Source organism: Arachis stenosperma, chromosome 3 (genome assembly GCF_014773155.1).
Source record: "Arachis stenosperma cultivar V10309 chromosome 3, arast.V10309.gnm1.PFL2, whole genome shotgun sequence".
In the NCBI taxonomy this organism is placed as follows: domain Eukaryota; kingdom Viridiplantae; phylum Streptophyta; class Magnoliopsida; order Fabales; family Fabaceae; genus Arachis; species Arachis stenosperma.
Window position 1 is genome coordinate 142390642 of NC_080379.1, and position 66280 is coordinate 142456921.

The 66280-nt window shown below is 34.5% G+C and overlaps 3 protein-coding genes across 3 annotated transcripts in view; 2 read left to right on the forward strand and 1 right to left on the reverse strand.

Annotated features, from left to right (window-relative positions):
- Positions 1-2379, forward strand: part of LOC130966792 (uncharacterized) — a 4153-nt gene extending 1774 nt beyond the window's left edge. Inside the window, 6 exon segments of the mRNA XM_057891615.1 lie at positions 130-364; positions 751-849; positions 956-1101; positions 1279-1383; positions 1580-1668; positions 1866-2379. Coding sequence (XP_057747598.1) covers positions 130-364; positions 751-849; positions 956-1101; positions 1279-1383; positions 1580-1668; positions 1866-2379 — 1188 coding nt within the window.
- Positions 2380-9536: 7157 nt separating this feature from the next.
- Positions 9537-14499, reverse strand: LOC130968218 (respiratory burst oxidase homolog protein C). The gene is made up of 11 exons (XM_057893385.1): positions 13853-14499; positions 13615-13777; positions 13475-13523; positions 13277-13390; positions 12787-13209; positions 12340-12723; positions 12058-12269; positions 11835-11937; positions 11664-11737; positions 10284-10822; positions 9537-9995 (listed from the first exon to the last, which is right to left on the reverse strand). Exons 1-11 carry the CDS (start codon positions 14322-14324, stop codon positions 9886-9888), a joined length of 2643 nt encoding a protein of 880 aa, XP_057749368.1. The 5' UTR covers positions 14325-14499; the 3' UTR covers positions 9537-9885.
- Positions 14500-54347: 39848 nt separating this feature from the next.
- LOC130966796 (uncharacterized) lies at positions 54348-60398 on the forward strand. The gene is made up of 12 exons (XM_057891618.1): positions 54348-55779; positions 55864-55998; positions 56115-56259; positions 56537-56836; positions 57203-57428; positions 57576-57742; positions 57824-57934; positions 58127-58178; positions 58296-58405; positions 58539-58667; positions 59103-59192; positions 59420-60398. The coding sequence occupies exons 1-12, from the start codon at positions 54419-54421 to the stop codon at positions 59951-59953; spliced, it is 3360 nt and encodes a 1119-aa protein (XP_057747601.1). The 5' UTR covers positions 54348-54418; the 3' UTR covers positions 59954-60398.
- Positions 60399-66280: the final 5882 nt, after the last annotated feature.

A 66280-nucleotide genomic window follows, 5' to 3' on the forward strand; every position in this document is an offset into this window, starting at 1 on the left:
ATCTCGATTTTCTCTACCTTGGTTACAGATCCCCCCTAAACAAAAAAAAAACTTTTTTTTTCTCTTTTAGATTTCAGTTCCACTCATTTCAAGGAATTAAGAGATGCCTTTATTATTGGAATTGTACAGACATGCAGATGTCATGGTATTCCTTTAGGGGATGATGAAAAAAATATCAATTTCTCTTGTCCCATCACAGGCTGCAATCTGGACACATGTGATCGTATTCAGAATTCTGTTAGAGTTGGGGAAAAAACAGTTCTTTTTCTTCCCTCATTCCACAATTCCCAGATGTTCAAGCAAATTACTTCACCAATTGACATGACTGTTAGTGAGAGGGTAAAATTGGCATCTCTTGATGAAGGTTTGCATTTTGTTTATTCCAATTCATTTATGTCTTGATTTTATAGCATTATGCAACATGATTTCCTTCCCACTCCTCTCTTTTTGACACATTTCAATTAACTGCAACAAGCACTGGTGGTAATTAATACAACCTGGAGCGGTTTCTGTTTGGTTGAGTGATTGCACAATCAAATTGATCTATCTAATATATACAATAATAACCTATTGGAAAGTAAGACAAAACCTTCACTTCATTTCGTTGACTTCTTCCTCCTCTGATCTTTAACTTCAATTTGTTGAGGCATATTCCAAACCAATTTCAATTTGGTTCCTTTTCACCATCTACTCAGTTCTAAGTTATAACCAAGAAGAAAGCTTATTTCTGTATGTTAAATATAAATGCAGGTCTAATTATGGGCACATCCTTTGTTGTGATTCCTTCTCCTAATCATGTGATTGAAGGCACTTCAGATGATGCAGATCAGGCAGATTTGAATTCTCAAAGTGTGTTTACTACTTTGGATTGTTTTTGCTCAATGCTTATTGTTAAGCTCTTCTTCATAACGTTCTTGTTTCTTCCATTGTTCTGAGCATGACTACATTTTGGCAGTTTTTCGAGGTCTTTCTGGTGTTTTATATTCAATGGACCAAGGTTTAATCTGCTCCTCAAATTGTGATTTGGAAACAATGGCGGAAGCTGCTTATCGCTGCTACTATGTTATGCAACCATCAAATAATGGGTCAATGCTTTTGAGGGTGAGAACTACTGCCGTTTGCTCTATATCTCTAATTCTCTATTGTGTTCTGCACACACATTTAAATGGCAGTAACTAGCTAGTAACTATCCCTGTGCCGTTCTAATCTATTATTGATGTGTGACATAGAATGTAGGTATACTGATGACTGTATAATTAATGTGCATATAACTTGCAGCGGGTTGCAGGGGCAGAAGAAGTTTTACGGGTTCCTGATGAAGGATTAGTTGATTCATTGGTTAATAAGGAAATTGAGAATTCTGTTCAAGCCTGTCTGCTAAAGGTTTGTTTTAAACATTTTGATGAAGAATTGTTTGGTTTTCCTTTTCCTCTTAGATGAATACTGATGAAGAACAATGCCGTTGGCATTATTTTGTTGGAGCAGTGATTTTACCAAATTTTTTATATTGAATGCGTACAACGCAAAAGTGATTAAGTTCCATGTAATCTGGAATGGTGAAACCACAAATTGTTTGCAGATTAATCTAACAGACTATGATCCACTGCTACATGAAGGAGGCTTTCATCAGAAACTAAATTTTCTTGTCAAAGAAAGCCTACAATCGGGGTGAGTTTTCCCACCAGCTTAAAATGTGGTAATCCGCGAAGCTTGGGCATGAATTAATGTCAACGCGTATCCCATCTGAGCGGATTTGGCCAGATATAGCAACTGAATGTTTTGTTCGTGGAAGACCATATATCACATCATCAAAAGATTCTTACACTTTTTTTTTTATTTGAAGCTTTCTGTGTGTTTATTTGTAGGTCAGTATTTCCTATATTAGAAGGTGAATTTTCTGAACTGAGCTCCATTCGTCAACCTCCTTATTCAGATGTTATCGGTAAAGCAGAATCATCCATTGATGTAGCAGTTGTGGATAAGGAAACTTTGCCTTTGGATGTTACGAGTCAAGATGACAAAACCATTGCATGCATTACAGAAGAATGGAAGCAACTGGTTGTAAACGAAGACCCCAAGCTGTACTCTCCATCTTGTACGTCAAAAGCATTGTCGGATCAACCAACTTTATCACCACGAGTAGGTAATAGGCAGCTAGATAGAGAAACTTCTAGGATTTTGGAGAGGTTAGAGGTTCCAAGGCCACTGAAAGCAAAGGCAGCATCTCCAGTCTTAAATGAAAATTGCATGAAAAATGCAAGTGTGCCCGTAAAGAAGCCTCTTGTACCATGCCAACCCAATCAAGGTACACAAGAAGTTTCTGTCGGCAGCCAGTTAATGAAACCAAATTTCCAGAAGCAGAAAAGGAAACACAGATGAAAAGAAATCATAAAAACAGATCTTCAAAAATCAATAAGGTCAGTGAATTTCTTTTCTCTTTTAAATTGTGTTACGACCTAGGTTAGTAGATCATGCGTTCATGGAACATGTTGTGGAAGGGGCCAAAATAATGTGACAATGATTAATGTTGATATGCATATGAAATGCTTGATTACTAGTATTAACAAGTTTAGACATTCAGTAGGGATAGTTATGAGGGCCAAACCAAACATATGCAACTTCGTTTATGTATGTGTTAGTTTGGAAATAATAATGATTAATTTCTAATTTTCATTTTTTCAAAGTCTGATATGAATTTTAATATTATATTATTTAGCGAAAAATATTAAGTAACCTACCATTTTTCTTTGTATTTGTTTTGTATTTGAACTAATGTTAATTAACTTTTTTTTATCTCACAAAAATGCAGTAACCTAATATTCATCTTATTTAGTTAATAAATTTTAATTTAAAACTCAAGAAGTTGATAATACTCTTTAAGTTTAGAATGTTTACGTAGGTTATTTTAAATTTATAATATTTATTATCTATATGTTGTAAAATAAATAAATAAAAAAATAAATATAAAATAAAAAGTATAAATAGATAACTCTATTATTAGTGTTTACTGATATTATAATTTTAATAGAGATGACTAATATATATGAAAGATACAAATTTATTTGTTGCATATATAAAAGAGAAAGATTAGTATTTCATATATTGACAATATAAAAAGAGAAAATTGTTATTATTGGTTGTGTATTCTGTCTTAACTATGCTACTCTATTTGGAACCGATAGATCTACTACGCTTTTGACATGAATTTATTTCAGTGGCCACTTGTTCAATTGGGATATCAATTTGAATTAGAGCATTTTCAACTAGTATATAAGATTTTGTTATTCTCTTTGTATTAAAAAATGCATCAGGCAATTCATTTGCTATTCTTTGCAAATGTATAATCTTTTGAACTTCTAGTTCACATTATTCTGATCGAGGATCTAAATGTGTTAAGGATGATGCATTTTCAACTAATTTTTTTTTTAGGAAGTTTATTCTCTTCTCCTAATGTTGAAAATTTTGATTCATCAAAATGACAATATGTAAATTGGGCTTTAAATACATCTCCAATTTGTATCTCAAGATACCTCACTATAAAAGGGAGAATAATATCTAATATATATTCCCAATTTTCTTTGAGGTCTCATTTTGGTGCGAAAAAGTGGTACAATGGAAACATATATCGCACACCCGAATATTCTTAAATGAAAAATAATTGGCTACTGGCCAAAAGCTAATTGCATATGAAAAAACTGATGGTAGCTTGTTAGGCTCAAACTAATAAGTGCTGCGGCATGTAAAATAGCATGCCTTCAAACCAAAGTTAGGAGATTTGTTCTCATAAGTAATGGTCTAACAATTAATTGGAGGGGTTTAATAAGTGATTCTACTAACCTATTTTGTGTGTGAATATGAGCTATTGGATATTCAATGCTTATTCTGTTAGCCATACAATAAGCATCAAAGGCTTGGAAAGTAAATTCACCAGCACTATCAAGACGAATGACTTTGATTGAATTTTTTGAAAACTGTGCTTTTAATTGAATAATTTGAGTAAGTAATATCGCAAACGCCAGGTTGCGAAAAAACAATAAGCACACATGTGACCATCTCGAAGATGCGTCTATTAAGATCATAAAATATCTAAAAGATCCACATGATGAATGAATAGGTCCACATATATCGCTTTGAATCCTTTCTAGAAATTCAAGGGACTCAAATCCAATCTTTACTGGTGATGGTCTTAAAATTAGTTTTTCTTGAGAACATGCAACACACTAAAATTCACTAGATTTAAAAATCTAATTCTTTAGTGAATGTTTATGGGAGTTTTCAATAATTCTCCACATCATGGTTGTTTCCGGATGACCCAATCTATCATGCCAAACTATAAATTCATTTGGGCTGGTAAACTTCGAGTTTACATTGGCATGTGATTCAATTGCACTAATTTTAGTATAATATAATCCAGATAAAAGTGAGAATAACTTTTCTAATATAACATTTTTATTTGAATAATGAGTTGTGATACATAAGTACTCATGATTGTTCTCATTCATTATTTCAATACGATATCCATTTCGACAAATATATTTAAAACTCAATAAGTTTCTTAAAGATTTAGTAGATAGTGCATTATTTATTATGAATTTTGTTCCTCCGAAAAATAAAATTATAGCTCTTTCGGAACCTTGTATCACATTGTTTGAGCCAATAATAGTATTAACATATTTTTCTTTTGACACAAGATGAGTAAAATATATATTACTTTTGAGAATGGTGTGCGAACTTGCGCTGTCCGCAAGTCAAACATCTACATTATATATCCCTGCCATTTTTTTCAAATACAAATAATAATAAAATCAGTAGTAGTACATGCACAGTAAAATTGTATTCTTGATTGGAATTATTTTTTTAAAAAATATTGTACATAAAAATAGTGTCATATGCTAAAAATTTTATTATTAGGGATAAGTATTGTTTTGGTCCCTAACGTTGAGGGTCAGAATCGAAACCGTCCCTGATGTAATTTTTTATTTAGAATCTTCCTTAATGTCGTATTTGAATTTAAAATCGTCCTTTGTAATAAATTTTTTTTGTAAATGATGAAGCTACCCTTTTCAGCTTTTATGTTTCGCGCGAAACACTTCATGTCTTCATATCTTCATATGCATGTAAACCTTCAACATTAACCACAACGTTAATTACAACGTTTCATAAACCAATCCCTAACCCAGAATCGGAAATGATGGAACCTCTTCTTGGAGGAAGACATGTTTCCTGCTGCTGGCTACATTGATGTTGGGGAGGATCATGGGATGGTTGATGAAAGTGAGGGACAAGAGCTGGTTGTATATGGTGGAGAACAGGCGGGGCGAAACCAATCTGAACCAGGTGCTGATGACTCTGGGGCAGAGGCTAGGGACAGTGATGATGATGTTAATCAGGAAGCTGAGTTTGGTAATTCTGGAGATAGTGACAGTCTCAATTCAGAGTATAAACCATTTGAAGAAGAGGACGACAGTGAAGATGATTTGCACTTTACTGACAGTGACGATGAATTTGATCCTGATGTAAGTAGGATGTGAATGTCGTGAATGGACCACACATGGCTGTGAAAAAGAAGGGTGTGGCAATTGAGAACTTTGAAAATGACGAGAGAGCAAACAGTGATATGTTAGATTTGGACCACGAGGTTGGAACTGAGGGGTCAGATTCAGATCATTAGGGAGTGAGGTATCCACTTCACAAGGCACAAAAAGACATGAATCAATATAAGTGGGAAGTTGGCAGAGTGTATGCATCTCGGGAGGAGTTCAAGGACACTATGACTGCATATGCTGTGCAAACCGCTAGGGCAATTACATTTAGGAAGTATGATCTGAAGAGGGTTAGGGCTGGTTGTTCTGGAGAGTGTCCTTTTTGGCGGTATACTGTGAAAATTCGAGAAGAGGATACTTGACAGCTTCGCAGCATGAATTTGACTCACACATGTACACAAGCACACAAGGTGAATATTTTATACTCGAAATGGCTTGACAAAGTATTTAAGAAGAATGTTGAATCAAATCCCAAGGTGAAGATAAAAGGGTTGGTTTCAAAAGTTCAAAAAAAGTGAAACTTAATTGTCACTAAGTCAACGGCTACGAGGACCAAGCAGATTGCACCGGATGAAATTTATTTCTTGATATCTCAAGCCATTCTTAACCAAAAGAAGACTTTGCCTTTCAAATTAAATGCAAAGATATGTAGTCTAGGTAGTAACAAATAAATATTTTGTTATTTGAGTAATTAAAATCCAGAATTAAATTAAAAACGCAGAAATATTAATAGAGGCTAAAGAATTGGATTTTTCTATAGCTATGTACAATATTTCAAAACCTAATATCCAAAGAAGAAAATAGAAACAGAAACAGAGAATTTTCGAAGTATCTAACATCAAAAATGAAAAAAATGGATAGCAAATTAAAAGAAAATTATAGTCGCAGAAAATAAAGAATAAGATTAGAGATTGAACAGTTATTGTAAAGCGTAAAAATCTGATGACAATGGGTAACAATGATGCTGACATGGGTTAGACACTTGTACTTGTGTTGAGACTTGAGACTCAGTTGAAAAACAATAAAATAAGGAGCGGAATAAAGAGTGAATTAACTGTCGAGTGATACAAAAAATCATATGCGAATATAGGAATTAAGGAAATTTATTTACTATTGGGTCTAAATGGGCTTATAAGTGAAATAAATTTTGGAATAAAAAATTTCAAACTTTAACCAATTAAAGTTGTTATTAATTTTTTTAAATACATAGACTAAATTTATTATGTTAAACTAAAAAATATTAATAAATTTTAAATTATCTTTTTATAAAAATTAAATAAAAAATATATTAATAATTAATAAATTATATAAATATATTTTAGAAAGAGATTACTAATAAAAAAAACTAACGAATTTCATAAAATTAATTATCAAAATTTAAAAGGAGTATTTTTTTTTCTTAAAGCCTCGTGGTCTTTCAAAAAGGGGATAAGTATTGTTTTGGTCCCTCACGTTGAGGGTCGGAATCGAATCCGTCTCGATGTATATTTTGATTTAAAATCATCCTTAACGTGTTTTTTTGTATTAAAATCGTCATTTTTTAAAAAAATTAATTTTATTCCTAAAATACCCCTACTTTAATAAAAAAATTATAAATTTAAAAAAAAAAGAAAAGAACACATTTTGGAGGTTGGGGAGGAGGAGAAAACGCGTTTTTGGGGGGGGGGTGGGGGAGCCGAAAGGAAATGCGAAGGGGGGAAGGGAGGGAAAGGGGGAATGGGAGGGGGGGAGGAGAGAGGACGCCGCCGGCGGGGATGGGTGGCCAAGCGCTGGTGGTTTTGCATCTGCTTTTTCTGCTTCTTCTGCTGCATCTGTTTCTGCCGGCGGGAAGGGAAAGGGGGAAGGGGGGAGGGGGGACGGCGGGTAGGGGTGGCAACACTACCCGAACCCGCGGGTACCCATCCCACCCCTATCCGTTCGGGGCGGGTAATTACCCGCCCCAGCACCGGAGCGGGTTTTAACGGGGCGGGTTCTTGGGCGGGGCGGGGCGGGGTCGGGTTTAGGTTAAACCCGCCCCTACCCGCCCCGGTATATATAATATATATATAAATATATATTTTTAATAGATAATATATGTAATATATATAAAATAATTAGTAAAATGATTAATAATATTATATCATATTAAAATTTTTATTTCAATTTATGTTATGTATGTAAATAATTGTTACGTAATTTTTAAAATTTCATTTTATTTATTAGATTTAATAATTATAGGGGCGGGTTAGGGTTTAATATTTTACTACCCGCGAGTAGAGGCGGGGCGGGTTCGATGCGGATTTTTGTTTGGCGGGGCGGGGCGGGTCGGGTAGGGCAAAAACCCGCTGCTATTCGCCCCGTTGCCACCCCTAACGGCGGGGGGACGGCGCCGGTGGCGAAGAGAGGGAGGAGGGGAAGTAGAAGAAGCCGGAGAAGAAGAGAAAGAAAATGACGCGGGGTAGGGGAAAGGGGGAAAGGACGCGGGGTGGGGGGAAGGGGAGAGGGGGAGGAGGAGGGGGAAGGGGAAAGGGGGGAGGGAGACGGCGAGCCACTGCCGTTGGAGTCCACCTTGCCGCCTCGCTTCTGCCGCCTCACGCCTCGCCGCCTCACGCCTCGCCGCCTCGCCGCCTCGCTTCTGCCGCCTCACGTCGCCGCCTCCGCCTCGCTTCTGCCGCCTCACGTCGCCGCCTCCGCCTCGCTTCTGCCGTCTCACGCCTCGCCGCCTCACGTCGCCGCCTCGGCCTCGCTTCTACCGCCTCACGCCACGCCGCTTCCGCCTCCGCCTCATGCCTTGCTTCTGCTTTCTTGTTTTCTGTTTCTGTTTTTGTTTGGTGTTGTTTCCTGCTTTTTTGGTGGTGGTTTTGGTGGTGGTGATGGTGGTTGGTAGTGGTTGTGGTTGTGGTTGTGGTTGCGGTTGTGGTTGGTGTTGGTGTTGGTGTTGGTGGTGGTTGTGGTGGTGGTGGAGGAGGTAATTGTATTGGTAGTGGTGAGGGTATTTTGGGCCAAAAAAAATTAAAAGGACGATTTTAAATTCAAATACGACTTTAAAGATAATTTTAAATCAAAATATACACTAAAAACGGATTCGATTCCGACCTTTAACGTGAGGGACCAAAATAATACGATTATCTAAAATGGGGGTATTCACCCTCGTTAAAGAAAGCAAATATGAAAGAATTGTGAAAAATTGTGCAAAAAAAAAAAAAAAAAAATCTATGAACGAAGAAAACCATCGTTGGAGAGACTTGTTGTGGAGAGAATTTATGGAGAACTAAGGTTCGAATAGTAGACTTTCATCAGGTATCGAAAGGTGGTGTCCAACTAATTTCGACGGCACGTTATTCTTGGGGCATCCTGCTGGAGAGCAGGACGTGTGGCGGTGGTCCGTGGTGGGATATTTTGTGACTATCATTTTTGTTTTTTGATCAAGAACTGAGATCATAGGTTGGCCCGGACCCAAGAAATCAAACCCTAAACCCGCTATCCGAACAGAAACTCCACACTTTGACTCGTTTTCCCGCCTCATCCTTTCATTGCTGCCGTTCTTCATGGTAGAGGAGAGAGGTCGTCGTTCTTTGTCCATTTGCCGCTGCTGACGCCGTTATTGTGGCCGCTAACTTCATTACTGTCACACAGTCAGACTGGCGATGAACTCGGAAGAGGCAACGCCACTGATCCTTAGCAACCATAGTTGGAGTAGTCGCTGTCATCGTCAGGCTGTGAAACCCCTCATGTTGCCTATGACTTTAGTCCATCCAGTTCAAAGTCCAGAAGAAACCAATTTTTGGAACTAAAAATTACCATATTGCCAACGCGGTAAAAGATCATAAGTTAAAGTGTTACAACACTTGGTTTAGCACTAATCTTTATCACCGCTTCGATTGATTCAAACGCTAAGCTGCACTGCCACACGTCACTTTAGGATTGGCTAGTCAAACACTAGCCACCACATTTGTAGCTATCAGAAAACTGGCCTATATACATATTATTACAAAAAAATTAGGTAGATAGATATGATTCCCATACTTTCAAGATAATATATTCCCGTCCGTAAGACGCTGCTTTATTTATTTCAATATGAATAAAATAAAAGAAAACATAAGATATATATCTAACAGACACTTGATCAGGACAGGCAAATTACTTTCCCCACCTGTTTCTGTAATTGGTGGCTTAACCCTTTTTTAATTAGGACACGTATATATATCTTCTTCCTTTTACAAAAGCCATAACAACCGTATATAGGCAAAAACATCAACAGTACTGTACATAGACACAGTGGAAGGTTGGGAACGGAGATAAAGGTGGAGACAAGCTCGTTCCTTCAGCTTTGATCCTGTGGTCATCAATGCCTTCCATCTTATCAGAAATTTTCTTTATGGAATTCAAATTTGGTGGAGGTGTTGTGAGAGAAATCCAAAGACAGCTGACGAAGCTGCTTAGTGAGAGCGGGTGACCCACAGTAAAAGACCCCTGCATTACATAAAGCACTCTATCTTTATCTGTTGATAAAAAACTAGAGTTTTCTCCGTACACGTAAAACTCATATATACTAATTGATGTCGATCGAAAGCATCTCCAAAGTCCAGAGAGAGACTGCTTTATGCTAGTCTTGAATTTAACACTAATATGTGGCCATCTTTTTGGCAAAATAAAGATAATAATACGACTGTAATTGATAGCAATTATTGAAGCGTTTTTCACGATGAGTAGTTAAAGAAAGAAATAAGAGGAACGTGAGATGATGAAGTGGTGACTCACCAACGCGGGCATGTGGATGGTTCAGCGCAATGCGCTTGTAGACACTGCGCCAATTAGGTTTGGCGAAGTGAGACATGACACGAGTGCCAGAGACAATGTCCACGCCACTCTTTGCATGGTTTATAGACTGTAGCATAGTGATAAGAGCAGATCGAGCGTCACCTTCTTCATAGACGCTAGTGCAGTAGCTGTGGAGCTCAATGGCTCCCCTGTGGTCCTCTTCAGCTGCTTCGTTCATCACCCCTTTAAACCAATCAAAGGAACCCTGTTCCCTGGTAACCCAATAGAAGTATGCTCTCCTTGTCTTGAACTCCTCTAACCTTGCCTTCTTTTGTTGGTTTGTGGCTGATCTAGAACCACCTAATCCACCTTCTCCGTACTCCTCGTCCATCACCTTGAAATTGTTAACTATGTCCTTCAGTATACTTATCATTGGGGTAGCCCCAATTCCCAGCCCCACTAACAGAACCACCTCATACTCCCTGTAGTCTTGGGCTGGCGCTCCATACGGACCATCAACTTGGACTTTTGGGAAAGTACTGCAAATGATATCATAATCAAAATACAAGATCCATTTTTAGTCAAGTCAGTACGCACTGCTACTTTATCACCACACTAATTAATTAAGCTTAAGTAGTTTTCAGTTGGTATCCTTATCCACCTAATCTTTTCTTTTTCTTTCCTAAGTCCAGACAACAACCACTCTTTAACTATTTTTATCTGATTATTAATCACAAACATGTGAGAAGATGCGTGGGAATCTCGATTGTTCCAATTATTGTATTCCTAAGTCCAAAAACAAGACAAGGACAAACAAGTCCCCGCTTTGATTTTTCCCCTTTGCCAATTAATTTTAAATCAAACAACTTTGTTGAGAAATACTTGGATGTATGATTTTTAAATGTTATCAATAAAAAACTGATTATAAATATTTTTAGAACATATATTAAATATACAGTATAAAATAAGAACTTATATACAATTATTGGATCTGGTCATCTGGATCACTTGGCTAATGGAATAAATATGTTATGCAGGATCTAAAGCAGCCTGGATATCATTACTTTTTTTAAAAGGAAATAAACTATTGAAGACTCTAGTTTTAATAAAATTTCCGGTATTATTATTATTATTATTGGAAGCCCTTATCACATGAAAAAACATTTAAAAATATTATTTGAACATTTTTTGTGATAATTTTTAAGTGTTTATACATTTTTTCCATTGAAATATTGACATTTTATTCAATTTTCTTAATAATTAATAGATAGATAAAATGCATAAACACCTAAATAGGTCCAAAATAGCTAGTTTTAATAAGATGGTTTTGTAAAATATTAGTCGCTTGCCATCATAATTTCCCCACTTCTTCGGGCTCACCTCGGTTGGCTGTCTCCTTTGATGCAGTCAGCTCTTAGAAGTCCACTCTGGCCATTGAGGGGTGGCTGGCACGCCTGATAGAATTTAGCAAAGTAATAGACTTAGTTACTTACCATAGGAGAAACCAATATTTTGATAGGAACATAAATAAACAAATAAAGATTAATTCACCTTCACAAATTTGGCTTTCAGATTTCCAGTCCAATCACCAAGTATTTTAATATGAACGCTTAGGTAATTATCATCCGGGGCGGAGGTTATGGAAAATGGATGCCTGTGAAACCACAAAGGAAATTAATGTTTAAAAGGTGGAAATGAAGATCAGAATTGACAGAATAAAAAGATATACAAAGCTTAAGATTCAGTCAATAGAATCTATTTGATTAATGCATACCATTCAAATGGAGAGACAGCAGCGCAATTGACGAACATGTATTGTCCACTCTTGTAGCTAAACCCTGGAGGCTTTGACATATGCAGTGATAACACATTGCCGGGATAAACAGCCACCTTCAATATTTTCACAGATTCTGTGCTCGATCTTAGTGCTCTAATCAGTCTTTCCAATGCATAAATGATGATAGGAACAGCCAAATACATCCAAGTCTACACAACACAATGATGCCTATTACTTATCGCTCATCTCTTACTAAATAGACATGAAGAAGGGGCTTACCGTTTTCTTGTACCATTTGTGGGTCAAGTAAAGTTTGATTCCATGCACAACCAATAGGACATAGACGATTACGAAGAGGTGATGGGAGTACCAGAAGGCATTGAAACCTGTGAGTTTCTGTAGATGTTTGGGTAGTTTGGCCCGGCCTCTTCTAAATCTGGGGTTGGCCAATGTAAAGGCTATTGCCATTAGCAGAACCATTACAATCCCTGTTACTCCTTCCCATGATGTAACATAGTACAAATAGTTTGATGGTTTGTCTCCAAAAAAAGGTTTCATGAGTTCGTACTTTTCAGGGCTTGCATGAAGAAGGCGAGGAAAATCACAAGTAAGATGATATATAGCATGTACCGCAACACCAATTGCTATTGCCACAGCTATCACCTGCACAAACCACAAAGTTTATGATATAACCCAACTAAACAACAAGTTATGCTTCGCATTTACCTTGTGGAAGTTGAGATTGTCATCAAAAGGAACCGCAACGCCTAGCTTGGTTCTGTTCCTGAGCCAGGTGATGGTGTTTCGGCAAACAGGTAACAGAATAAGAGCCATGTTCAATTTAAGTGTCTCAGCTGCACCTTTTGCCATGCATACACAGTGGCCCATCACCTCATACGCTGCTCTATTCCGATACTGCACAAATTTATAAGCAAAGAGACCTAACATGATGCAAATCCATAGCACCAAAACCCATACTCTCTGCCAATTGTCCTGCAAGAAGTACTTGCTATCTCTGTACCATCTTCTAATAGGATTGTTCATAAAAGTAGGTGTAAGCTTTTGGCTTAGCATTTGGCTCAGGTACTTGCTGTCTCCTCTTGTAGTTTGATCTGGTCCGTGTAATAACAGTGTCTCCAAGTTGTCTATCTGTTTTTCGCAGCGAAAATTTAGATGAGAATCAAATGATATCGAATGGAGTTGTTTTCGGATTTACCATTATATATCCAGCGTCATCCGGGTCTAGTTCTTCCATTATCAAAGCTGCATATTCTTCTGCTTGCTTTTGTATGTTTGTGAGGTTGTTTGCTGTGGCGCTTAGACATATGATCTGAGACCATAATTATTAGCATTCGGTCAAGTAGTAGTCTATGTGAACCTCAAATCTGGATCAGTTAGCGAAGTAAGGCCATACCTCTTTAATTTCTTCCTCAGTAATCCTGCCATCTGCATCTTTATCAACCCTGCATTCCAAAAATTAAGGTTCTTGATGTTCCAATGTTCATATTGATTATTGACCAATGACCAAGACTGGAAGATAAACAAATAAGTTACATGTCAAAGAATGTTCTGAGCCTATTATCAAAGCTCTGATCTGAAATACGGTCCCAGAAATCCCTCAACTGGAGCTTGTTAATGGAATCACCCTGAATACCCCTCTGGCGGGCAAGAGTATCGAAAAGCTTCTCTGCATACGCCTTAGACTGCTCGTTCATTCCTGTAGCCAGATTGAAGAATGTGCTTAGCAATTACTGTGTATGATTTGAAAAGCAAGATAACAGAAGAGCAATACCTATGCATTTGCCAAAGAGAGAACGGGGAAGATTTCCATCAGTGGCAGCAGTAAGCTTGTCAAACCTGTTCTGAACCTCATCCCAACCTGCACCACCATCAGTTTTGCTGATAAACTTGAGCCCAGAAAGAGCATGAGCCACAGTGGACTTGGTCCTGTCGAATTTCTTTGAAGGCGATGGCTTTGAAAATGAAGCCAAACGCTTCAGCTGCTTCATACGGTTGGTTGCATTTTGCACAACAGATGCACCAAACGACGCTTTCTTCTCCAGCTTCCTACCAATCAAACCTGATTTCTCATCTTCTACCAATTCATCAACACTTTTAACGCTGCGTAAGGCAACTGAGCCACCTTGAATATCCATAGTCACCTCAACCAGGTTTCTTTCATCCTGGGATTTTTCAGCACCAATGAGTTCTATATCAGATTCACGGTGGTGAAGATCTGCTGAATCTGCACCCTCCTTGGCCATTTTGTTTGAAGCTTATCTCTCCTCTTTGGTGTTGGTAATGTCAAGAACTGAAACAACACTTTGAGGTCTCTCTTTTCAAACTCATTTTTGTTTGTTTGGCCCTCTCTCCTATTATTAGAGGCTTGGTGCTTGCTCTCTATTATACGTATATATGTTGCATTATTTTGCTCTTGTAGGGAAGATAGTGTAGCATATTTGTAGTAGAGACAAGACACCCCATATTGGAACTATGATAGTTAAAGGTGAAAATGACACTACTTTTTTCATGAATCATGAATGTGCTGTTCATTTCTTTAATAGATAGCGGTGAAATTTGAAAACAGGTGATGTCAATGTAGATTGCTCAATTATAATAAATCTTCCCTCACTTTTATATACTTTTGTGTTTAGATTTCTTTTTTATTATGACTTTTAAAATATCTTATTTGAAACTTTTGTATCATGAAGATAGGTTAAGAAATAAGATTGTACTTGTATATTTTTTAATTATTTTAATCACCAATAACAAGATTTTATTCTTTTTTTTTAATTTATTATTCTTAAATTCTTACAAATTTAATGTGCTGAACGAACTAAAGTTGGCGTGATAAATAATTTTTTTAATCAATAAATAATTAATAGTCTTATTTTTGTTTTTTAACAAAAAAGAATATAAACAACGGAAGTAGACAGGGCCATTTCTATATTTTTTTATATGAGACTTGAATCTAAAATTTTTTAATTATAAAATAAGTTTTTTATGAATTTAGTTTTTCTATAGTATAAAAAAATTACACAAACAATTTATTATATTTGTCACATTAGCAAAATTATTAATTTTTAAATTTATTATTAAAATTTATCTAAATATATAAATATAATGAGATATACTTTACTAAACTCTTTAACACCGTTAATACATAAAAATCAAACTCAATGTTTACTAGATTAACTAATTTATTATATTTTTATATATTTAATAAAGAAAACACACACTGGTGGCATAAATCAACCCACGTAATTAAAAGTTAAAACCCAACTTTAATTAAAGAAAGAAAAAGCAAGAAGCCACTATGCGTGTGAAAAAGGAATGCTATTTTTCCAATGTCACTCCTGGCTCCTACTCCTTTTTTCTCCTCCTTCTTTATCTCTCCCATTTCTAATACACCGTCATCGTAGCCACCACTACCTCCATCAAACCACTGCCATATTTCCCGGAAGCTTGATCCAATGTTCTATCCGGCCAGAGAGACTCTTGCTTATCATAGTGTGAGGCACGTTTCATTATTTCGTGATTCTCACCATTTGCATTTCAACGCGTTTTACTCATGCAACCAACTCTTTTGTCAAGCAATTTTGGACTTATGCGACGGCGGCACCGCTAAACGACAATGTAATCCACTATTAAATTATTATTGCTCAGTAACTTTACATCGTTGAATATGGCGAGCTCACGTTTTTAATTTACATTTTCCAAAATTTTTAAACTATAAAAAGTAGTAGTCGTTTGTGTTGTTCATGGGCAAAAACTGAAATCAAGTTGTAACTTGATTTTTACGTTTTTAAGGTTTGAATTTGTAACATGTGGTAACTGTATTATATAATACTGGACAGCCTTAAAAACCGACAACGACAAACAATGAAGTGAACGCAAAAACTAAAATTTTTAGCTTTAGTTAAACGCTAGTTGAAAGGTAAAATCACGTTTGCCTTTAGAAAAAAGAAAAAAATAGTCAAATAAAAAAAAAGAAAGCTTCACATGTGTTTAATGTTCTAAACCCTAAACCAAACTCATCCTTTATTTTTGGACTTTGAAACCAACAAAGCCTTTTTTTTCCCTTTCTCCTAGCTAAGCTAAAGTTATAAATTGGGAGAGGAAAATGAAAGTTCAAACCATACAAGTAAATAAGTAATTTTTACTAACAAAAACGATGGTATATCATTCTAATGAGGAAACAAATTCCATCTAGCAATCAATAACAATAGTAAAAAACACACAAATTTTTTAAGTCAATGAGAAAGAGAGAGAAAAAAAATAATTGAATATAATATTTATCAAAATAAATTTAATTAACTAACTTGTAATCTTAGAATCCATATATGTTAAGGTTTTAAAATTTTTTTATTTTAATAAATAAATAACAAATAACATATTAAAATTTTAAATTTTATACTTTTTATAAAAAAAAATTTAATTGATATGTGTAAACCCTAAAATGAGCCGTTATTGCTAGAGACATTTTTTAACTATTAATTAGTAAAAGGACCCGTGTGTAACACGAAACTAAATCAGAAAAGACCATCAATAGCATGAATGAAAATTAGAATAAGTAGCTAAAATAACATGCCATAACAGTATGTTACCAAAAACAACACATGACAATACATTATTAAAGACTTCCCTGAATACGATATTTAAGGCCTTTTTTAATTTTACTATTGATAATGCAATATATAATTGACCGTGTGTAAATACCAATTTCAAAAGATACAAACCAATTAGACTAATTGTCTGTTCTGTGACTTATTAATAATCATAGTAATTGAAACGATCAACGAGAATTGTCTCTTTTGATGATAATCGAACGATATATATGACATGAATAGTATAAGCATACTTCAGATAGTTAGAACAGTGGAATTCCATTAACTGAAAACCATCGATTAGAAGAATGATATTAGATATTAGATAAATAGTTTATCGCATTTGCTTTTAGGTCAAATTGCATGTGCCAATGCAACTGTGAGCTACCAACCATGTTAGTTGTCAGAATTCAATGCAGCTGCCTGGAATAATATAATTAGCAGCTGAAATCAAAAGTAAATACAAATTACAAAGCCACTGCTGCGAGACAGCAGCTTCGAAATCCCAAGAAAATTAAGAACCCTCTTTCCTTTTTATTATTGAATAAAGAAATCCGTAATTCCCGTGACTATGAAACATGTTGCAGAGAAAGAAGCCAAGATAACGTAACAAACGGAAGGGGTCTATCTCTACAATGTATGTTAATCTATATCTTTATATAACGGGATAAAAAAAAATTGTACGTACTACTTTTTTTTTTAAAATACTCTCTAGTATATTTAATTTTATATGAAAAATTCTTAGTTCTTTGTTCAACCAAAAAAATTATATAAAAAAATTGTTAACTCCAGAAGTTAAACATATAACTTTTTACTTTTAATATAATATATTTAGTATCTCAGTTGATCACAATTTTTTTGTTATTATTTATATTTAATTTAATTATAAAATTAAAAAGGGATTAATAAGCAATGCACTAATTAGATAAGAGAAATGAAAATACTGTGATGACTATAAATTAATTTTGTAATCAAATCTAATCAACTGTCTTTAACCGTTTTTTTCTTATTTCTTTATAGGGATGTCTTTTAATTTGTATCTTTTTTCTTCTCCTCCGCTTCCATGTTTTTTTTCCCTTGTTTTTTTCATTCTTCTTCTTCTTCTTTAATTTTGTCTAATTTCTCTTATTTTCACTTGCTCTTCCCTATCAAAAAGAAAAAGAACAACAATTAAAAAAAGAAACAAAAGACCAAACGGAAAACAAAGAAGAAGAAGCAAGGGGGAAAAAAAAAACAAGAATAACAAAGAAGAAAAGAAAGAAAAAATGTTATAGAAGAATTTTTGCAGATAAAAATTTTGTATTTTTTTGTTTATATAATTATTTAATTGTCAACTTCATAAATTTATATATTTTCTGTTACTGATATTTTTGTATTTTTATTTACAAAATTTTCTATGACATATTTAAACACAAAAATTTGTGAATGGGAATATATAAGTGTTTATATCCTGACTCAGAACGTAAGCCAGACCTAAATCAAGATAAGAGGTCCAATCCAAAAGGATGTCCTTCACTTGCTATCCGACCTCCGTTAAGAACTCAGAATCAACATCAACAAAGCAGCCAACACTTATCCAAGTGAGTAACTGTTTCCTTAAATCTCTCACTCACTTCTAGAAGAGAGATCCCAGTAACCCTAAAATAAAGGGACGGTTATCCACCATCAGAAGTGGAACTACTTCAACGGTGGTTATTGGATCCTCTCTATAAATACACTGTCTCACTCAGGTAAACTTAAGTTCCAATATCTTTAAAACCTGCTTAACTCCTTGCTAATTTAGGCATCGGAGTGTCTTTGCAGGCACCACTCTCTATTCCTTCAAACACACACAATTCGGACGGCAGTTCCCAGATGTACATCAAGTCGAAGACCACTCCCCTCTAGCATTTGGGCCTCTCATTCGAGCCCAACCCTCCGGTTTTAGGTAAGTCTCGGAACAATAAGATTTGTAATTTTTTTATTCTCCTATTTTATAATAAATATAAAAATTTTAGAAGAAAAAATACAGAAAAAAACATAAAAAATTGAATTTTTGAGTTATTAAAAGTTAAAAGAAAAAAATGCAAAACCGAAAAAAAAAGAAAAAAATTGAGAGTAACAAAAGAAAAAGTATGTTATTAAAGTACAAGGTTCAACTTAATATTTTAAAACTTTGCTACACATCTAAGTCTTTTTGGCAGCCAAGTTTAACCAAATTGGCCCAAATCCAACAAAAACTAGTTTCATCATTACCCAGTGCGTGCAAACACGCTCTCACTCTCCAACATACACGATGTTTCAATGCGCACTCTGAGATGAAAAACTGTTTCAAATCCTCATTTTAACATTAGAACTTCAAACGACTCTCTGTGCTAGGTTGAATCATTAACAACAACAATACCAAACGAAAAATCTCTCTACCAAAACTCTCTATTCTAGGATGAATCATCAACAACAACAACACTGAACTAAAATCTCTCTACAAAGTTCTTTGTGCTAGGTTTCAAATAGAACGAAAGATGAAAAAGACAACTCTCAACGAAGCTTTTTGTGGATTTCTAAAAGATGAAAACACGAAGCATTATTGAGGATAACTTGATTCTAAATCGTGCATTTTTGCTTCTATATAGTTGTAGTGTTTCTTATGTGATTTAAGCCATATTAATAAGGGTTCTAGTATCATCATTTGCAAATTCGGTGTATTTTGATTTATATTTAGTGTGATTCATGTCATAGGCTTGAAGTTGGAGCTCTATATATTCGTAGTATTTTTTTAAGTGATTTAAACCATGTTAATAAGGGTTCTGGTATCATCATTTGCAAATTCGGTGTTATTTTGATTTATATGTAGTGTGATTCATGTCATAGGCTTGGATTTGGAGTCTTTATATAGTTGTAGTGTTTCTTATGTGATTTAAACCATGTTGATAAGGGTTCTGGTATTATTATTTGCAAATTCGGTGTTATTTTGATATATATATTTAGTGTGATTCATATCATAGACTTGGATTTAGAATCTCTATGTAGTATTATTTCTTATGTGATTTAAGTCATATTGATAAGTTTTCTGGTATGATCATTTGCAAATTTCAGGTTTTATTATGAGCTAGATTCAATGTCATTCATGTCATAGACTTGGATTTAGAGTTACTATGTAATTGTATTGTTTCTTATATGATTTGAGCCATGTTGATGAGTTTTCTGGTGTGATCATTTGCAAATTTCAGGTTTTATTATGAGTTAGATTCAATGTCATTCATGTCATAGGCTTGAATTTGGAGTCTCTATATAGTCGTAGTGTTTCTTATGCGATTTAGATTAAGTGTGATTCAACATATTTTACTGAGTTATTTAATCTTTGCTTATTAGCTACGACTACAACTTATATGTCATGAAATGGCTGGAGCTCATTGATCCTGCAAAAATCAAAGATGAAAAATACCCTTGGAAAAATTGAAAAAAAGTATATGCATATTTAAATATAGTTAATTCTCTAATTCTAAATTAAAACAGATTAATAATTTTTTTTCAATTACGGGATAAAGTTGATCATTTCAGAAAAGAATATGCTTTATGGATTCTTTTTGACGAAACAAATAAATTGAAGCATAAAGCCCTTGAAGAATCTGAAGTCATAAGACTATCCAAACCATCTGCTACAATTATAAGTCATTTTTGTAAATTTTCATCAGGAGATATATAATAAGATGAATATTATACTTCTGTTTTTGAATTTTATGGATACTGTTTTTTTTTTGTAAATATGTTAAAAAATACTTCTCTTTTTAAATTTTATGAGTATTGTTTTTTGTAAATATGTTGAAAAATAGCAGTTCATGGATATTAGGAATTTCTACACTTCTTGAATGTGATTTGATGTAAATTAAGGATAATAAATTGTTTAATATAGTATAACACCCAAATTATACAACCACAACTCCAAAGTTCATTCTAATAAAAACCAAAAATTGTTGATACTAAAACCTAAAACTATTTACCATAAAACAATGGTAGAAAACTAAAATTCAGTATTCAACAAAACACAATAACAGCTAAACTTTAGTAGTCATTAACACAATACAACACAGAAAACAAACATCAATTTTATTAATACCGAATGTCATTCAAATTAAAATGGAAAGTTCGATTTTATTGTATTAAATCTCCGAATTGATCATTCATAATTTTACAAATTGCTTATCAACATCAAACTACGATAACACAAAAAAAACTAGTCAATAGACCACTATTATTAACTCAAAACAACAGTGACACCATTATTCATGTATGAAAACACTGAAATCTAATATACAAATCAGTAACACTGATCTTCACAAACCAATCCATAACAAGAATGAACTTATCAAAACTTATAGATTTCAATCAAATTCAAATCTGTAATCATCAACACTGATTGTCATCAACACTGATTTCCTTAATCAAATTCATAACTACATTATTCTTTCTTTCAATCAAACCTTCTCGACTACATTCGATTGAAAAAATCATCCAACTCGCCCTGGTTCAACGTAATTGAACTTGCATCATCAAACTCGTCCTGGTTCAACACACTCGAACTTGCATCATACATTGTTTACTCTCAATGTTTGATTTCAGAAATACAACAACAATAATGAACGATAACGCAGAGAAGAAGAACAAAAAATCTGAGAACGCAAAGAAGAAGAGCGAAAAAGACACAATGAAATTACAAAGAAAATGTTAAAAAAGAAGTTAGTTAGGATTATTGGCGCGTGAATGTTAATTAGGTTAAAATAACATTACAAGAAAAACGCTGAGTACCGTAAAAATACAAATAAAATCTGACGAAATAAACCTCGCCAGTAACATATTACTGGCAAATTTTTTGCGTCTGACGGTAATTTCCATCAGATATAGTGACGAAATATAGATAGTAAGAAAAAAAATCAGTTGAATGTTACCGTCAAAAATGTTTCAACGGTCACATTGGCGCCATATCATACGTCTCCGCGCCATTTTACTAACGGATTAATCCAACGGTAATGCCGATAGAAATTTTTTTATATTTTTTTGAAAAAATGACTGGGTTGTTACCATTGGTATATGCTGATGGTAGTCTTTTCTATTTTCTTTAATAATTTTTTTCCGTCCATCTATAATGTACCCTGATAATTAATAATTGAAACAGTACTTTAAGCCTAATGTGAAATATCAAATATACAAAGTAAAAATACGAAATGATGGTAAATTGAGATATCTGAAACAATACTAAATATATTACATTCTTCTCAAAATTTGGTAAAGAAGTAAATATCATAGAATTATATTTACATTAACCCTATTCAGATTCACCATCTTCTTCCTCTGGTTCACCATCCTCCTCTTCCGAGGTAGTTTCCTAATCGTCGAACTCGTCTTCCTCTTCTTCGTCGCCATCGATCCCGTCTTCTTCTTAAAGATCGTCGTCCTCTGGTGGTAGTGCGTTGTCTTCTATTCCAAAGTCAATGATGTCATCATCCAAAACAGCCGACCTAAGGATGATCGGCTCACCGGTATCAACCACCATTTTTAAAGGAGTTGGGCCATCAATCTGGGAAGGTTCCTGACCCCTTGCCCTATCATCAGAATTGATGCAGCCTCTTGGCTTAGTCTTAGTCGCAACCACCCAACTAGACTTGCATGAACCCAGATGAGGCAAATAGTATACCTTTCGTGCATTTTGAGGTAGAATAAAAGGATCATAGTGCCTATATTTCTCGGTTACATTAACTTCAATGATATCGTATTCCTTGTTCTTTCGTGTCCTTGTCGCAAACTTGGATTATACCATTCACATTTAAACATGCACACCTTGTACATATTGTGACAGAAATATTCTAATTCAATTATGTTCTGCAACACACCAAACCAATTAGAATGACTCCGCTTGAATCCCCACGAACCCAAACTCTAGTGTTATCTATTTTCTTTCTAATCGACCACTGTAAGGTATCGAACCAATATCCATTAACATTGTATATCGGGTAGCTAGTGCACTTATTCATTGGGCCCCAACTAACTGTAACTAGTTCTAAATCTGTTGTTTCAGTTAGATGCACGTTGACATATTCTCTTAACCAACGTGAAAAATTGTTCAATGAGGTATCAAGATTTGCTTATTGGAATGACCTATATGATAGAATAGGATAAAGAAATTTTGATTAGATTATGAAGTTAGAATCTTACTGATTGCAATATTTAGAAGACTTAAAAAACTCACATAAGGTAGGGTGAAATCTTGTCACAATTAAGTAACACATGCAGATGTGCGGCATGAATTTCCTTCGACTCTAACTAGTAGTCACCGCCAGCATCCATTGCAGCTCCTTCCGGAGCAAAGTTTGGGTATGTTGTTCTATTTGACGAAGATTCTCCCCTCTCATCATTCCTTGCAACCTTTGTTCTATGTGACTTAACATGAGGTTAAAAATAGAATGAAAAAAATGCAGATGTTTTCTTAGCTAGGAATGCTTTGCAGATGTTGCCCTCAATTTGAGCTCTGTTCTTCCCAATGCGCTTGAATGAACTATCATCATCTCAAATAGGTACATCCACTGAAATTGAACCGGCCCATATAGTATTACTTCGTACGGTAGGTAGATTGCTAAGAGTTCCATAACGTCAAAAAAGATAGAGAAAATATCCTCTCTAGCTTACAAAGTATGATGGGAATGTTCTTGTCCATGATTGTGAGATCATTAATGCTAAATTTTGTAGCACATAACTCTCTAAAGAGCTCACTTATTTCTGTAAGGGGTTTCTAGATGTTGGTTGGAAGTTTTCTGAATGCAATAAGAAGCAAAGACTCCATGAAGACGTGACAATAATGACTTTTCAATCTAGTAAGCCTATCTTGTGACTCGTTTGCACACCTGCTCAAGTTAGAAGTGTAACCATTAGGAAACCTTAATCCTTTAATCCACTTACAAATATTTTGTCTCTGGTCCTTTCTTAGAGTGAACACTGCCTTTGGTTTAGCCCACTGCCCGTTATCAAGTCCCTTTAAGTTCAGATATAGCTGCCTGCAAATGTCCACCAAGTCTAACCCCCTCAAAGCATTCAGGTTTTAATCCCCATCCATTGTTATCCCTATCATACATCCATAGATGATGACTTGGAATCATTTTGAAACACACATCCTAGAATTCAACAAACAACATAAATTACTAATTTTTTTAGAAATTCAGTAGAATGTACCCTATAATTAGAATCTTCCGCCAAATACGATTATCATTTTCTGACAAACTAAACATGTTTTAAAACAAATTAAACGAAATTTTGGCAACACTTTTCCTTAATTTAGAGACATCCATCAAACAAATATAACAGTTTTCACAAAGGAAATAACTGCAGGAATAAATTAGAACAAACACGAATTCAATAACATATTAAATCCTAACCGTTCTAGTACGCAACCCCTTATAACTCTACAATTTTCTAGCAAACAAGGCTTTCGAGAAGGCGCCTCTACGCGACCTTCTCCCACTTCCGTCGTAAAACGTCATTCTAAGAAAAGTAAGTCCAACATAAAACTTAAACAATTGATTATAGTTAGAAATAGAAAACCTACCTAAAACACGGATGAACAAAATACGGAAGAAGCGAAATCCAATTGATCTCAGAAAAATAGCACTGTCCTAATAAAAAGAAAACTTATTAAACTCATAAGGTAAAACTAATTAATTCAACAACCTACACAAAGTCTTCCAATAATGTTGAGTACTCTTAATCTCACCCTACTTAACCTACCTTAACTTAATTTAACTTCTATCTACATTAAATTAACATAAGAAATCATAATCACAAACTTCATTACCCTAATTTAATCAATAATTTGATAATCAAATATATAACAAAATCCTAAACTAAAAAAAAAAAATCTGAAAATACTAAAAACCTTAAACCAAACCCTAATCACAAACTTTATTACCCTACTTTAATCAATAATTTGGTAAAATACCTACAAAACCCTAAATTCACAAAAAAATTTGAAAAACCCTAAAAAAACTATAGCAAATCCTAAGTCAATAATTTCATAAACTACTTAACAAAAAATCCTAAACTCACATAAAAATCTTAACAAAATAAAAAATATACCAAAATTACCTCTGATGGTGGTTGCAGGATGGTGGAAGCGTAGTGGTAACAGGAGGTATCCGTGACGGCGACAACATTACTATCACCGACAACAGTGACCATGAACATGAACAGGGCCGACGTTCCCGACAGTTCCAGCAGTGACCGACAGCTCCAGCGGCGGCAACAACGGAGGCTCCAGCGGGTGGCGGCGACGCCGGCAACTTCAGGGCCGAGGAGAGAACATGAGTGGGGAGAGAGAGAACAGAGAGAGCGAGTAGTTTGCAGAAGTGATGGGGAGAGAGTTCGCATTTAAATTTTACCCTAATATTACCATCGGATCTATCGGCAGAATATTTCGACGGTAAATTGCGTAAACGTAACGTTTTACTAAAGCGAGTTACCGTCGGCAAAATTTAACGTTAGATCCGCCGGTAAAATTGGTATCACTAAAATAATATTTCGCATCATTTATCATTGTCGGATTTAAAGTCAAAACATAAACTCCGACAATAAATAATTCAAAAAACCAAATCTAGTTTGTATCTAATTCAAAAAGCAATGTTAAATCTGATAATAATGAATGCCGCTAAATTTAATAATAATTCTAACAATATTTAACATGTTTTTTGTAGTGTAATTTGGTTAAAATTGATTGGATAAATTATTTGGTTTTAAATTTTTTTTTATATATTTGCATGAATAATTTTTGTTATTGAATAATATGTTGAATTAATTTAATTAGACTTAGTTATTAGAAGAGTTTTTCACCTGTACCTAATAACAACTCAGCACATAAACCTTCGAGAAATAACTAATAGAGACTAGAGAGATAATGTCTAAATCTTTGCGTGATTCCCATTTGAATTTTAAACTTATAAATGACTTGATGATTAGTAGCGTAGGAGGTGTTAGTTGGAGATCGAAGCAACCTTGGAGCAAACGTTAAATAAAAAGTCAAATATTTATTATATTTATATTTTATGAAATTTTGACAGTTGTTAACAAATCATTTAAAATTACACGAAGTATAATTAATACTACAGTTTAAGTATTTCAAACATTATTGCTGGAGCTTACCGTGCTATATAAGAATATTTTTTTTGAAGATTAGCAATTTTAAAATTTAGTAATGTGAGAGATTTAATAACTCAACGTTGTTTGATTTAACTTAATATTTATAATTTTATGTATATAATATTTATAAAATTATAATTATAAATTTATTATATTTAAGATTATTTAAGTATTTTTGCATTACTTAAAAAATATAAAATAAAATAAATAATAATTAAAAATTACAAAATAAGAGAATTTTAAATTATTTTAAATTGAGTTTTTATTATTTTTAAATATTTTTATTAAAATTATATTTTAATGTAAAATTTCTTTATTTTAACAAATTCTCATACATAATATTTTAGGAAAATCTTTTTTACAATTTAAAAATATATTTAATATATTTTTAATAAGGAATTTCACCGGTGAATAATCTCCATTTTTTGGTTTTGAGAAGGGGCATAGCACCCTATATAATAAGAGAAAGTATAGGGAGCCAATGTATACAATGTATACAATGAAGGTTTAGAAAGTATTAGAGATATGATTATTAATGTTACATTGTCCTATCAGGTTACGCTTTTGGGATGAGTGGTTTTAGGACATGGTATTAGAGTTCCAGATCCGGAAGGTTAAGAGTTTAAACCTTGATGAACTCAAAATTAGCTTTTTATAACATGAGATGTTTATTATCCCTGGTATCCGGATGGTTATCCCTAGTATCTGGATGGTTATTCTGGATAGTATAGGTGATGTTCATTTTATTCATAAACTAAAGATTTAGCCTATTGTACACATTGTACATTTAGGCCATTGGCTCCCTAACACTACTCATATAATAATAAATCCTTTTTAATTTAAAAAATTATTTTATTTACTATCAATTGTATTTATATTCTCCTTAACCAAAATCTTAAAAGGATTATCAGTAAAAGCCTACATTAATTAAATAATAAAAATGATGACGTCAAATAAATACTATATTCCTTGGCCAATAGGCCACTATATGGAAGTTGCAGAGCAAATAATCAACCCTCTAATCAAAGTTGGCTATAGACTTCTGAATCCAAATAATTTTCATTTTGATGATGATTTTATTTGCAATTTGCGAGACAGCTAAATGCAAACTAGCTATTACAGAGATATTAGTGGATAAATAAATGTTTTAGATTATTTGGTAGGGTAAGGAAAGGCTGGTTAAATGCTAGCAAAAGTATTGGTTGGTGCTGTCTGCTGTGTACTATTTTCACATAGACTCACAAATGTGGATGAGTTTTGAGCATATTATCATGGTCCATTTAGAGAATATTAACATCTCCTTAGCTTCCACCTTCTTAATAGTTCTCATAATAGTATAATACACTCGATATCTTGTTCTGATGTATGCCATTAGCAGATGATACAGTAAATAAAGCACTCCATTAATTGATCATTTCTTTTGCCCCTCCGAAAATATGCGACTCAACACTTATTTCATTTAAAATCCTCTAAGATATATAAATATAGAGTAAAATATCGTTTTTATCCTTAAAATTTGAAATAAATTATATTTGTGTCTCTAACGTTTAAATCGTCTTATTTGTATCTCTAATGTTTATAAAAATAATTCAATGTTATCTTGCTGTCAATTATACTAACATATTAGATTATATTTTTCAATTATTTTCACTTGGATGTATTCATTTTCAATTATGTCTCACTTGGATATGTTCGATTTTAATATTGTACCTACTATTTATGTTTAGGTTTAATTATATCTCTAAAAAAGTGAATTATGTAAATATTGCAGGGATTAGTTCCAACTTTTGATGAATTATTATTAAAGTGGATTATCAGTTCTATTCCATAGACATTTGTATTCTAACTTTAGGAAGAGATTTTGAGAACTCCAACTAAAGCTCATGATGTGTAATTGACGATAGGATAACATTGAATCACTTTTACAAATATTAGGGATACAAATAGGATAATTTAAATGTTAGAGACAAAAAATAGGACTTATTCCAAACGTTGAAGACAAAAATGATACTTTACTCTATAAATATATAATTGAATGATATTTATGATAATAAAACACTCATCTTCTTTGTTAATGTTTTTAGGCCAAGATATCAGGGCTTTATAATAAGACCCAACTTGAGTTAAATCTTATTAGATCACTACAAAAAAAAGTCTATGGTCACAGTAAAAAATCATGATCAGAACTGGTGAAAAGGGTGATCATAAGTCTATGGTTATGGCTTTTGATTTATGGTCACGATTTTTTCACTGTGGTTTATTCTGTTGTGGCCATAGACCTATGATCACGATTTTTTATCTATGGTCACGATTTCTATCATCATGGTTGTAGTGTTCAAATTCTGGCACTTTAAGGCTACAGTTTTTTACCATGACCATAGGTTATTAATCTATGGTCACACGTAAAAACCGTGACCATAGGTTGCTCTATGGTCACCCCTTTATTAAAACCGTGACCATAGGCTAATCTATGGTAACAATTTTCACTGTGACCATAGCCTCTATGGTCACCCCACTTAAAACTGTGACCATAACATTATCTATGGTCACAGTTTTTACCGTGACCATAGTCTCTATGGTCACCCCTCCTTAAAACCATGACCAACCCCTCTTTAAAATCATGACCATAGTCTTATCTAAGGTCACAATTTTTCACCGTGACCATAGCCTCTATGATCACCTCACCTTAAAACTGTGACCATAACCTTATCTATGATCACGGTTTTTATTGTGACCATAGCTTATCTATGGTCACCCCACCTTAAAACCGTGATCATAACCTTTGTTGAGTTAAGAAATTAACTAAATTAATTTGATGATGACAAATATTATTTTTAATGGGTTAAATACCTAATTAGTTTTAATTGAATTTAAGTAAGTGTTGCAGGCCAAAGAAAGAATATTGCAGCAACCCAATAGGAAGGAAATCAAACCAGAAACAAAGTGGACTAACAAAGCACTAAAATTCCAAAGTTGTTAAGCAAAAGAATCACATGGGCAAAACTAGAAAAGAGCCAATCCAAACTCGAATTGATCTCACTCAAAGTTGATCCCTCCAAAGTGCTTCCACCAAAGCCAACGTTCCTTTTTTATTTTCGGTCAAAACTCAGAGAAGAGAGAGAAAGCTTCATTCCTAAGCCATTTACCAAAAAAGAAAGGAAGAGAAGGGTTAAGCAAAAAGGTTGAAGTCTAATCATCCAAATCAAACCATACCAAGCTAAATCAGAAGCTAAAGGTGATTCATTTCCTTTTACATGCATCTTACTTTCTTCCCTCCTTCTCCAACTCTCTGCTACTTCATTTTGAGATATATAGAGAAAGTGATTTCTGAAATACATTGCTGTGAATCAAAAGCCAAGATTGTTTCTTGGGAACAAAGTAGTATCTCAAGGGTTCAAATGTGGGATTGCCATTGAAAAACTTTTCTTCTTTGCTGTTCTAAGGCATTCGGTTAAGAGAAAGAGATTTGTTTCAAAATTCTAAATTGGGGATTAATGAAAAAAAGTGAAAGGCTAAGTTAGTAGCACACACTCGAGGAGTTGACTTGGTAGAGAGCAACTCAGCAACATGCAAGGAGATACAAAAGAAATTTTTTATCATTCCAAAAAAAAAAATAAAGAGAACCAGGGGTTTAAAGTTCATGTTCTGAGAAGTCTTCTCTGAGAGAGTTCATCAACTTGTACAGTGCTTTCTATCAAAGGAGCATTCCACCAGAATGGGGAACGAAATCAGAGTTAAGCAAATCTGGTTCATCGCATAGCAATAGAGGCTGCTGAAGCATCAATCTCCTTCATGTTTTACAGATTGTAATTTATTTTTCAATGTATATCTTTCTGTAATTTCTTGAGAGGTAAAAGGCTGAAAGAGAGAGCTTATGAAAAAGCCAAAGAGTGAAAACGGCTGAGTGATACACTTGAGTGAAAAGCCTATAGTGATTTCAGATTTCTTTAGGTTGGTTTTGTGTCTTGTATCTTGTACCAGTGAGGTACCTCTTTCTTAGTTGGGTAAGCACTAAGAGTGAAGAGTTAGGTATTAGCATAACCAAGTCAAGTTAGGTTAGAACTTGAGAGTGAAAGGATTGTGTCAATCCTGTGGAATTGGTGTAAGTAATACTTTAACTATAGTGGAAATTCCGCTATTGTTGTGGTGGAGACTGGATGTAGGTTGCATTGCACAAGGCAACTGAACCAAGATACATGATGGTATCAGCTTCTCTCTTCCCTTCTCTGTTCTGTTTTCAGATATTCATGAGACAAAATGAAATTGTTTCACAAATTTTTCGCTGCTAAGTTCAAACAGAATCTTAGTGTAAGTTTATAAGTTAAGCCTTATTTCATTAAACTAAAAGAAGGTCATAGATTCAACCCCCCTTCTCTAAGCCTTCTACAACCTTCAGCCTTATATAGTCTATTTTTCTTTATGAGATTTAATTTTTTTAAAACATAACCACATCTCAAAATGATGATAATCACAAAATAAATCTAAAAATAAAAAATGATAATCAACCATTAAGATAAGTTGTGATTAAAGTAACCAACTAACATATCAATATAGTTGAGTGAATACACTTGTCTCAATCTCAGTTTTATACAGTGATATATACACTAACACTAAGTAGATACTATTAACAGAATTGTTCCACAGGTGTGAGAGCAATACAATTCAGACTCTGCCAGGATAGATTGTTTCTGGTATCGCTATTCTTCCTTCTCAACACTCGAGAACATTTGTTTCAACCACTTTACAATATGAAAGCTCAGCACCTGCTTCATTAACATGCAAAGTAAAGTCACATTAGACATAAATTAGTAACTGGGCTAAACATTATAGAGGACTTTGATCTCTAATATCAATAGAATTTGTCCTATTCTAGTCTTTTAGTCTCTACAATTAAATTGTGATGTGATCAACTAAAAGACCAAATTATAATCAGAAACTTAAATTTAAAATAAGATCTCAAAAATAAAAATAGAATAATGAAACATTAAATTTTTCATGGTATTTGATAACATGAATAACCTTCGGAGAAAAGTACAAATTCATATTTATCATGTTACTTAACAAATCAAATTAAACAAAATACAAGAGAGCTTCCATTATTTTTGAAAAATAAAAACTAGTTTGGCTAAGAGAAAAAATATTTTCTCAATTATCTTGAAAGATGTTTAGGTGTATAATCAAACAAAAGCATGTATTAAAACTACAATATGGTTAGAAAAAAAATAAGTTGCATTTTAAGAAGAAAATCTTAGATAAAATTTTGTCCAAAAAGGAATAGAGGATGCATTACCAACAGGCGAGTTTTAAACTACATAAGGAAGTTTTCAAAGTGTATAAAATTTTCAAGAGATGATTGTGTCACACCAAAATGAGTTCAATCACAATCTTATATAAAAATAAACCAAATTTTTTTAAAGGTTTAAAACAAAGCCCTGAGAGTATACTTAAAATCACAACATCATAAGAATATTCAAGATTGAAAGGTGCGAAAAAAAGAAATCAACTCACATTTTGAAAAAGAAACGTAAGTGAAGGAAATTCGAATAGGATTCACAAAGCATGACAAATCAAACAAGTTTTCAGCTGATTCGAAGAAATACAAAATTCATAAAGAAAGACAACTCAATCAATAGCAAATTCTCAAAGATTTTCAACGATCACGTTGATGCATCAAACAAGTTCAAAGTTACATCAAAGAGTACATGAATCAAGAAGAGAAGTTTAAATAATAAAAGGTAGACATCCCAAGGAACTTAAGCAGACATATGAAATTAAGATCAAACGAGAATGCATATGAACAAAAGAATAGGGTTGGAAGATAATTTACCTTCTATGAAAGGAAGAAATCCCAAACAAGAACATTCAAGGCAGACTATGAAAGAACAAGTCACATGACACTAGCAGAACTCAAGATATATAACCGAGTAACCTCGAGAAGCAACTTCTAATATTTTCCAAATCACGTGACATGCATTACTTATTAGTTCTATTTCCTCTATGATAACCCATTAGCATTCTCATTATAGAAACCATAAGTGTTAAGTTGGTCAAACTTAATACCATAAAGTATAAAATGATAAGACAATGGCATTAATCAATAGACCGTCATGTGCATAAAGTTCTATCTCTTGTCATCCGAACAAGACCTACTACATGACAGACGTTCAGAGCATGCAATTGAAGCATAGTCTATTCCTCAGGCTCTACAGGAAAGACTGCTCTGATACCATAATGTAAAACTCTTACTACCAGAATGTCACACTTTTGGCTGTGCCACTTTGATAGTGAGGATATTACGACGACTTCTATATTCTTAAAAATAAAAATAGGAGCTTTTTACTCGAAATCATATCACTGTTTTCATTGAAAAACTGGAAATACTTTTTTCTTTTTACAAACATACATAGATACAATTCACAACACTTATATATATATATATATATATATATATATATATAATATATATATATATTATAATATATATATTATATATTATAATATATATATATATATATACTTCTTATACAAGTAACTACAACTATTACATACGTACATATCATTACAATCACGACTCTTATCCCTCTTACAAAATATAAAAATAAAGGCGAGGAAAAACTATAACTATATATACAATCAGATGTGCAGAAGAAAACTTCATAAGCTACCTTGTACGTCCTGAAAACAGAAATCCGTAGTGGGTAAGAATCTAACCACACGGTCTCACCAAAAAGTTTAGAATTATCATAAGAGGATATATGTAAGGAAAAGAATGGATTTCAACCATAGTGATCATCGTTCGTCTTATGAATATTTTTAAAATCACAACAATTAATCGTTGAAAGTTAATATTCACATCATACTTATAAGAACTCCAAATCTGATACCATTCCATAACATTACAATACATACCAAAGAAAAAACCTAACTAAACTTACCACTGATTTATCCAATCATGGTCTCCGGCCCAAACATAACCAAATCACAGATTCTGACCCAACACAAAATCAAATCACGACCTCTGGCGCAAAATACACTGTAACACATCCACCATAATCTGAAACAACTAATCACAATCACAAGTAATAAAATTCAAACAAAATCAAGAGAAATTACAGCAAGTATACCAGTTAAACAGAAATATGCACACCCAAACAATGTCACATAAATGCATATGATGCATGTCTGTTCTATTGGCCATGAGCTCACGTGTCGATTAAACTGCCAGAACTTGACACATCCGGTAGCTAACCCGGATATTGTCTCTTTGTTATGCATCCACACCCTTGGGATATAGTGCTCCCACACTATTGGGGTATAATATCCGCCACACTCTTGGGATATGGTGCCCGTCACACTCTTGAGATATAGTACCCGCCACACTTTTCAGTGTATATAGTGTTCCCACACTCTTGGAATATAGTGTCTGCCACACTCTTAGGATATAGTGTCCATCACACTCTACAAATAAAGAGAGACCGTGATGCAGCAAGAAGGGAACTAGGGATGGTAGTTTCCCCCAGCAGAGCGGGTATCCGCGGGATTTACCTACTGGGGAGCAGATATGGGGAGCATTTTGTTGATTGTCCTCAAGCAACCAAAACTAATATAGGCCTAGGATGTGAATTTGCATGAGAGTGAAACTTCAATTAAGCTCATGCCTCTTCTTAAAGTAGGGTTTACAACTGCAATCCTGAATAGGTTTGACATCTCACTATCCTTTGAATCAAAAGAATGTTAATGTCATTCGGAATTAGAATCTGGATAATATTATTAATTCTCTAATATTTTATGCTTTAGTTTAATCCTTGAACACAGCAAATTTCTTTTAATTATTTTTTCTTGGGTGCTTTGCACCCTGAACCTAGCTGTGACTTTAAATGTTTTGTCTCAAACTTTACTTGACACAAAAACACCACAAGCACTTAACTGGGGAACTCTCTTTAAGTTCTGATTTTTCTTTCAGTTACTCCCAGACAGTGGTGCTCAAAGCATTGGGCATAATCTGCTATATGCACTTGATCTTGACTCTTAGTGCTCTGTCTCAAGGATTACTTGATACATTCACACCACAAGCATATGACTAGAAAAACAACTCTTTGACCTTTTAATCATGTTTGACCTCCCTAGTCATTGATGCTCAGAGCCTTGGACCTTGCTTTTATTTTTCTTTTGCTGTTTCTTTTGCTTCAAGGATTAATCTTTTGTTAAATTCAAATAATTCATAATAGTTCTCTAAATTCCTATTCCTTATACATCAACATCCCTTGATTCAAATTCAGATATGCACTGTTCATGTCATGCATTTAGAATCACATAAAACACTACCACATTTAAGTAAATAAGACTACTCTTAGCTATAACTCAGTTTCTCATGCAATATACCACTTTCTTTTCTTTTTCTTTTTAGATTCAAGCTCAGTGAGCAATACATGAGACACTTTTCATAATTAAAAGCAAATAACAGAATAAGAATAACAAATTAAACTAGAACCTAGGAATTGAAATAACAAAGGATCATGCAATAACTAAGATAAAATAGCAGAAAATAGGAACATAACACGATAAGAACAGGAGGAAATATAGAATGAAAGGAACTCAACCACCTCAGTTATCCTAGTGGCCATCTCATTCTTCAGGCTATGCTCCTCCGTGAAGATGATTCGCCTCCGAAAACATCGGGTTGCCTCCCGACAAGCGCTTCTTTAATGTCACTAGCTTGACACTTGATTGTTGAATTTTCTTCCTATTCTTCCAGTTGGTTAAAAGAAATGTCTCCAGGGGGGAGAGGTGAAAATTAGTGCCCCTGATATAAATTCCTCCTAACAAGCTTTCTTTTATTGTTATTAGCTTGATTCGCCTTGCTTGTTGGGGTAGAGGTTGGATTGCTTTTTGTTTACCTTCTCTTTTTCATGGATATTGTCTTTTGTTTCTTGGTCACAATCCCCCTTTTTTGTGCTTTCCTTGATTGCCTTCACTTCTTTAATTTTAAAATTTGGGTGTTGTGTGATGGTTAGAGTGTACCCTTCATCAAGAACTTCTTGAATTGGTGGTTCAATAAACTCACCCTCTATGCCACTTTCTGCTTCATTGGAGTGTAGATTCCCATAATTGTCTTCATCCCTTACAAGTTACAACCTCCTTTGTTTGTGCATCTTCCTTCTTTGTTGGTGCATCTTCCTCCTTTGTTTTTGTATCTTCCTCTTTTTCCATGTGTGAGGGTGGAAAGTTTTCTAATTCACTGGAGTATGAACTCCTTTGATTGATTTTCTCACTTTCTTCTATAAGATCTTGCATTATATCTCTTGGGAAGGAATTTGCTTGTTCCTCTTCCTGTGACTTAATAATCTACTGCACATATTTTTTTACATTTTTGACACTCGTCTTTATATCATGTATGAATTCTTTCATGAGAAGTTCAAGATCTGATGGTTCTTGATATGAATAAGAAGATGGTGGCTCTTGATATGAATAAGAAGGAGATGATGATTCTTGATAAGAGTAAAAAGAGGATGGTTCTTGGTATGAATAGGGAGATGGTGGCTCTTGATAGGTAGAAAGAGGATGGTTCTTGGTATGTATATGGAGATGGTGGTTTTTGATAGTTGGAACATGGAGTACTAAAATTTCTTTAGTTTTGACTTTGCCAATCAAAATTCGGATAGTTCCTCCATCCACAATAATATGAATCACTACTTGGGTGTGAGTAGTAACCCATGTGATCTCTCTCCATTATTTTTCCTTAGCACAAAGCACCAAACAAAATTAAACGCACCATGTGATAAACAGAAAAGTAAAGAAGAAATAACAGAAATTTTTTTAAAACGAAATAAAATAAAGAATAATAAAAATAAAACAAAAATTCAAAAATAGATGAAAAGAGGTGAACTAAAAATTTAAAAATTAAACAAAAAAATATTAATATTTAAAAAAAATATTTTTAAAAGAAAAATTACTACGGGACATCAAACTTAATTTCAGAAATTAAAAAAAACCAATTGATGCAAAATTTGAAAATTAAAACCACGAAGCAAATAAAACTAATAAGATAAAAAAAAATAAAATTTATGTCAGGAACCGAATGAAGTAATATGAAATAAATAAATAAAATAAAAAAACAACGAAAATAGAATGCACAAGGCAACTAAAGACTAAAAAAAGAAAACAAGTAAAAGGAAGTCAAAATTAAAAGGAAAGTAAAATCAAACCAAACGAAGACAGGGGGAGGGGGGTTATGAACGAAAAGGAAACAAATAAGGAAAAAAATGGAAAATAAAAATTAATAATACTAAAAAAATAATTAAAGGAAAAACTATCTAATCTAAGTAATCAAACAACGAGTAGTTGTTAGTCACAGTCAATCTTCAACAACGGCGTCAAAAACTTGGTCTGAAGTTTATAACCACAAACTAACCGGTAAGTGCACCAGGTCGTACCAAGTAATACCTCAGGTGAGTGAGGGTCGATCCCACGAGGATTGATGAATTAAGCAACAATGGTTAATTAATTTACTTAGTTAGACAAGCAGAAAAGAGTGTTGAGAGTTTAAATGCATCAAACAGAAAATTCAAAATATCAGAAAGAAAACAGTAAATTGATGTGAATAATATATGTAGAAACAGTTAAGGCTTCAGAGATATCTATCATTCCGGATTGACTTTTCTTACTAACTATTTTAATCATGCAAGATTTAATTCATGGCAAACTATATGTGACTAAGCCCTAATTCCTTAGACCTTTTTTGTCTCCTCTAAAATTCATCAACCGCCAATTCCTTGGTCACTTAATTCCAATTAGAAGGTGAAGTTCAATTCTAGTTTATATCCCACAAAAATCCTAATTACCCAAATATAAGAGGATTATATGTCACTTATCCCGTTAAATCCAGATAATTAGAATTTAGGAGAAATTGTTTTCAAGCTGTTGTTCAAGTAAAGAGCTTTTCCAAGTTATACAAGAACTCAATTAGAGATGGCAGACAAATCAATAAGACAAACTTATGGAATGGTAGAGGACGTGTTAGTGAAGGTTAAAGGCCTTTACATCCCTGCTGATTTCTTAATCTTAGACACTAGGAAGGAAGAGGATGAATGCATCATCCTTGGAAAACCCTTCCTAGCCACAACAGGAGCTGTGATTGATGTTAACAGAGGAGAATTAGTCCTTCAATTGAATGGGAACTACCTTGTGTTTAAGGCCCAAGGGTATCCCCCTGTAGATATGAAAAAGAGGCACGCTAAGCTTCTCTCAATACAGAGTAAAACAAAACCCCCACAATCAAACTCTAAGTTTGGTGTTGGAAGGCCACAACCAAACTCTAAGTTTGGTGTTGAACCCCCACATTCAAACTCTAAGTTTGGTGTTGGGAGGTCCCAACAATGCTCTGAACATATGTGAAGCTCCATGAGAGCTCACTGTCAAGCTATTGACATCAAAGAAGCACTTATTGGGAGGCGACCCAATTTTTATTTATCTATATTTTTATTGTTCTTTTATGTTTTATTAGGTTCATGATCATGTGGAGTCACAAAACAAATACTAAAATTAAAAACAGAATCAAAAATAGCAGAGAAAATAGCACACCCTGGAGGAAGAGCTTACTGGCGTTTAAACGCCAGTAAGGAGCATCTGGCTGGCGTTCAATGCCAGAACAGAGCATGAATCTGGCATTGAACGCCAGAAACAAGCAGCAGTCTGGCGTTTAAATGCCAGGATTACACCCTGAGGAGAGCTGGCGTTAAACGCCAGAAACAAGAATGGAACTGGCGTTCAACGCCAGAAACATGCTGCAGACTGGCGTTGAACGCCCAAAACAAACATAGAGCTGGCGTTTAACGCCAGAAACAAGTATCAATCTGGCATTAAACGCCAGGATTGCATGCAGAGGGCGTTTTACACGCCTAATTGGTGCAGGGATGATTCATCTTTGACACCTCAGAATCTGTGGACCCCACAGGATCACCTCAGGATCTGTGGACCCCATAGGATCCCCACCTACCTCAACTCACCTTCTTCTTCACACAATCCAATAACACTCTTTCCCAAACACCCTTCACCAATCACCTCAATCTCTCTTCCCCATCACCTCTTCACCACTCACATCCATCCACTCTTCCCCATAAACCCCACCTACCTTCAAATTCAAAATCTCTTTCCCACCCAAACCCACCCTAAATGGCCGAACCAAACCCCTCTCCCTCCACTATATAAACCCCTCCATCATTCTGCTTTCTCACACAACACAACCCTCTCTTCTCTTCCTTGGCCGAATACACATCTCTTCCCCCTTCCTCCATATTTTCTTCTTCTTCTTCTATTCTTTCTTCTTTTGCTCGAGGGCGAGCAATATTCTAAGTTTTGTGTGGTAAAAGCATAGCTTTATTATTTTTTCATAACCACTTATGGCACCTAAGGCCGGAGAAACCTCTAGAAAAGGGAAAGGAAAGACAAAAGCTTCCACCTCCGAGTCATGGGAGATGGAGAGATTCATCTCAAAAGTCCATCAAGACCACTTCTATGAAGTTGTGGCCAAGAAGAAGGTGATCCCTGAGGTCCCTTTCATGCTCAAGAAAAATGAGTATCCAGAGATCCGACATGAGATCCAAAGAAGAGGTTGGGAAGTTCTGACCAACCCCATTCAACAAGTCGGAATATTAATGGTTCAAGAGTTCTATGCCTATGCATGGATCACTGGGAACCATGATCAAAGTATGAACCCGAATCCAAAGAATTATCTTACAATGGTTCGAGGAAAATGCTTAGATTTCAATCCGGAAAATATAAGGTTGGCGTTCAACTTGTCTATAATGCAAGAAAACGCACGCCCCTACACTAGAAGGGTCTATAATGCAAGAAAATGCACGCCCCTACACTAGAAGGGTCAACTTTGATCAAAGGTTGGGCCAAGTCCTTATGGATATATGTGTTGAAGGAGCTCAATGGAAAAGAGACTCTAAAGGCAAGCCGGTTCAATTGAAAAGACTGGATCTTAAGCCTGTGGGTAGAGGATGGTTAGAGTTCATCCAACGCTCCATCATCCCCACTAGCAATCGATCCGAAGTTACTGTGGATCGGGCCATCATGATCCATAGCATCATGATTGGAGAGGAAGTAGAAGTTCATGAAGTCATCTCTCTAGAACTCTATAAAGTAGCTGAAAAGCCCTCTACCTTGGCAAGGCTAGCTTTTCCTCATCTCATTTATCATCTATGCTACTCAACTGGAGTTATCATAGAAGGAGACATTCTCATTGAAGAGGACAAGTCCATCACTAAGAAGAGGATGGAGCAAACAAGAGAGCCTACTCATGGATCTCAAGAGACGCATGAGGAAGCCCATCATCAAGAAATCCCTGAGATGCCTCAAGGAATGCATTTTCCTCCAAACAACTATTGGGAACAACTCAACACTTCTCTAGAAGACTTGAGTTATAACATGAACCAATTAAGGGTGGAGTACCAAGAGCACTCTATCATTCTCTATGAGATTAGAGAAGATCAAATAGCTATGAGGGAGGAGCAACAAAGGCAAGGAAGAGACATAGAGGAGCTCAAGGACGCCATTGGTCCTTCAAGAAGAAGACGCCACCAGCGCTAAGGTGGACTCATTCCTTGTTCTTATTTCTCTGTTTTTCGGTTTTTATGCTATATGTTTGTCTATGTTTGTGTCTTTACTACATGATCATTAGTATTTAGCAACTATGTCTTAAGGCTATGAATAAATTTCATGAATCCTTCACCTTTCTTAAATGAAAATTGTTTTTAATACAAAAGAACAAGAAGTACATGAGTTTCGAATTCATCCTTGAAATTAGTTTAATTATATTGATGTGGTGACAATACTTTTTGTTTTCTGAATGAATGCTTGAAAAATGCATATTTTTTATCTTGTTGTTTATGAATGTTAAAATTGTTGGGTCTTGAAAGAATGATGAAAAAGAGAAATGTTATTGATAATCTGAAAAATCTTAAAATTGACTCTTGAAGCAAGAAAAAGCAGTGAATAACAAAAGCTTGCGAATATATATATATATATAAGAAAAAGAAAAAGCAAGCAGAAAAAGCCAATAGCCCTTAAAACCAAAAGGCAAGGGTAAAAAGGATCCAAGGCTTTGAGCATCAATGAATAGGAGGGCCCAAGGAAATAAAATTCAGGCCTAAGCGGCTAAATCAAGCTGTCCCTAACCATGTGCTTGTGGCATGCAGGTCCAAGTGAAAAGCTTGAGACTGAGTGGTTAAAGTCGTGATCCAAAGCAAAAAGAGTGTGCTTAAGAGCTCTGGACACCTCTAATTGGGGACTTTAGCAAAGCTGAGTCACAATCTGAAAAGGTTCACCCAGTCATGTGTCTGTGGCATTTATGTATCCGGTGGTAATACTGGAAAACAAAGTGCTTAGGACCACGGCCAAGACTCATAAAAGTAGCTGTGTTCAAGAATCAACATACTTAACTAGGAGAATCAATAACACTATCTGAACTCTGAATTCCTAGAAATGCCAATCATTCTAAACTTCAAAGGATAAAGTGAGATGCCAAAACTGTTCAGAAGCAAAAAGCTACAAGTCCCGCTCATCTAGTTAGAACTAATATTCATTGATATTTTGAGATTTATAGTATATTCTCTTCTTTTTATCCTATTTGATTTTCAGTTGCTTGGGGACAAGCAACAATTAAAGTTTGGTGTTGTGATGAGCGGATAATTTATACGCTTTTTGACATTGTTTTTAGGTAGTTTTTAGTAGGATCTAGCTACCTTTAGTGATGTTTTTATTATTTTCATGCAAAATTCACATTTCTGGACTTTACTATGAGTTTGTGTATTTTTCTGTGATTTCAGGTATTTTCTGGCTGAAATTGAGGGACCTGAGCAAAAATCTGATTCAGGCTGACAAAGGACTGTTGATGTTGTTGGATTCTGACCTCCCTGCACTCGAAATGGATTTTCTAGAGCTACAGAACTCCAAATAGCGCACTCTTAACGGCGTTGAAAAGTAGACATCCAGAGCTTTCCAGCCATAGATAATGGTCCATACTTTGTTCGAGCTTAGATGACGCAAACTGGCGTTCAACGCCAATTTCATACTACATTCTGGAGTAAAACGCCAGAAACTCGTCACAAACCAGAGTTAAACGCCAAAAATACGTTACAACTTGGCGTTTAACTCCAAGAGAAGCCTCTGCACGTGCAAAGCTCAAGCTCAGCCCAAGCACACACCAAAGTGGGCCCCGAAAGTGGATTTCTGCACTTAGACTTATTTCTGTAAACTCTAGTAGTTAGTTTAGTATAATAGAACTTTTTACTATTGTACTAAGGGTCCTTTTTTCTATTTTCGAATTCATATGCCATTTGTGGAGGCTGGCCATTCGGCCATGCTTGGACCATCACTTATGTATTTTCAACGGTGGAGTTTTTACACACCATAGATTGAGGGTGTGGAGCTCTATTGTACCTCGAGTTTTAATGCAATTACTACTATTTTCTATTCAATTCAGCTTATTCTTGTTCTAAGATATTCGTTGCACTTCAACCTGATGGATGTGATGATCCGTGACACTCATCAACATCCATCCTTATGAATGAGTGACTGACAACCACTTCCGTTCTACCTTAGAACGAGCGTGTATCTCTTGGATTCCTTAATCAGAATCTTCGTGGTATAAGCTAGAACCCTTTGGCGGCCATTCTTGAGAATCCAGAAAGTCTAAACCTTGTCTGTGGTATTTCGAGTAGTATTCAGGGATTGAATGACTGTGACGAGCTTCAAACTCGCGATTGTTGGGCATAGTGACAGACGCAAAAGAATCAATAGATTCTATTCCGACATGATCGAGAATCGACAGATGATTAGCCATGCTGTGATAAGAGCATTTGGACCATTTTCACTGAGAGGATGGGAAGTAGCCATTGACAACAGTGATGCCCTACATACAGCTTGCCATAGAACTGAGTATGAAGGATTGGATGAAAGCAGTAGGAAAGTAGAGATTCAACAGGGACAAAGCATCTCCATATACTTATCTGAAATTCCCACCAAGGATTTACATAAGTATCTCTTTCATATATTTTATGCTTTATTTATTATTATTTTCGAAAACCTCCATAACCATTTATCATCTGCCTAACTGAGATTTACAAGATGACCATAGCTTGCTTCATACCAACAATCTCCGTGGGATCGACCCTTACTCGCGTAAGGTTTATTACTTGGACAACCCAGTGCACTTGCTAGTTAGTTGTGTGAAGTTGTGACAAAGTGTGATTCACGTTTGAGAGCGCTACCAAGTTTTTGGCGCCATTGTTGATGATCATAATTTCGTGCACCACAGTACATGAATTAAAATAGAAAATTAATAGTATCAATTCATACAATAGACAGAACTCCTAACCTTAACAGTGGAGGTTTAGTTGCTCCTGGTTCAGAGAGAAAATAATGATTCCGGTAAAACTGTAAATTGCGGAATGAGGTTGATGAGAAGAAATTCTGTTCCCTTTTATATCTAATCCTAATTAATGTAAAATATATTTCCTAAAACTAAATAATATCTTTTCCTATTTTTAAATAAAATAAAGTTTAAATCAGAATTAATAGAAGATTGCGTGCTTGCTTCTTGGAGAGTTGGGGACCACTTGATTCCTTAATAATCCACGCCTAACTTGAGAAATCTCAAGTTAGGCACAGCCTTGGCCGAATTGATGGAGAAGAAGTATGGACTATTATATATCGTTGGAAAGCTCTAGAAGTTAGCTTTCTAACGCCACTAAAATCACATCAATTGGCTTTCTGTAGCTTGAGTTATTCAGGTTTGAGTGCAGAGAGGTCAAGGTTGACAGCATTATTCGCCTTCTTCTCTTTTTCTGCGAAAACTCCATCAAATCCATCCGAATGCTACCTAAAACAAACAGAATTTCACACGACTCAAAGTAGCATCCATAGTGGCTAAAAGATAATTAATTTTTGATTAAACTCAACAAATTGAATGCAAATTCACTAGGAAAAGATAGGAAAGATGCTCACACATCACGGGGGCAGGGGGAGAGGTACCCACGAGTATAGTACCCGCGAATATGAAATTACGTAAATACCTATATATATATATATATATATATATATATATATATATATATATATATATAAAGTTAAAAATCCTAATATGTTACCCTAGCAGGCTCACTTCAGATTCACTCTCTCCCTCACCCAACAGCCTCACCTTGACCTAGTTACCTATTTCTTTCTCTGCCTCCAGCTACTACTTCTCTTCTCCAACAACATCGTCGCCACTGTCTTCCTCTCACATCGTCACGTCGCCAACCAGTCCAAGTTTCTCTATATCTTTCCCGCTTACAAGCCTCATCGTTGGTCACTGCCTCCCTCCCCTATTCACATCGCAAATTACCACCCAATCACTCACTGTCGCTGCCTCCTGCTCCATGCCCATTCATCATCATTGCAGCCTCCTAATCGGTCTTCCTTTTTATTGCCGTCTCTAGCAGAATCATCACCACCACCAGCACAATCATCGTCGCCTCCAACAGCCTCTCTGCCGCTCATCGTCACTGCCTCCTGAAGCCTCATCGTCGCCGCATCAATAAGTCCCTTTCTCTGATTAGTTTCTTTTGAGTTTTTTTAACATTTGTGGTTTAGAGTTTGTTCAATGTTTCAAATTGTTTCAAATTATTTGATTGGTTTCTTTTGTTGTTGAATTTTTATTTGGGGATTCAGGATTTGTTCAATTGCTAATTTTCTATATTTGAAATTGTTTGAAATTATTAATCTTCTGAGTTTTATCTCTTTTTGGGAAATTATTGTTGAATTTTTATTTAGAAATTTAGGATTTGTTCAATTGTTAATATTCTGTGTTTGAAATTGTTAATTTGTAAAATCCACAAATATCCAGGTCTCCGACAGATACGGGGTCCCTGTTACTCATGGTGGGGATGGGAGGCGGATTATGGTGACGGGGGCAGGGGGTGGGGCCGGGGGGGGCATGTCCCCGCCCTCATAGGGACCCGTTGCCATCCCTAAAGGGAACCCTCAACCTAACTCGCCCACACCACAACCAGGAATTGAATAGAACGAAATCCTCAACCTTCCATCCAATTATCCGATGTAACAACGAGAGAATCCTTAACCTCGTTTGTCCATCGTAAAAAGAGAAGGAATCTTTGACCTCCTCTTATCTATCCGTGAATAGAATGAAATCTACGTCCTCACCGTGGGTGTCCCAACAACCCCACATCATCTGTCATATTCATCTCATTTTAATAATAATCCCAATCATAATCAAAACAACAAGCCTTTACAATCATACTTCAATTAAACATGGTCATAGTAATAAGGACAAAACTCAAATCAATACACAAGATGATTAACCACCATCCTTGTCAATCACAAATCAATTGTACTCATAATCAAAATCCATTTCAACAAACTCAACCAACAAATCAGAATACCCAGCCTTCTCAAACAATTAATAAATCAATTAGGCAAATAATTACATTCATCCAAAGCAACTCAGTTTAATCCGTAAGACTCATGTAATTATAAAACTATATTTCTCGTATCAATATCGACTTGTAACAATTATCATTAATAAAACAGTTTAAAAAAAAGACTACCTCAAAAAGTCGAAACCCCTCAACCACAAAACACATCAAGATTCTTCTAGCCTGCAACAGCAGTAGCCGCCTACAACCACAGCTCCATACTACTTTTACAGCAACAGCAGCAACTTTAATCGTGACATGCAATAATCGGAACTCAACCCTATGGCAATAACGTCGTAAAAATCTCAGCAATATATAACGAAACAGCGACTAAAAGTTTTCGGCATCTCCCTCTCTCTCTCTCTCTCTCTCTCTCTCTCTCTCTCTCTCTCTCTCTCTCGTGCTCTCTCCCTCTCCGTGGGTGAGTGTTTCGTGTGTGTGTGTGTGTGTTGATGAGTGAGGTGAGAGTGTTGTGAGGGGAGGGGCCTTCGGCGGCTGGAAGAAGAGGAAGGGTGCGGGTCTGTAATGAAATTAGAGTTAGGAGAGTGTGGGTTTGGGGATTAAGGTTTTGTTTTAGGGAAAAAGGCTAGGGCTAGTGTATTTTTAATAAAAATAGGGGTAATGTAGTAATTAAAAACCAATTTAATCAAACAATAATTATATATAAAAATACTAGTTATTCATCAACTTACAAATTATTTTTAGATAAATACTCTAATTCAAGAATTAGAGATAATCAAATAAATTTTTTTATTCATAAAATGAGGTTTGAAATCTAAATATTGAAATTGAAGCATATAAAATTCTCATTATTTTTCAATTACTAAAGCTTTAAATCATAAATAAGAAATCGTCCAACTAATATAAAAATATCTGAAAATATCATCTTTTGCAAATATAATTCCAAAAAATCCGGGGTCTTACATATGTCCTAACAACAAAAGGAAAAAAGAAGAACTCTTAATATTTGGCTGTGAAGCTAGACATGAACAAAGCCTATGATAGAATGGAGTGAGACTTCCTATAAGAAACATTGAAGGCCTTTGGATTCGACAAGGAATGGACGAAAAAGGTCATGAAATGTGTCAAAATTTTCATAACAAATTTAAGATTAATGGGAGCCTAACAAAGAAAATAACTCTACAGAGAGAACTGAAACAGGGAGACCCTTTTTCACCTTATTTATTTATAATTGCTTTTGAAGTTTTAACTATTCTGATGTCTAAAGCCCACAATGAGAATTTGTCATGGATTATCACGTTGGATATGCTCTGATAAATGGTTGAAATGCACGAAATGATATTTGGAGGGAAGAGACTCAAATAGAAAAAAAAAAGTAAAAAAACTCCAATGAAAACTACAATACTCAAGTAGAAGCAGAAATAGTAGTGGACCACTGACTAGGGAGGAGCTTCACAAGCCAGAACCTCCTACCACGGAAGAGGAGTGACGACAAAGGAGGAAGGACCAAGGCAACTTAGTAAATTAGATCTGGAACCAGGTGAGAAAATCGAAACTAGAAGTTAAAGGGAAGCAGAACAGAAGCGAAGAAGGAGGCAGTCCAGCATGGAAAAAAAATGAGACGCCAAGCGGCGAAAAAGCAAAAACGACTAGGAAAAATGGTAAAAAACCAGGAATGACCAGTGTCAGCGGTGAACCGTCCAACCTCCAGCGTGGCGGTGACACAAGAATGATGGTGGTCAATGAAGAAGGGGCCAAGGAAGCGAGGTTCTGAGGGAGGCGGCGAGATCTGAAAGAGAATGGGAGTTGCATAACATATAAAATGAGTGGCTAATTTGTATTAGACTTTTTATACGTATAAAAATATAAAAATACATGATAACTTATTTTAATGTATAAATAAGATTTTTGAATAAAAAATTAGTAAAATAAAAAAAGTATTTAATTAGTTTTGAATTATTATAGTCGTTATACAATTCACACCTAATAAAAAGTACAAATGTACTTTTTAATTCATCCTTGTTGTGATAAGATTGAGAGCTGAGTTGGATGCCCATTAATATTCGGGCAGCTCAGTTTCTCAATGAAAGAATGTTTACTATGTGATTAAGGAAGTTTGAAAAGTCAAAGCTTCATGCATGTATAAATAGAGGCTTAAGTCTCTGACAATAAACACTGCAATAACACATAAAATTCTCTTTCCTTTCTATTTTTCTCTATGAATTCTTAAGTTACAATATATATTAATATTAGTAAATATATTAATCATCTTTATTATATTGATATAGTAATTGTGATGAATATTGTTATTTAATTATACTTCTTTATTTTATGTTTATTACCTCTTCCTTATTTATTTATTTATTTTACAACACGTTATCAGCAAGAGACTCTGATCAAATTTTGGGAAGACTCAGGTAAAAATTTTTTTATTATGTCGAAACTCTCTCATCTTGGATTTAATGTTCTTGATATATCTGAAAATAACTATTTATCATGGATACTAGATGCTAAAATCTATCTTAATTCAATCAATCTTGGAGATACCATTAAGGTTGAAAATAATACATCTCATAGGATAAAGCCAAAGCCATGATCTTCTTTCGTCGTCATCTTGACGAAGGATTAAAAAATTAATATCTCACATTAAAAGATCCTACAGATCTGTGGAAAGACCTTGAAGAAAGGTATAATCATCAAAAGACGGCGATACTTCATCAAGTCCGATATGAATGAATACACTTGCGTCTACAGGATTTTAAATCCATAAATGAATATAATTCAGCAATGTTTCGAATCACCTCATGAATGAAATTATGGGGGAAAAAGATAATTGATAATGACATGTTAGAGAAAACTTTCTCGACCTTCCATGCCTCGAATGTGCTCCTGTAGTAGCAGTATCGAGAAAAAGGATTTAAAAAATATTCTGAGCTAATTTCTTACCTTCTTATTGCTGAACGCAACAATGAATTGCTTTTAAAAAATTATGAAGCATGCCCAGCTGGCGCCACCCCATTTTCTAAAGCAAATGCGGTAAATCATTACCCCAGAAAAGGTAAATGGCAAGATTTTGGTAACAAGAAAAATTATGGAAGCAAAAAAAATTATGTTCACAAGAAAGCAAAATAAATCAACAGAGGATAAATATTTACGTTGTGGTGGAAAGGGCCATTGGTCGCGTACCTGTCGTACCCCAAGGGACCTAGTCGATCTTTATCAAGTATCTTTGAAAAAGGATGACAAAGGAAAGGAGACGAATTTCGTTTCAAATAATATTGTTGAAAATTACACCACTTGTAACACCCTAATACTTTTAAACTGAGTTAAGCTTTATTTGAATTATATTTAGTAGTTGATATTCAAAACCTTACAAAATTTTTCTTTTAAAACAAATATGAAATATTTATATAAAATAATTTATATATAAAAACATTGAATAATTAGTTTTTATTAAAATAATTACTAGTTGAAAAATATAAGTGAATCTAGAAATACTAACATGAAAAACGACGTGCTAAACTATGAAGGCACAACAATGGCAAGCTTTACTCATACCAAATAATCATAAAAAGGAACATCATAATTACAATTGCAATCACTCAACAAGGATGAAATAAGACACATAAGAAATCCTAAATCTCTTAACTTGTTTAAATATGACTGAAACAATCGCCTATTCTTCCTTCTTAAGATAAACGTTTAATGGTTCGTATCTACGTTCTTGGTGGCTCGCTTCTAATAGTGCACTTGTCTTTTCACCTCAACTAAGCAGTGTATTACTTTGTGCAGCATCCTTCCTGAAGATGGTACGGAGAGAGGGATGAGAAACAAAAGTTTCTCAGTAATTTATCTATATGGTGTCATCATTTCCATCTCCAGTCATTCCGAGTTTTAAAATAAAAACAGTGATAATGCAATGTTGTTCAATTATTATTTTCAAAAGTCTTTGTTAGTCGGAGTGATGTGACTTTTAGATGCTTCTCATTTACTTATGTTATGACATGTGTGATGCATATAAAATGCCTATAGCGTTAAAACATATAAATGTAAACTCATAAACCTTGGTATGATGTTCTCATAGGCCATAAAGCAAGGAAAAATAAATAACAAATAAGAGAAAAATAGTAACATTGCCATAGATAAGTCAAACAGAATAGATCTGAATAAAATAAAGATCTTAAACAATATCATACATCATACAAAAAGGAACTTTGGATAAAGAAGGATCTTTGAATGAAATAATAAACATAATCATAAATTAAAAAGGATAAAAGAAGAACAATCATGATCACACATTTCATTGTACTTTTCATTACTTTTTCTCTTAGCTTTTAGGGAAGGTATTGAGCTCAAACCGGTATAAAAGGTGGGAGTCTCCTTCCTTTACCGAAGGTTCTTATCCCAAATGTTTTGGCGATCACCTTCCCTTACCGAAGGATCATATCAATATCTTGTATTTGGGGGTCACCTTCCCTTACCGAAGGATCATTCCCTCAATTCAATTTACAATCAAGGTTATTTATCAACAAAGATATCTTATTATATAAAATTGATGGGAGTTTCCTTCCCTTACCGAAGGTTCCCAAAAGTTTGTCGATCACCTTTCCTTACCGAAGGATCATCTCGATTCGATCACCTTCCTTCACCTAAGGATCATCTCGATTTTCTTGTCTTTGGGGGTCACCTTCCCTTACCGAATGATCATTCCCTCAGTTCTTTAATGCACATAAGATTGTTATTATAATGCATAAAGTATATGAAGAAAAGAGATATTATATCATGATGTGCAATGCTAATATATATATTCAAAAACATTTAAGATATGACATATAAAAATTAGCACAAGAACCCCCTACCTCGAGTGAAGTTCCGATAGGTATTCCGATGCAAATAGATGCGATTTGTTAGTGAAGAGAGACTTGTCCCATGGCTAGACTTTGTGTATACTAGAATATTTTGTATAGAAAAAGGGAATAGATTGAGAAAGGAATGATCAAATAGCTCTTAGGTATGTGCAGATTATGTTAGGAGGCATTTAAGTGAAATCTTCAATCTGAATTGTCATTTTGTGAGCCCTATAATATTTTCTACATTTAGAATTTAGAAATATATATTTATATAGAATTGAATTAGCTTTAAAACAAATCTTAAACGAAGTCAATCCGATGACCACAACTTGAGATATTCTCGAAATACTGTTAGTATATTAGGCTGGCTGATAAGAGCGCGATTTTCTACTATAAATTTGTAACTGATTTATCTACCTAATCTAATTTGAATTTGATTTTATACTGAACTTAAGGAATAGAACTAGTATTCTTATCTTTTCATATAAATAAATATCATTCAAATCTAATAAATGTAGAATTAATTATGACTATATTTTAAAAGGTTGTTTATTGTCGATTAGAGATTTACTACCACTAGTATTTTCATATGTTTAAATTTCAAATTCAAATCTTAAATCGTTATCATTTTAATTAATTAATTAGTTATAAAAAATGATTTGATTCAAAAAGTTGGGATGTTACACCACTCATTATGATGTATCTGATTTCTTTTAGGATTCTGGAGGAAATATTGGTCATTTGATTAATGATGAAAAAGTTTAATATGTGGGTTTGCTAAAGTACTCATGTAAAAAAATAATGTAAAAAAAATTATTAAGTTTTATTTTCAATGTATTTAAATTTCATGTACGATGTATATAAATAATGTTTAATAAAATATTTGTGAATTTCAAAATTATTGCATGTGCCAAGATAATAATAATAAAATTTTTAGTATATACTATACTTCTTAAAAAAATATTTTCAATCAAGAAACTAGTTTTACCGTGCAAATATTTCTGCTCATTTTGCTATTATTTGTCTTAGAAGAAAATGATAAGGACATATAGTGAAGATGTTTGCCTTGCAGATAGGGCAAGTTCGCATACTATTCTCAGAAGTAATATATATTTTACTCATCTTGTGCCAAAAGAAGAATATGTTAATACTATTATTGGCTTGGGCAATGTGATAGAAGGCTCCAGAAAAGCTATAATTTGTTTTCTGGAGGAACAAAATTCATAATAAATAATGCACTATTGTCTACTAAGTCACTAAGGAACTTATTGAGTTTCAAAGATATTCACCGAAATGGATATCATATTGAAACAATGAATGAGAAAAATCATGAGTACTTATGTATCACAACTCATGATTTAAATAAAAACGTTATATTAGAAAAGTTACCCTCACTTTCATCTAGGTTGTATTATACTAAATTTAGTGCAATTGAATCACATGCCATTGTAAACCAGAAGTTTACTAGCCCAAATGAATTCAGAACTTGGCATGATTGATTGGGTCATCCGGGAACAACCATAATGCGGAGAATTATTGAAACCTCTCATGGACATTCACTAAAGAACCAGAAGATTCTTAAATCTAGTGAATTTTGTTGTGCTGCATGTTCTCAAGGAAAGCTAATTTTAAGGCCATCACCAGTAAAGATTGGATCTTTTAGATATTTTATGGTCCTAATAGACGTATCTTCAAGATGGTCACATGTGTGCTTATTGTCTTCTCGCAACCTGGAGTTTGCGAGATTACTTACTCAAATTATCCGATTAAAAGCGTTCAAAGCAATTCGTCTTGATAATGCTGGTGAATTTACTTCCCAAACTTTTTATGCTTATTGTATGGCTAACGGAATAAGCGTTGAACATCCAGTAGCTCGTGTTCATACACAAAATGGGTTAGCAGAATCACTTATTAAACGCCTCCAATTAATTGTTAGACCCTTACTTATGAGAACAACTCTCCCAACCTCGGCTTGGGGGCATGCTATTTCGCCTACTGTAGCACTCATTCGTTTGAGGCTAATAAGTTACCATCAATTCTCTCCTGTACAATTAGCTTTTGGCCAACAGTCAAATGTTTTCCATTTAAGAATATTCGGGTGTGCGATATATGTTCCTATTGCACCATCTTCTCGCACCAAAATGGGACCCCAAAGAAAATTGGGGATATATGTTGGATATGATTCTCCCTCTATAGTTAGGTATCTTGAGATATAAACTGGAGATGTATTTAAAGCCAGATTTGCAAATTGTCATTTTGATGAATCAAAATTTCTAACATTAGAGGAAGAGAATAAGCTTCCTAAAAAAGAACTTAATTAGAATGCATCATCCTTGATGCATTTAGATCCTCGATTAGGGCAATATGAACTAGAAGTTCAAAAGATTATACATTTGTAAAGAATAGCAAGTGAATTACCTGATGCATTTTCTGATACAAAGAGGATAATCAAATCTTATATACCAGCAGAAAATGTCCCAATTCGAATTGATGTTCCCATTGAAAAGTGGCCATTGAAACAAATTCACGCCAGAAGCGTGGTAGACCTGTCGGTTCTAGACAAAAATCTTTGAAAAAGAAAAGAGGTAAATACTATTCCTGTTGAAAAAGACATAGTAAAGACACCTACAGTTGTCTAAAATTCTGATATAATTTTGACGCCAGAAGATGTTCAGATACCTGAAAATTGTGAAAATGATTAAATCTCAATAAATAATGTCTTTACAGGAGAAAAATGGGACCAAAATAAGACAATTGTCAATGAAATATTTGCCTATAATGTGGCATTAAATATTATGCATGAAAGTAAGGATCTTGAGCCAAGAACAATCGAAGAATGTCGACAAAGGAATGATTGGCCGAAATGGGAAGAAGCTATGGAGGCTAAGTTGGACTCACTTACAAAACGTGAAGTCTTTGGACCTGTAGTCCATACACCAGAAGATGTAAACCCTGTTAGATACAGATGGGTATTTGTGAGAAAATGAAATGAGAAAATGAAGTTGTACGCTACAAAGCTCGACTTGTGGCATAAGGTTTTTCACAAAGACCTGGTATAGATATGAAGAAACATATTCCCCTGTAGTAGATGTAATAACATTGCGTTATTTGGTCAGTTTATCCGCATATCATAAACTACATATGTATTTAATTGATGTGGTAACATCCTACTTATGCAGATCATTAGATCGTGATATCTATATGAAAGTCCCTGAATGACTAAACATATCTAAACCATCTAATAAATATTCACATGGGTTATACTCAGTCAAATTGCAAAGATCTTTATATGGTCTAAAGCAACCTGGACGAATGTAGTATAATTGTCTTACTGAGTATCTGGCCAAAAATGGATTCAAGAATGATGACGTCTGCTCATGTGTTTTCATAAAGAAATCTGCATCTGGATTCATTATAATTGTTGTGTACATTAATGATTTAAATATCATTGGAACCCCTGAAGAGATTATAACAACTATAAAAGCTCTAAAAGAAGAGTTTGAGATGAAATATCTTGGAAAGACTAAATTTTGTCTCGGCCTGCAGATTGAGCATACAAAAAGTGGGATCTTTATTCATCAAACAACATATATAGAAAAGACCTTGAAGAGATTTTATATGTATAAGTCACATCTATTAAGTACCCCAATGATCGTAAGGTCTTTGGATGTGGAGAAGGATTAATTCCATCCTAAAGAAGAAAATGAAGATATCCTTGGTCCTGAAGTACCATATCTTAGTGTCATTGGAGCGCTAATGTATCTTGCTAAATAATACACGACCTGACATATCATTTGTGGTAAATTTACTAGCAAGGTATAGTTTCTCTCCAACCAGAAGACATTGGAATGGAATCAAACAAATATTTCGATATCTTCATGGAACGGTAGATATGAGATTGTTTTATCCATATGGATCCAAGTCACAATTAGTTGGCTATGCTGATGCTGGATACTTGTCTGATCCACACAAAGGGAGATCTCAAACATAATATCTATTCACGTATGGTGATACAGCTATATCATGGAGGTCCACGAAACAGACGATAGTAGCAACCTCCTCTAATCATGCTGAAATATTAGCGATACATGAAGCAAGTCGCGAGGGTTTTTGGCTTAGAAGTCTGATCTAATATATTTTGTCATCATGTGGACTGATTGATCAGAAGATAGCTCCAACTGTTCTGTTTGAAGATAATACAATATGCATTGCTCAACTTAAGGGTGGATACATTAAAAGTGATAGAACAAAGCATATTTCTCCCAAATTCTTCTTCACTCATGATCTTCAAAATCAAGGAACAATTGATGTCCAACAGATTCGCTCAAGCGATAATTTGGCAGACTTATTTACAAAATCACTTCCAAAATCCTCCTTTGAAAAATTAGTACATCAGATTGGGACGCGCCGATTTCGAGACATTAAATGATGTCGACAAGAGGGGGAGATTGTACTCTTTTTTCCTTGGTCAGGTTTTTTCCCATTGGATTTTTCTTGACAATTTTTTAATGAGGCAGTCCCTATCAAAGGATATTGTACTCTTTTTCCTTCATTAAAATTTTTTTCCATTGGATTTTTCTTTAATAAGGTTTTAACGAGATATAATTCTAAATGGTCATCCAAGCAGGAGTGTTCTGATAAGATTGAGAGCTAAGTTGGTTGCCCATTAATATTCGGATGGCTCAGTTTCTCAATGAAAGAATGTTTATTGTGTGATTAATGAAATTTGAAAATTCAAAACTTGGTGCATGTATAAATAGAGGTTTAAGCCTCTGACAATAAATACTAGAACAACACATAAAATTCTCTTTTCTTTCTATTTTTCTCTATAAGTTCTTAAGTTACAATATATATAATATTAGTAAATATATTAATCATCTCTATTATATTGAGATAGTAATTATAGTGAATATTATTATCTAATTATACTTTTTTATTTTATATTTATTACCTCTTTCTTATTTATTTATTTATTTATTTTACAACAATCCTTTCCTTTATTACTGTTGAATATTCATATATCTTCAATGTTTCCATTCTTACTTGCTACATGTCATCAACCGCCAAGTCAGACGGTTTAATTTTTGTCTTACCGTTACAGTTACCGCGGAATTTGACGTCCTTTCAAACGTTTCTAAATTGTAAGTTTGTAACCGAAAAATTCCTTCTTCCCAAAAGAAAAAAAAAACAAAACAAAATTTTGGAGGGAAAAACGAAAACAGTATCCAATTATCCATTCCAATTTCCATTATCTTCTTCAACCAATTTTTCTTCTCACCTTTCCCTTTGGTCATCAGTCGTCACCATGATCCGTTCCCAAAACGGTTGCACCAATACTCACAAGAGACCTTTCGCACTCGATTCTTCCTCTTCCAATTCTAATCCGATCAAGAAGAAGAAGCCAACCGCAACAGCAACCGCCTCCGCCTCCGTTCTATTTACCCACTTCGACTCGCCCCTCCTCTCATCCCTAAACGGCGTCGTTTCCACCCCCGACTCCATCATCCTCCATCCGGACTCCCCCTACACCATTGGCCGCACTCCCCGCCACTGCGATTTCTTCTTCCGCCACCGCCACGTCAGCAAGCGCCACTGCCAGATCCTCTTCGATGGTTCCCTCCGCAAACTTTACATCCTCAATGGAGTTTTTCTATCCTGCAAGGGTTCTAAAACCCGTGTCGTTCACGAGTTCAGGAAAAGGATGATGTCGTTTAGAGCCGGCGGCAGTGGCGGTGGCGGGGAAGAGGCTTTCGCGTTTCGAAAAGCTTCCAATGGAGTTTTCGTGAACGGTGTCGAGATCGGTAAGGGAACGGCCGTGGAGTTGTCGGTTGGAGACAAGGTCTCACTGGTGTGTGGGAACGATGATTGTTCGTGTGGAATTGGGAACCGGGTAGGGTTTTTAGTTCAAAGAATCGTTTTCGAAAATCGGTTTCGTGAAGGGTGTGACGATGATGATGAAATTGATGGGTTAACATGCTCGGGGCACTCACAAGGGAACAGGAACAAGAGGGTTCTTGCTGTTAGGGCAAATGGGTTGCGTTCCAATGTGTTTTCAAGATATGAGCGAGTTGTTGAGAGGGCGAAATTTATTTTAGAGAGGTGCAGGGAAATCTTGCTTAGGGATGATCCAGTGTCTTGCATTTTTCGAGCTGTGTCGGATACACAGTTCGGATTGAAGTGTGATCGTGGTGGCAGTTCGGTGAACAGCAATGTTTCTGGCAATGATGTTAGATTGTTGGTGAATGCTGAAGAGCAATTTGACTGTGACAAGTCACAAAGGATGAACTTTACAGTGGAAGATAGAACTAATGACTTAGCACAGTTGAGTTCGGAGGCTCTTTGTGAAGGTAAAGGGGTGGCCGTGGAAGCTGAAAGTGATGAACTTCATCAGCATGTTTTTCATAAAGGGATTTTGGATGATAATGTTGATAAGATACCCTTGAATTCAGTAGGGGTGGAAGATATTCCTTCTGATAGGTACAAAGGGGGAAATAATGGAGGCATGTTTCATCCTTCGCCTGGGAAGAACTTTTACCTGAATCGCCTTCAATTTTCGGAACATGCTTCCTCAGAACTTCAGCATTCCATATCTCTCCCTGAACTTCTGTATCCTGTTGAAAGCATTTCAAGGATGTTCATTGCAACATTTACAAGTGACATAAACTGGTGTGATCTCCTAATATATATTCGTTATTTTGATTTTTCCCACCATTTTGTCTCTTGATTAATACTAGTATAGCTGTGTTTTAGGTTCTTGACATATTGCAAGATTCCTTTTCATCTGCCAGTTACGGTTGCTTGTCATAACACACAGAGGTGTTGGAGTTCAAGACCTAATGAAAGAGTATTTGTGCCCTACCCGGATTATCCTAACCTAGTTGTAGTGTAAGTGTATTTTTTTTTTTTTTAAAGGTTCAAATATATGCAACTAAATTTATGCCCATTCTTTATGGTACTTGATTTTACCTCTTTCTTACCTTTCTTTCTTCTCTGGATGTTAGTTATCCTTCATTTCCTGAAACCATAGCATTTGGTAGTAACCACAAGAGACAGGGGATTGCTTGCCATCATCCAAAGTTGATTGTTCTGCAAAGAGAAGATAATATAAGAGTTATCATTACATCTGCAAATTTGGTGGAAAAGCAGGTATGCTGTTAGCCAAATTTACAGTTATCAACACTAATGTTAATTTGTAGTCTTAAGAATTAAAGGACTTCATGGTATTTAACTGATTAAAATGTTTAATTATGCGCTGAATACTTATTACCCTCATGGATGAAAGATGCTTCTAGCTTTGCAGTATTTTTCTCTGAGGTCTGCAAACTTTATGTGTAATTAACTATTATAAATCATGCAGACAATATGTTTATAACTATAACTATGTTTGCTAGTATCAAATCTATTAACTTTTTTGTCTATGTAGTGGAACAGTGTGACTAATACTATTTGGTGGCAAGATTTCCCTCGTGCTGTCTCAGCTGATTTTGCATCACTTTTCCCAAAATCGGATGAAGAAACTCAGAGAGATTCAAAATGTGATTTTGCTGGACATTTGGCTGGGTTTATGGCAGCTCTCATGATTGATATACCCAGCCAAGCCCACTGGATTACCCTGTTGACTAAATATGACTTTGGAGGTGCAACAGGACATCTTGTTGCTTCAGTACCTGGGATTCACTTCTACAGAACTTTGATCATGCCTGAATCTTTCCAGTCCAATCTTGTAAGTGCCAAAATATGTCAAGCATATGTTGCTGCATGATTGCAGTGTTGATCTCTGCCTTTACCAGTCCAGTGTTTTTAGTTTTTGATATGAACTATAATCTTCTTGTGCTTTTTAGTATTTCAATGTTGCATCCACCTTGCTTTTAGTTGGGGTAGAATATGGTACCTGAAAGACTAGCTCGGTTTTTGCTAAAGTGAGCATGTAGAAAATTAGTTTTCTTCTTGAATGTTAGTACAAATTCTATTGTCAACCATTTGTCACTTCATGGCGTTAAGTTTGATTTGCTTTCTGCTTTGGATCCTTTGACTATGTATACTCTTTTTAGACACTGATTGCTGTGCATCTTTGTCAATTGGTGTCAAGTTTCTTGGTTCAGTTGTGGCATCTGTGGTTGGTTTGAGCCATCTTTTCCGCTCTTCAGTAGATTCAAAAAGTGCAAGACTTAAAGCACTGGCTACTTTCCTTGGGAAGTCTTGTACAAATGCTTATGGGAAGTTGAAGGTTATTCTGAGAAGAAATCACAATGTTCCTGCTGACGCAAATGCCGTTAGCATTCTTGTTCCAGACCCTGATGGAACTTCTGAGGGAGGTAAAATCTACGTATGTGGGGTTCTCCATTCATCTTTTTTTTTTAGCCTAAATTTGTATTTTCATTTATATTGCTTTTCTTTCATTTCTGTCAATAACCATTATGATCTTTAATTTTCCTTTCTTTTGTTTTTGCCCTTTTCCATAGATTATGTTCAGCTTGGTTTTCTGCCTAGAAATGTAGCAAAATGGGTTTCTCCTCTTTGGGATGCTGGATTCCTCAGGTTTTCTGGTTACGTTTGTCCCAAAGAGGCCCTTGCAGCTGCCTTAGGAGAAAATCCAAACAAAGTACAACTGATTTTAAATGTGTCACGGGTATGTCGGGTATATTTTCTACTTTGTTAGTTACCATGCTGAATATGTAAGTAAATTTATACAATTTTTATGAACATGCAGGGGAATCATTTTCAAGATACATCAAAGATGATGGAATCTGAGCACATTGCTGCTTTTGGATCACTCATTGCTTCTATCCAAAGATGCTATGGCCTATGGAGATTGCAAGAGGTAAATTACACTGAAATGTTTTTCCATTGACTCCTATAGCTTATCTCATTGAATTTTATCTGTTGAATTTAAATACTCAGTAAGTAATTAACTTTAATGTTGAAATTAAGGCTATATTTGATCTCTTTGTTATATCTTGGTAAAATAATTTCAAATGATCCAGTTTAATGTCATCCTTATTATTTGTACCAGGTTCTGAATCGATATAAGTGGCCTGAGTCATTAGAGTCTGATATTATATATGGTAACTCTATGTTTCAAGTGTTACTTATTTTTTAGTGATCGCCTTCGCTTTTCTATTAGAAGTTGAAATCAAGATGATGGCATTGTTTGATTGTTTATAACTTTTTCTGCCTATTAGGTGCATCTTCTATTGGTTCATCTGTCAATTCAAAATTTCTTGCTGCATTTTCTGCTGCTGCTGGGAAGAAATCATTGCAACATTTTGATTCGGAAGAGTCTGATCCTGAAGTAATTTCAAGACTTTTGCTATTCTTTTAGATTTCCTTGATACATATATATTTTCTATTTAAGAGGCATAATCTGTTGAAATTGCATTTATTCACTAGTTCAGCATTCTACTGATTCTTTGTTTCTTTGATAGTGGGGCTGCTGGAATGCGAGGGACGAATTGAAGAACCCTTCTGTTAGGATCATTTTTCCCACTATTGAAAGAGTGAAGAATGCATATAATGGGATTTTGCCTTCAAGACGCATTCTTTGCTTCACCGAGGTAGAATATGACTTTCTTATTGAGTGAATAAGATCAGAGGTTTTACCTTGGATAATGTGTTTTGTTCCTTATAGTGGATTCCTTTCATATCCTGTTATTTTGGTGAGCCTACTAGATTTTAGTTCATATGTGTGGAATGCATGGACAATATTAAAGCATTTTTTCAAGACATTCTGCATTATCCATGATGGATTTAAATTCTTTTCATGCAGTTGTCATTGTTGTTGTTTTTTATTTTATTATTATTTTTTTAATGGGGAACAGAAATAGATACAAAGATTTTTCTGGGTTCGAAGGTCTTTGTGAATCTTACTTAATCAGATCAAATTTTGTCATTTTTTTTTTCATGAATTAAAATTTTCGTTTGTGAAGTTATCTTTTGACATTGCATGTAAGATGTGAACAACGCAGAACTGATTATCTACTTTTAAACAGAGAACATGGCAAAGGTTGAAGACTTTAGATATACTTCATGATGCTATCCCTCATCCCCATGACAGAATAGGACACCCGATGCATACCAAGGTAACTAATGTATGCTCTTCTATCTTATATTTGATGATTAAACTTTGATGGGAAAGATTATCATTGGCAAGTCATTTGAGGTGCTTTTGTAATCTTTGCTCGTTATGTTGTGTATTTGGATTGCCATTGCGTGATTAGTTCCTTAATTATAAAAGTGTCTGTGTTTTTCTTTCCCCTGCATAAATGTATAGTCATTTAAGTCTTATTGTGAAAATTGGTTTGCTCAGGTGGTTAGGAGACGCTTCTGGTCTAGGAGTAAAAGGGATGCACCCTCCATTGGTTGGGTATATTGTGGGTCTCATAATTTTAGTGCAGCTGCCTGGGGACGACAAATTTCGAATCCATTTGATACCAAATCCGATGGACCTCGAAAAGGGGACCCTTGTTCGAATTCTGGACTTCACATTTGCAATTACGAACTTGGGATTATTTTTACTTTCCCTCCTACTGAAGAAAATACGGATTATCCTCAAGTTAAAAGCACAAAATTAGATGATATAGTTCTGCCATTTGTGGTGCCTGCTCCTAAATATGGATGGAGAGATAGGCCAGCTACAATGCAGGCTATGAAGGAGGCGATGGCGGAGCTCAATGAGCACGAGAGGTTGAAACTTGCAGAAGAAGAAATGTTGGAGGAGGTTGTTGAGGAAGAGGAAGAAGTGGAAGGAAATGATTATGTTGGTGGTGAGGAGGAGAAGGAGGAGGAGAAGGCATATGCTGAGATACTGTGGAGCCAGGTTGATTCTTCCGAGAGCACTTGAAAGAAAGCAGGGACTATTACTGGGCATTGATGTATAGATAGAGAGCCCAGTGGTGCAAGTCTGGTAATTGGGCATGAATAATAGGAGGATTGAAGAGCAAGGCAGTTGTTGAAGTGATAAGGATGTTCCCATAGTAGCAACAAAGCATGTAATCTTATCCCGTACGTGTGGTATTTTACAACACCAACTCCCCGTGTTTCAATCAGCGGCATGCAGTTATTATTGTGGCATCACGGAATAGCAACTGCCAACTAGCAAGGCATGACATGAAGCCATGACTATGCTAAGCAGAGAGCTCCATCACTTCGCTCAACAATTGATACGTAATCAATATTTATTCTTTTTTAGTCTACCCTTTGTTTGTGTTTCATATTTTAGTGTCAAAGTGATTTATAAATTGAGGATTATTTTAAGTATTTAGCTCATTTGTGTTAAAGGCATGTATACAAAGTATAATAATAAAAAATTTTAAAAATTTTTTATGTATTTAATATTTTAGAAATATAAAAAATTATTTTTTAATAATTTAGTAAAATATATATTTTTTTATTAAAGACTAAATATTAGTCCAAATTTTTATGTCAATGTGTTATAACTCAAATGGCATAATCTTTTCATATTCATCTAAGAGGTCGCGAATTTGAGTCTCCTATCTTTGGTAAAAAAGAAATTAGTCCAAATTTTTGTAAAAATAAAAAAAAAAGTTAATAAGAATAATTTTCGTTACAAGTATGTCCTCAATGGTTATATGCAGAGATGAACATAAGGGGGCGAGTGGAGACCTCGGCCCCGAGCTTTTTTTTTTTAAAAAAATTAATAGTAATAAGTTATTAAGTATGACTTTTTTTTTAAAAAAAATTAATAGTAATAAGTTATTAAGTATGATTTAATCTTTTAAAAATTTATTTAGTATTTAGTCTAGTATAAATAAAAGTTTAGTCTAACCTAAATATTAAAGATTTCTAATATCTAAAAAGTAGGTAAAAAATTTAAAAAAGATATTATTACTAATATTTTTTAATTAAATAAAATTTTTCAAATACCATAAAGTGGATTCTTTTTCTTCATCGTCCTTGATTCATTTGGTATTAATTTTTGCTATTTCAACTGCTACAACTGAGAGATTTTTTTCAGCTATGAATATTGTAAAGAATAACTCAGAAACAAAACGAAAGATGAATTTTTTGCTAATTGGCTTTTAATTATATTGAAAAGAAAATTGTTGAAAAATTTGACACAGATTCTATTATCGATCAATATGAGGAATCGACCACTTCGTTAGTAAAAAATACACACATATTTTTTGTACTTTAAAATATATTCTCTATCAGTATTTTTTTATAATACATCTTACATTATATAATTTTTTGCATAATTTTTTAATATTATATATGTTATTGCCCTTCCCCCCATAATATTTCTGGATCCGTCCCTGGTTATATATAAATCGAATCAATTAGCATGTAGTAAATCGAATCAACTTGATCCGATTTACTACTTGTACGGAGTATTGATATTTTTTTAAGTTAATCATTTATTTATTCTATATTAAGTTTAAAATATAAATGTCAATAAAAAATACTCTCTATTTTGATTCAAGTAAAATATAAAAAATCAAAACGAATAAGAATAGAAATCCAATTTTTGTATTTTAATTCAAATTCTAGAAAATCTACATTTTTATAAACTTATGAATTTAAAATAGAACAATAAACGATTTCTAAAAATTCATTGAAAATAATTTTTTGATTTATTAGTATCTAAAGAATCATTATCGGGACTTTTGATGTTAAAAAAATTAATATAAAGTATAGTCCTTCAAGGTGGCATAGGAGTTAAAACTTGAATTTTTTTAGAATTAGAAATAACAGATAATTATACAATATAAAAATACTAACTATATTTATATAATATGTAATTTGAGAAATAATATATTTAAATTTTTAATTATATATTATATAAATATAATTGGACATTTTATATAAAGTATAACTATCTATTATTTCTAACTTTGAATAAATTCAAGTTTTAATTCCTATGCCATTTTGGAAGGCTATAATTTATATTAACTTTTTCAACATCAAAAGTCTCGATAATAATTTTTTAGATCCAAATGAGTCCAATAATGATTTTTAATGAATTTCTAGAAATCGTTTATTGTTCCATTTTAAATCCATAAATTTATAAAATGTAGATTTTTTGTAATTTGAACTAAAATATAAAAGTTAAATTTTTATTCTTATTCATTTTGATTTTTTTTTATATTTTATTTAAATTCAAATAGGAGTATTTATTTATTGACATTTATGTTTTAAAATTAATACAATTAACTTAAAAGTAGTAAATGTCAATACTCTGTATAAGTAATAAATCAAATCAATTAAATTCGATTTATATATCTATGCTATATTAATAGTAAATCGAATTTATATATACATGCTAAATTTTGGATTCAATTTACTACTAAAAAAAATATAAATCGATTTATATAAAATCATTCAGGACATGCATGTAAACTGTTTTGTTTTTGGACATTAGTATAATACTGAAGGTCATTTAATTTATTTATGTTCAGTTGTCGGGTTAATGTGATGGTTTTGTCAAAAGAGTAATTCTTGGCATACAAGCGATTAAGGCTTGTAAGCCTTACAAGTTCAATTAAAACTAACGCTCAAAACACGCTTCGAACCATTCTTCTTCCTCTTCGTCTTCTCCTTCTTCTTTTCTTTCGTTTCTTGCCTTCTCTTTCTCCTTCTTCTTCTTCTTCTTGCTGCACGTTCTTCTTCCTCTTACTCTTCTTCTTCTCCTTTTCTTTCGTTTCTGCACGTTCTTCTTCATCGTCTTCCTCTTCTTCTTCATTTACGTTCTTTTCTCTCTGTTTTATCTTTTTTTTTTCGATTTTTCATGGTGAAATCGTTTTTGAAGAAGAAGAAGCAGTAGAAGATGAGGAGGAAAAAGAGAAAGAGTTCTGAATTATGCATAAGATGTATTTTAACGAATTTTGGGTGTATTTCTTTAAATCCTTTGGGTGTATTTTCTGTAATCCTTTGGGTGTATTTCTATAATCGTTTGGGTGAATTCCTATAACCGTTTGGGTGTATTTCTGTAATCCTTTGGGTGTATTTCTGTAATCATTTTGGGTGTACTTCTGTAATCGTTTGGGTGTATTTTTGAAGTTCCATTATCTTCAAAAGGATTACAGAAATACACCCAAAGGATTACGAAAAATACCCCAAAGTATTTAAGAAATACACCCAAAATTCGTTGCATAATTCAGAACTCTTTCTCTTTCTCCTCATCTTCTGCTGCTTCTTCTTCTTCAAAACGATTTCAAAGCTTGATTTCAGAAACCATGAAAATCGAAAAAAAAACAAAGAAGAAGAAGAAGAAGAAGAAGAAGAAGAAGAAGAAGAGAAGAAGATGAAGAGGAAGAGGAAGAAGAAGAAGAAGAAGAAGAAGAAGAAGAAGAAGAAGAAGAAGAGAAGAAGACAAAGAGGAAGAGGAAGAGTAAGAAGAAGAAGAAGAACCGTTCTGAGTGTAGCGCTTTGAAAACAGGAAACGTTGAATAACGCATTAAAAGGCCTAGTAACTTGTAAGACTTGTAAGTCAAAAAGACTTGTATGTGTAGCACTCCTCTTGTCAAAAACACCGTTAATTAGGATAGCTGATGTTATTGTGGATATGCACTTCCAAATTAATGTCACTCATTTTCGGAAAAAGCCTATGCATGTCATGATTTTCTTGAGGAAGTCCCATTCAATACGGTCATAAGCATTTGGCATATTCAATTTGATTCCGATAAAACCCTTTTGTCCTGCAATCTTTTTTTTTTCATGTAGTGGAAGATTTTGAAAGCTACCAATTCATATTCTATTATGAGTCTATCCTACACAAAAGCACTTCAAAATTCTCTAACAATATTCGGGAGGATATATTTAAGTCTATTTGCAATAATTTTGGTAAGAGTAAATTATCAATTATGCCCCCAAATTTGTAAAACGCTGACAATAATAATCCTAATATTTGTTAACGATAATTATATTCTCAAAAATTTTAAAAACGCAACAAATCTGCCCAACCGTAAAAAGAGCCCTTCTCCGTTAAATGGAGTTTGGTGATGTGACAGACAGAATTTCAACTAACATCCGTTAAGGCTTTCAGTCCCGTTTTTTCTTTATATAGAGATGAGAGAGAATATTTTCCCCAATTCACCAGAAAGATAAACCCTAACTACTGTCATGCATGGTGGAAGCAAAGGCATGTCTAATAACAATCGAAGGACAGAATCAATGGAAAATAGTAGCTCTGAAGCGCTCGAAGAACACGGGAGCAAGCCCTATGACAGGACATGCTTCTGCCGTCTTCAGGTGGTGGCGTTGAAGTCGAAGACGAAGAGAAATCCAGGAAGATGGTTTCTTAGGTGTCCTCTATGGAAGGTATGTATGAATTGTCTAGTGAATCTGTCCCCCTTCCCTATTGAGAATTGAGCTTGATGAATGGCTTCTGTGCTGGGCAGACGAAGAACAGTGGGTGCCGTTATTTTCAGTGGATAGATGAAACCAACGAGAAATCTGTTGGGCTGGAGGAATCATCCAAGAATGGAACACTAGTATGCAATGAATGTGGAGTCTTGAAAGGGAGATTTACTAGTGTTGAGATTGAGACCATACACAGAGATGGAAAGATTTTATATTTACCTTTTTGCAATATTTACAACTTGTTTTGCCATAACTTCTCTTAAGTTTGTATTGGCTACCACTCTGTCTCTGTAATTCATGTCGAGCTCTCTTTTTTGTAGGCTTTCCTATTGGCCTCTTATAAGGTGGAAGGAGACATGGCAGTCCCTCTGTATCAGCCTAGTACTCCTTCAAAAATGCTCCATCAAGACATAGGAAAGGCCTGCATTTTCTTCCCCGGCCATCAGCTTCTTCAGGATGAGATTGTCCCTCTTCACCTTCAACGTGTGTCTCATGGTTGTCTCCTAAATTGGGTTCATTATTTTACTTGGAATTGGGCAATTAGAGTTTCATGAATTAGGGATAAAGGAGAAACGGGACTGAAGGCCTTAACAGATGCCACGTTGAAATTCCATCTGCCACATTACCAAACTCCGTTTAACGGAGAAAGGCTCTCTTCACGGTTGGGCAGATTTGTTGCGTTTTTAAAATTTTTGAGGGTATAATTGTCGTTAACAAAATTTAGGATTATTATTGTCAACGTTTTACAAATTCGGGGGTATAATTGGTGATTTACTCTTTTGGTAACTAACTTAAAAATTACATTACATAAAGAAATCGGGATAAAGTCTTTTGTATGCCTAGGATTTTTAAATTGAGAAATTAAATAGATATGAGTTGAATTAATAGGGGTAGGATCAACATCATGATTGAGAATATTCAATACACTTTCAGTTACATCCTTACCCATAATCTTTCACATTTTCTGATAGAAAAGAGCCGACATTCCATTGAGGCATGGAGCTTTTGCTGGGTGCATCTGCTTTAAAGCCTTGGCTATTTCTTCCAATGTGAAGTTCTTGTTTAAATAACTTCTTTTGTCCGTGTCAATTCTTTTCCTCGCCACTTTAACCGCTTGCTTTGCTTCTATTGTTGAAATAATCTAGCAACACTTCTTCTATCTTCTCTTCATCCTTGTGTATCACACCCATATCATCCTTGATTGTCTTAATCTAATTTCTCTCTTGTCTTTGTAAAATTTTTTGGTGGAAAAACTTGGTAGTTCTATCATCATGTTTGAGCTAATTTGTTTGAGATCTTTAGTTCGCTCTTTTATTCCACTTTTTTTCCCTCGAGATCCACCAAGATTATGCTATGACCCGACTTGTATCTATTCAAATGTTGAACAACTATTTTTAGGAAGATTACTTTCCATTTCATGGTTACCCATTGTCTTATCCAACCTCTTTTGAATATTGTCGCAACTCTCTTGCCCGTTTGTCCATGTAAAAGAGTGTCTCCACAAAACCCAAATCAAGGAGTTCATTCATTTGTATGACCTCTCTAAAGCCTTGCATCTATGAGAATGTAACCGAATTTTCTCATATTTTTTCTTTTTGACCAACTATCTAATTGAAGTCTCCAAAAATTATCCATGCCAAATCAAAATTCGGCCTAAGTGTGCTCAATAATTCCCAGCTAAGTAGCTTATTTTCGTTTTCTAGGTGTTCACAGAATTCTGTTGCTCTCCATTTTTGCCCTGTTTCCACCATTTCTACCTCCATATCAATGTGGTTGATGGATAATAATCTAATTTTCAGCTTTTTGAAATTGTCCTAAAGTACTGCAAGTCAACCAGCCCTTTGTCTCC

Bases quoted from the DNA above. Each gene is read 5' to 3' on its own strand.
- LOC130968218 (XM_057893385.1), bottom strand. From the start codon at position 14,324: ATGGCCAAGGAGGGTGCAGATTCAGCAGATCTTCACCACCGTGAATCT. The intron at 13,524-13,614 runs GTAACTTATTTG...TTTGGAATGCAG, and splicing joins CTCAGAACATTCTTTGACAT to GGTTGATAAAGATGCAGATG. The intron at 9,996-10,283 runs GTGAGTCACCAC...TATGTAATGCAG, and splicing joins CCATCCACATGCCCGCGTTG to GGGTCTTTTACTGTGGGTCA.
- LOC130966796 (XM_057891618.1), top strand. From the start codon at position 54,419: ATGATCCGTTCCCAAAACGGTTGCACCAATACTCACAAGAGACCTTTC. The intron at 56,837-57,202 runs GTAAGTGCCAAA...ATTGGTGTCAAG, and splicing joins AATCTTTCCAGTCCAATCTT to TTTCTTGGTTCAGTTGTGGC. The intron at 58,406-58,538 runs GTAATTTCAAGA...TTTCTTTGATAG, and splicing joins CGGAAGAGTCTGATCCTGAA to TGGGGCTGCTGGAATGCGAG.